This window comes from Sander vitreus, chromosome 16 (genome assembly GCF_031162955.1).
Source record: "Sander vitreus isolate 19-12246 chromosome 16, sanVit1, whole genome shotgun sequence".
Lineage (NCBI taxonomy): Eukaryota > Metazoa > Chordata > Actinopteri > Perciformes > Percidae > Sander > Sander vitreus.
In genome coordinates this window covers 30,883,520-30,955,608 of record NC_135870.1, presented here as the reverse complement: position 1 = coordinate 30,955,608, position 72,089 = coordinate 30,883,520, and the positions used below count along the sequence as shown (strand labels likewise).

Genomic DNA, 72,089 nt, shown 5'->3' with positions numbered 1-72,089 from the left:
CAAATGAAACCTTTTAATGCCAAGGATGTTGGGCTTCAGAGAGCCTCTCTGGCATGGTTGTATCGTTGATGAGCAGCCTGTCTGTCTCTGTGTCCCCCAGAGGAGCAGGCCTTCAGGAAGAGGCGTCTCTGCATCAAGTTTATCCCACGGGACTCCACAGAGGCCGCCATCTGTGACATCCGGATCCTGGGACGCTCCAAGCAGGCCCCCCCACAGTACACCTTTATAGGGTGAGCAGCCTGGGACGTGATGGGGCAGTAGTCTTGGTTGTAGACTTGACAAATAGTTGTCCATAGAAGATCATCTACATTAGCACCAGGCAACAGTAGTTTAGTATCCAGGTGGATTGGAATAGTTTGGCCTGTAGTTGAAACCACTGTTCCACTCTTGCAGTTTCAACTTTCTCCCACATATCGAGCCACATGGATGATTAAGATGAACCTTTCCACTCTTTCAGGTGCATGCACAGGGAATATCTGCAAAACACACTGTGTCCGTAGGGGAGGGCCTGGAGCATCTCTGGAAATACATGTCAGGGTTTTCCCGCCATTATAAGGTTTAGGTGCAGCATCTGAGCCGTTTTGGGCGGCACTTACCCTAACCCTATGTAACTAAAAGACTTTTCTCAGTTCTAATGATTGTAGATGGACTTCTTTAGCAAGCTTTTTGAGTATATCTGCCCTAGCTTTTCCAACATTGTAGACACAGATATGGTAATAATAATGGTCCAAAACGATGTGAAAAAGAGACACAAACCGGCCACATGACCACAGAGACCCAAAACAACCCCAAAGAGAAACACAACACGACTACAAAGAGGGATGGAACTCACATTTTGAGGGGCTGGAGCAAAAGACAAAGTCCACACATGCTTTCTGTTCAGCCTGTAGCCTTTTTTATTATCATTGTCATTCATTATTCAAGTCTTTTCAGCATGTTCATGTACTGGTTTAACAGGGAGCTTAACAACATGGGGATCTGGTACCGCATGGGGACCGTCCCTCGGGCCCAGGACTCCACGCACACACCAGCCACCAACAACGTCCACACCGTGACCTCGTCCTCCAGCTCGGCGCCGGTCCCAGCTGCTCCCATGCTCAAGTAAGTCCCCTCTAATGACGTGTTTGTACACATGTATCCTGCATTTACACTGACCCGAAAGCTTTGACTGTTGCCATGGTAACCGACGTTCAAATCATAAACTCCGCCCCCTCCACTCCTCCAGTGGCGTAGCTCCTGGCTCACCAGCATTTCCCCTCCATCCAAGCTTTGGATATATCCGAGTATTTCTCACCCAAGCCCCAATAATGGTATTTGGGACAGCCCTCATTTACACACATGGCTGAGACATGTCAGTCTCAGTGTTCACTGTCCTCAAACATCATTTCCTCAAGGGAAGGGAAACCGGCCTATATTTAGATGTCAGTGAAGTAGGAAAAGGTGATGCTTTCAACTGGAAAGCAGAAGACAGATGCATAGATTCAGGGGGGTTTGTCTCAATTCAACTAACTAGATGCTGTATGTCTCTTTTTTCTTTTTGCCCCAAGACATATTTCCATGACCCTCCCAGCCAGCTTCAGAGGGAAGAACACTACCAGGCCAGACTACGAGCACCAGAACTCCAACCTGTATGCTATCTCAGGTCAGCACTTGGTCTTCTTCTCCACATCCTCTCTCTCCACCAAATCACAAATGTCTTTTTGAAAAATGTGCCGATCCATCCAGAAGGAAGACTCGCATTATCTTCATACTACATGTACAGTTTGCCTGGAAGAGCTGTAAATGCCCCGTGAACCATAACACTTTATCAACAATAAAATGGGTCAAATACTTTGGTTTATGACCAAATACCTGCAAAACTAATGACGCTCCCATCAGCCTTTGTGTTTACTCCTGATTAGCAAAAGATTACCTGCTACAGTATGTTAGCTTGTGGGGGTTAGCGTTCAGCTCAAAGCCTGCTGTGCCTAAGTCCAGCCTCAGAGCTTAGTGCAGCTCATCAGAGTCTCTTTTTCTGCCATTCTATTTTGGAGGCGTAGATATTTATAGTCTTTTCAGCAGGTTCAGTCCTTTTTTTTTATCTCCACTGTAGCATGAAAATATCAGAATTATTTTTAGTAGCCTTAACTGCCTTTAATACATTTCTCTTTAACAAATGAAGCTCAGTGGAGATTCATTTATAAACACTGTGGACACACTAAAAGGGCTTGGAATAGGCAAACGCCACTTTGTAAGCATAAATTGGGATTTATAAAAAAAGTTGTGGAGGAAATGTGCCTAAATTTACGAGGCTCTGACCCATGTGTACACACACTTAGATGGAGAGGTGGTGAATGGAAGCCAGTTTGCAGAAATGAAACATGTAATGTTACTTATAGATCCACTTCATTATGAACATTCAGACAAGCAGTGTTATTTGTGCTCGTGCTAGCTAACTTAAAAGTGGTACCCCTTTTGTTTGTGAACTAATAGTGCGTTCCATTTCCCTCGGATGCCGGAGCTAGGAATCAGTCCCTCCAGGATTTCACGATGTCGCCAATTCACGCAAATTCAACCAATCACCGCAAATTTGGTGCGACTCGCAATTTTTACCAATCACCGCAACTTTTCCGCAAATTTGACCAATAACCTGAAGTTTCCCGCGACTTCAACCAAACACAGCAGTCCCACGTGCACTCTGAGAGCCAATGACCAAGCGGGAGTGAGAACGGGTTGATCATTTCCTTGTTTGTGAGATGAAGACGAGACGTGTGTGACTCGAACATCTCACATTAACCAACAAAACGTACAGCGAAAGACAAAAACATGTAGACTGTAACGATTTAAAAGTCACTGAAGTTGCTGCCGTTTCAATCCTGGCTGTCGGCTCTCTGCAGCGGGGGGGCTGCTCCGTTCCCCCCGCGACTGATGCTTGCACACACACACACACACAGACACACACACTAACAACACACACGGTGGATGCAGGAGAAAAAGGAGATGAGACGTACAGGATGACCTAAATTGAGGACAGCTCGTTATTGTAAGTGCAGTGATAAGTCAGTCAGTACTTTATCAAACCGTATGAATGTGTGTCCCAGGCCAGGATAGGAAATGAACTAACAATGTAAAGATCAACAAGCCACTGACAGACATGTTCAAATTTGATTAATTCAATAAATTATTAAAATCCGATTTCTGAGTACAAATGTAATGCACTGTAATACCACACAGTACTTCAAATGTGGCCACTGCCATCTTGTGTACGTTACTACAACATCCAGTTTGGCCTGGGCATTACCCCCCACCCACAGTGACTGAAATAGGACTATAACACTTGTGATGAATAATCCAGAACATCAAAGTGTTGAAAATAGCATGATGATATTGTTGAATTCATTGAATCATCGTGAAGAATATGACAGACACCAGGACTTCACTTACTCTTGTTGTTTTTCCCTGGCTGTATTTGGGACATTTGAAAACATGGTATCTAGAGCTGCAACGATTAGTTGGCTGGCAGAAAACTGAAAAATAATCGATTATGCGTTAAAGACATTTCCATGCACAAATGGCACAAAATGCAGTTTTCAGCCTTGATAACGGAGACTTTCTGTTTTTTTCCGTTTTATGTCATATTACATATATGTTTTGTGTTACTTCTTTGCTGCTGTTGACCCATTTATCTGAACTGTCTGTTTCAGCGATGGATGGAGTGCCTTTCATGATCTCTGACAAGTTTGCCTGTGCCTCGTCTGATGTAAGTTGCCTGAATTGAATGTTTAGCTCTTTGGTGGCAGGTCAGCCACCAAAAAAGTATTTAGTCAGCCACCAATTGTGCAAGTTCTCCCACTTAAAAAGATGAGAGAGGCCTGTAATTTTCATCATAGGTACACTTCAACTATGAGAGACAAAATGAGAAAATAAAATCCAGAAAATCACATTGTAGGATTTTTAATGAATTTATTTGCAAATTCCTCGGGAAAATAAGTATTTGGTCTCCTACAAACAAGCAAGATTTCTGTCTCTCACAGACCTGTAACTTCTTCTTTAAGAGGCTCCTCTGTCCTCCACTTGTTACCTGTATTAATGGCACCTGTTTGAACTTGTTATCAGTATAAAAGACACCTGTCCACAACCTCAAACAGTCACACTCCAAACTCCACTATGGCCAAGACCAAAGAGCTGTCAAAGGACACCAGAAACTAAATTGTAGACCTGCACCAGGCTGGGAAGACTGAATCTGCAATAGGTAAGCAGCTTGGTGTGAAGAAATCAACTGTGGGAGAAATTATAAGAAAATGGAAGACATACAAGACCACTAATAATCTCCCTCGATCTGGGGCTCCACGCAAGATCTCACCCCGTGGGGTCAAAATGATCACAAAAACGGTGAGCAAAAACCCCAGAACCACACGGGGGGACCTAGTGAATGACCTGCAGAGAGCTGGGACCAAAGTAACAAAGGCTACCATCAGTAACACACTACGCCGCCAGGGACTCAAATCCTGCAGTGCCAGACGTGTCCCCCTGCTTAAGCCAGTACATGTCCAGGCCCGTCTGGAGTTTGCTAGAGAGCATCTGGATGATCCAGAAGAGGATTGGGAGAATGTCATATGGTCAGATGAAACCAAAATAGAACTTTTTGGTAAACACTCAACTTGTCGTGTTTGGAGGGGAAAGAATGCTGAGTTGCATCCAAAGAACACCATACCTACTGTGAAGCATGGGGGTGGAAACATCATGCTTTGGGGCTGTTTTTCTGCAAAGGGACCAGGACGACTGATCCGTGTAAAGGAAAGAATGAATGGGGCCATGTATTGTGAGATTTTGAGTGAAAACCTCCTTCCATCAGCAAGGGCATTGAAGATGAAACGTGGCTGGGTCTTTCAGCATGACAATGATCCCAAACACACCGCCCGGGCAACGAAGGAGTGGCTTCTTAAAAAGCATTTCAAGGTCCTGGAGTGGCCTAGCCAGTCTCCAGATCTCAACCCCATAGAAAATCTTTGGAGGGAGCTGAAAGTCTGTGTTGCCCAGCGACAGCCCCAAAACATCACTGCTCTAGAGGAGATCTGCATGGAGGAATGGGCCAAAATACCAGCAACAGTGTGTGAAAACCTTGTGAAGACTTACAGGAAACGTTTGACCTCTGTCATGGCCAACAAAGAGTATATAACAAAGTATTGAGATGAACTTTTGTTATTGACCAAATACTTATTTTCCATCATAATTTGCAAATAAATTCATTAAAAATCCTACAATGTGATTTTCTGGATTTTTTTTCTCATTTTGTCTCTCATAGTTGAAGTGTACCTATGATGAAAATTACAGGCCTCTCTCATCTTTTTAAGTGGGAGAACTTGCACAATTGGTGGCTGACTAAATACTTTTTTGCCCCACTGTATCTATAGCAGTAACAGAGTGGGAGGGTGAAAGGAAACACTAGAGTCACTGAAGTTAAACTGAGGCCGTACTCACACTTGACCCAGTTGCTAGTTGAACCGAGCATGATTTCCCCCCCATCTATGTAACTTTGTGTAGTTGTTCGGGGCGCGGCGACACACGGCCCTCTCGCATGCCTAGCGGCTTTATTGCTTATTCAGAGCTCGGATCACGCTAGTCTCACATTGCCAGACCTTCCTCCACAGCGCTACAGAGGAAGGTCTGGCTAGTCCACACAGCATTCTGGGATGGGAGAAAAACATGTTCTGGTTTATTGACATTTCTTTAAACCAATCACAGTCGTCTTGGGTGGTGCTAAGCTCCAGACGGAGCCACGGTGCCTCTGCTAAATAGTCTCAGGAAGGAACTTGTTTTGGTGGAACATGTGGACGTTCAAAAGTAGTTTTAGTCGTGCAACAGAAAACTCAGATTGGACAGATAGTCTAGCTAGCTGTCTGGATTTACCCTGCAGAGATCTGAGGAGCAGTTAACCATAGTCCTCACAAATCCACCGGAGGTTAGAACGCCAACATAGAGACAGAGGAAGGGGACGGACATCCTGCGGAACTGAAACGTCGTTGATATAGATTATGATCACACTGATGCGTACCGTGCCGAGTCCAACCAGACCGTGTCCTGGCCCACCTCTCGGTTTAACTGGGCCAAGTGTGAGTCAGCCCTAACAAAGTGTCTGTGCTGTCCATGTCCAGCTGCAGCAGGTGGATCTGATGGGCATTACTATCAAGTCATTGGCTGAGATCGAGAAAGAGGTGAGTAGACAGATGGAATTAAGTTGGAGTTGCTGTAGTTCTGCTAATATTATAACATTATGTAATATAACATGTAGGAGATTTCCAATTTATTGCAAATTAATTTAATTTTCATAGCTTTGTCCATTACTTCATTGGACTTTGTTGTAGCAATATTAGGGCTGCACAATGTGAGGGACATATGCTGCAACGTTGTTGAATATCGTGATAACGATATTACTTGTGATAAATAAACAGATATTATAACAGATAATATTTCAGTATTCTGCTAAAATACAAGTAACTGCTTGGTGAGTTTAAAACAAATGACAGGAAATAATTTCCAACATTCTTTTATTGAACACATCTAGGGCTGGGACGATTACGTAAATGTGTCGACACAAATAATTAGCGTCACGTGTAGAAATCAATAAATACCTGGCTGTCTCCAGCAACAGCTCAAGTATGGATATCTCGCAAGTTCAACAACACCTTGAGAAAAAGGCTCGCACACGGTCTTCTGAAGTGTGGGGGTATTTGACTCTTAATGCCAACAACAACAACGTGCTGGTCTGTAGACTTTGTAGAATGATCCCTGAGTCAGGATAACAGCAGCAACACCCCATAAGTTCTGCTCACCTTTTTGTCCCTTTCCCTCCCAAGTAGAGTTTAGATTCTCGGCCCGAGCCCGAACTTGACCCACGGGCCGGTTAGGGCCCATATGTCCCGCCACTATCCTCGGGCCAGGCCGGGCCCTTCATCAAGTATTTGTGTTTTTTTAATCATAACTTTATTAGCATAATTGGGTGGGGAGAAAGCTCTGCCTCTCCAGCTCCTCCAGTAGCTCTGGGTGGATGTCCTGACCTGACTGGGAGGTAAACTGAGCTACATCGTGTCTCCTCCACCTGTAGCACCGTCTTCCAGGCCAGATCGTTTCAGATATCTCACAAGTCCTTTATAACGTCAGTCATAACGGCCCACGTATTAAAAAAATTGTCGGATTTAAATCGGGCTCGGGCTCGGGCTCGGGCTCATAATTCCAGTTAATGGGCCGGGCCGGGCTCGGACACAAGGTGCACTGTAGACGTGTGTGATGATCAACATAGTGACAGGGAACGTGTTCTCAGTAGTAGCCCAACGGTACGTTAGTCCGTGGATTCGTTTTAATGCCCCGCTATGACTAAACAATAAGCATCATCAAACGCTGTCAGTCAGCAGTGTTATGTTTTTGGTTTACCATCATCATGAGTGACCCAGTCCATTACAGACACACAGATATTAGACACTCTGCAACTTGTTGGATTTATTTGATACATCTGATTTCATATGTTGCTAAAATTGCACTTTTTTACTGTAAGATTAAAGGGAGAAGAGCGTATTCATTATTTGACCTACTACTGTTAGAAAAAGCTAATACAGGCTACTCTTTCTGCACCTGCTCTGTTTACTTTAAGTTTTATTTTTGTATTCCTCCTGAAAGTGACTTTATTTAGTTGTCTACATCTGGCTTCAGGTTACACTACTGTGCAGTGTTAAACTCTTTTAATAAATAGAGGCTTGAACCTTATTGAAATTAGTTGTGTAAATTGTTAAGAATTGAGCAATGGGAAAGTAATCGCTTATTGAAAAATTAATTGTTAGATTAATCGAAAAATGTATCGTTATATTAGTCGACTAATCGGAAAAAGAATCGCTAGATTAATCGTTTAAAAAATAATGGTTTGGGACAGCCCTAAACAAATTGAACATTGAATTGAATATTAAAGGCAGCACTAAAAAAGAATGACTTTACATTTTAAAGGGCAGTTTTCTACTGATATTTTCTTTCAACGATTACAAAATCTCTGATTGTCTTGTGTGTTTATTGCGACGCTTGATATTGCGATGACAATAAAAAACGATATCTTGTGCTGCCCATAGCAATATTGCTATAAAGAACCAGCTTGTAATACACAGCAATGATCCTTTAACTTGATGAGCGTGTGGGAAGCAGTGGCATCTCTAAGAGCAGATGATGTGAGATCTGGGGTTGGCCTTTTATGGTCGGAGCACATGTCCCGGTGCTGACACCCTGTGTCCACCAGAGGCCAGTCTGGTCCTGAGGCTGAGTGCATCTTGTGAATCCCAGATGTTTTGCAGATGATTTGATGAGATGCACATAACAAAGGACTGGTGTGTGGCTGTCCTCTGTCAGTATGATTACAGTTTCCGCACGGAGCACAGTGCAGCGGCCCGCCTCCCTCCCAGTCCAACCAGGACCTCCCTGAGCTCTGAGGCCTGAGGACGCCGGCCCGCAGGAGAGACCTGTACACCACTACTGAGCACCCTGAGAGGAGGAAACTACAACAGCAAATATGTCATGGTCTCTATGTGTTAGTTGTGCTGTTAAATTGTAAAGGAAAGTGAAACCACTGAGAGCAGACCGAAGCAGAACCCTGAGGGATTCTGGGTGAAACCACTATGTCCAACATGGATGAGCTGGCTTTTTTAAATGAGATGGAATGACCCATTGTTGGACAAAACAGTCCTTTCTTGTTCAAGGAAAAGTGAAAGGACTCTCACTCATCAGATTGATTTCCCCTGAACTATGGTGAAGTGTTGTTGCCAGCCTGAAGATGAAGCATGATGGAGGCCACTCTGACCAGCACGCCATCATGCTTCCTTGTTCCTGGCCCAGCTGCTGCTCTGTGATTGGCCAGGCCTGGCACCACATGGCCTATCCTCCCAGCTCATGTGTTGGAAATACAAAAGGAAATGTTATGTTATGGGATTTAGTTTTTAAGCTTGTACTGCATATCTTATATCTTGATGGGGAATGATGTCATTGTTCTCTAGATGTTACTGTAATATAGCGGTGTGGCTGTGAGTGCACTCTGTGTTTGGGATTGTGTCAGTGTGCTTCCTGTTTGCCACAGATGTTCCTCACACATACTGTACCACTGTTGTGTTCCTGTGATCATGTCGGCCAGTTGTTTAGGGCTGGGTATCACGGTTCCATGTTAATGATCAACACTTGAGTTTGGTACCAACACCACAACAATACCTTACTATGAATATAAACATTTGTATTGTTTGATCTGAAACCCTCCTCCGTCACATGTTCATAAAAGGCTTCCAGTAGGTGAAGCCCAGCGACACACTGGGACACAGCTGCAGAGAGTTACGTATGGAACCACGGTTCTGTGAATTCTGTCTGGCTGCTATTACTCTAGCTGCTGCAACTGGATCCAGTCTCCAGTTTACTATCCACGTAGAGCATCTACTACAGACAGGTATATCGTTGTAATCACGTTGAACCATTCAGAAAACTACCACTGCCTTTAGAATCATCTTGAGTCATTGAGGAATTGTGTTGGTGAAAACAGAAATGTCAAATGAAATACAGTAACCCAAAGAGCATTTCTTTGTAAATGAGCATCCTTGCCAACAGTGGTTGATCAGCTGGTACCACAGAAAGGTTTGAGCTTTGATACCCAGCCCTGGTTTCTTTGCATCATCACAACTGTCTTCACTATTTCAACTTACTTTTCAAGTTACAAACTGCTTAACAAACTGAAAGGTGCTTTTCTTCCTTGAGCACATTGGGAACGTGAAAAGTGTTGAGCCTCCAGTGCACATGTATCCTCTGTAACAATGGCAGCTCTTTATTTCAGCTTCCCTTTTCCTTTACCTTGAATCTGTTTTACAAGTTGGATCTTTTTAATTAGCATTTTTGACCAAGTACAGTTCTAATGAACTCTGAGCCAGGCTGACTTTTAACCACAGTGTGTGTTAACCAGCAACACAAGCACTGCCAAACTTTATTGGATGGAGCAACTCGGAGGAGTCGCCGTGGGCAACAACCATGCCTTCAGCATTGGAAATGTATCAAATGACTTATGATTTGTTTCAGGAACCGGCTCCTCATTGGTGGAAAATCTGTGAACTAAATGGTGTCTTGTAAAGTTTAAGTTTTACTTTGAAGGGATTGTATCAGGGCAATTCCTGTGATCCAGTCTTTGATTTGATCCGTCAGAGCCCAGCAGTACAGGATGATTCACACCAATACCAATATCAACAGCTGGTATTTTACACATTCAAGTCGTCAGACCTCCCACATACTGTATATTTGACATTTCTGTGATGATGTTCCAGCTCTATCGCCACAGCATTGTGGAGTAAGGTCTGGCTACGCCACAGATGCATTCTGGGATAGGAGAAAGAAAACGAAAAGAACCAAAACTTGACATTTTCAGTGTGTAACTTGCTAGCACGAAGTGTGCTGTTGTTTCCCGAAGAGAACCGAGTTTGAGAACAGAACTACCCAGAGAGAGGAATGGGAAGGACATTCCTCTCTCTGGCAGGGAATGACCTGTCCTTGATCCAGACTACTTAAGGGCAAACATGTATGCCAATTCTTAAATACTGTCCAGGGCCTCAGCTCTGTGTTTTACACATTGTGTGTAATTAATATTTCTTTTTCAGATGTTTTAATCTCAAACCGTCCTCCATGTATCATTCATACTCACTGCTGCTTTTCGTGTTGATTTAGCTGTTAAGCGGACAAGAGGACACACCCCTTCCCATCCCCAGCAGGCCTTCATGGACTGTGTGGATGCAGTATTGTGTTGAGCTGTTTTATTTAGCCTTTTCACTCCATTTGTTCCATGTGTGTCTGCAATAATACCAAGTCATTAATGCATGGACTAACTCCTTATTTTATACTTTTTGTTTGTCTAATTTATTAGTCATGTCAGTATTGTGACCATGTTGTGCTAACGGCTGTCAGCTGACATGTCCATGTGAAGCTGTGTGTACTGTCTGCATTAACAACCAATAGCAAGCCTGCTTTGATATGTCTGTTACTCTGCATGGTGACATGAGGTGTAACGTTTCAATAGGTCAGTGATTCTTTTCTAGCTTATGGATCCCATAAATAGGTTTTATTTACAAAAAAATGAACAAAACGGCATCAGTTGAATTAGTATTATAAGGAAGTTTTATTAAACGTTGATGAACTGAAGTATTGACTTAAAGTTGCATTTATTTGGCAAAGAATGGTGATGTCACTCCATTTCAAGGCTGTCCAGATTGGATGTTGTGAAGTGTTAACTGATGAAGATAAAAAAAATGACTATACTATAGTAACATCAGGGTTATTTAATTAAGAATTATTTTGTAATGTATTTTTAAGACGTTTTTTAAGCTACAGTTCCAGTGGGGCGGCTCGTGGGAAGTACAGTTAGCTGAAAGAAATGGATAAATGGTTAGTTACTGACAGTTCAAAAAGTAGGAAAAAGTTAACAATATGCAGTTTTATGTAATAAATAGTGTCATACATTTCAGGTTTCCCCCAGAAAAGGGGTCAAACCCGGTGGCAAGTGTCTTTTTTTGAAGAGGGCCCAGCTGGAGCCAGTCCCAGACTGATGGCAGCGTTAATGTAGAGCCCAATAGTTTCTGATAATCACTAAATTGAGAATTTATAAAAACTATAAGACATATTTCATAGGCTGCCTGAAGATTTGAAAATATGACTACGTCTAAGTTTCCAGCCGAGCCGCCCCACTGTAACTGTAGTTTAAAAAACATCTTAAAAATATATAAAAAAATAATTCCCACTTAGGCCAGGTGGGGGGCAACTTAGGCCCGGTGGGCAACCAGGCTTGGGATACACTGGGGGGGGCTGTATTAGGAACACACATTAGGAATGAATGAAGGGACCAGTTATAATGACAGAAACACTTTCTAATGGGAATATTGACATCAACCTCCAGGAGCACTAATGCTGTGAGCTGGACTCTAGCACCACCTCCAGGCAGAGATGTCACGTTGTCACACAGGATACTGAGATCTGAGCACAATCAGTCTCCCAGCGGGATCAACCTCTCGACAAATTACACTGCTTGAAAGGGTTTTATAAAAGCAAACTTGTCTTGTGGTGTAAAGAATGAAGAGTGCAGCCTGGAGTCCACTTTGATACTTCTCTGTGTTCTATTAAAACTTCCAAGCCTCAGAGCGTCTTGGTGGTTGTCTTTCATGGCTTTGCATGTGTACACACTGTTGGTGGCTCACTTCTCCTGCAGTGTTTCATGTGTGTGTGTGTGTGTGTTTGAATGGTTTACTGAGTCAATTAGCTCTCCAGCAAACATGTCTTCTCCTGTCACTGCCACCGCTGGAGCTTTATAGAGCGGAGCAAACAGCAGACATCTGGAGCTGCAAAACGTGGAAAAAGTGGAAAGTGGAAAAACTCAATGTACATTTGGTTTTTATTTGTCATGTGAAGTGCACACAGTAAGGATCAGTGACGAATATTCCAGTCATGTGAGTAGTTTAATACGTCTGCAAATTATCAGACTTAGAGAAAGAATTCAAATGTCCATTATTAAAGGAATAGTCCCACTGAAAACAGTCAGGTCTGTTGGTTGGACTTTGGAAAGACAAGTCGCTGGTGAATGATTTGAATGTTATTCTTTAATGCAGTGTTTGGACTGGACACAGACCCCTTTAAATCTGGATATGGTGTTCTGAATGTCCCGGGGACATCCCTGCAGTGAGTACACAAGGCCTTGGATACATGCTCCCCTGCTTGTTGTCTTCCAGCATCACGGTCACATGACCGTCCTCTCTGCATGGTGACATGTCTCATTGGTGGGAATGCATTCAGCTCCATAGTTCTCCTGGCGTCACCATCTCCACTTTCTAACTTCTCATTGGTTTCTGATATATTTTATACAACACATATTACAGCCAAACACACAGTTTAACACCAAAAAACAGCAAAAACATTTGGTCCAATTTTGTCCTAATTGTCTAAACTCTGTCAAGGTCCAAATGTATTTTATTGCACATACAAAACACTAAGCAATTACAAAACTATTTATTAAATGTTCACTTTTTTAAATTAAAGTGAAAGACTCCGCTGCAGGCTGCGCACGGGTCGTCAGTGGATCCTGAGTCAGCTCGCAGCAGCACCAGTCCTTCACGTGCTCATCATAGAGCCAGAGGAGCCGGTCCCAGTCCAGCACGGACCAGTCAGTACAGAGTGGAGAGCAGCGCCTGCCCAGCAGCATGCACTCACACTGAAGAGGAACCACACAGAGGGAGTGGGACTGCTCTGTCTCTACACAGCAGATATCTGTCTGCTGCCATATTCACCTTTAAGACTACACAGACCGGCAGCACATGTGTGTACAACATGGTCTCTGTTTTACTGTGATGTGTTGCACACAACTACCCAGAGTGCTTTGTGTTGGTACCACCACAGCAGCTGGCCAACTTTCCACCACTGACTTCATACACATTATAAAAGATGTTGACACCAGCTGCTCAGCATTTCCTCAGAAAGCCTTTACTCTCTGTGACACACGCTGCTTGTTAATGTGATGGAGGTGGGTGTGTGGGAGCTGCTCTGAGACCCCCCCCCCCCACCCAGCCAGCTACAGACAGTCAGCAGCTTCTGATGGCTGGGGAGACAGACCTCTTTTCTTAGCATCGCTTTGATCAAGGCCGTAGGTTTGGTTTAAACACTGGGGGGGGGGGGCATTTCTGAATTTCTGAGCTCACTTGAAGGCAGCTTTATTTCCCGGAGGAAGAAAAGAATAAAAAGAAAAGTATATATATATATATATATATATATATATATATGTATATATATATATGTATTTGTGTTTGAACCTACCTGAACCGTTATTATATTATATCACAACTCTTTTGGGGAGTGGGTTCTTTTTTATTTTTTTGAAGGGGACAAACCTATCTCTTCTAAAATATTGTGGGGGGGGGGGGCACAATGAACTTTAATTAGGCAGCTTGGCCTGATTAGGCTGCCATTGGCCCCCGGGGGCCCCGAGTGCTCTGCAGATAAAGTTCTATTATGGACTGATTGTTTGGTCTGAATGTTTGTTTTTAATTCTATTTTAGATATGGTCATTTTTAACTTGTAGGTATTTCTTTCTGTTTTTATTAAAGCTATAGTGCGTAGTTTGAGGAATTGTAAGTAATGACATTGTTTTGCTATTTGCTAAACTCTATGGTGGCTAACAACTTTGTTGTTGACTTTTTTAGGGCTTCATGTCGACCAAACTGTACGTGAGAAGGCTATATGACACGGGCATTAATACAGTCAAAAATATGTTACTTTTTGCAGTAAATAAAACATGTCAATAAACTAAACATGTCTTGCTCTTCATGATTCTCATTTTCCATGTGTGGCCCTTGGTGAAAGTGAGTTTGACACTCCTGCTCTAATCAGCCAGAAGAAGTAAAACGCCTGTGTGGCGTTCAGGGGCTTTCTTGTTGTAATCAGCTGGGAAGTTAGTTCCATGTTGAGCCTATTCACCTGCAGTGGGAGAAGTTTGGAGAACACAGCTCAAATGTTTCCTCTCCTCAGGGCTACCTGCCCATGATTCAATGATAGAAGCATACAGGTAGATGGACTGGTATTATTATATAAGATAGAGTAGGGGAGAGCAGTCTGACATTCACTGGCCACCGTACATCACAATGGTACAAATGAAAGAAGGAAGTCTTGGGCCCATATTTTCTATTCATTACATCTTCATATCTTATCTCATTTTTGGAGTTGTAGACTGTTGAATAGAGAGTGTCCACCCATCGGTGGGTAAGTTGTCACACTGGATTATCAAAAAAATAACAACACAACTAGCCTTCCAGTCAAATGTGTGGACACACTTTGCCATTCAAGTGAACGATGTAAGACATGATGTAATGTCTGCAGCATTGAGCCCAGCTGTTCCCTCTGCAGGCAGCCTCCATGTTGGCCACGGGGGGGCAGCATGGGCCCTCACTCACACTCTCTCACACACACACACACACACACACACACACACACACACACACCCCTCAACGAAAGGACTTTGGTTGTTGAAATGAGCAGCATGTGTAGAAATGTTTCAGTAACCTGTGCATTAACAGGCTTCCAGAAGACTACTCACATTATTCTGTTTCTTTTTCATTTCAGATGAAATCAGTCATTCCTTTTTGAAATATTTTTCATCGAGCTGAAACTAGAAATCAGTGCTGACAGGATGTGTGATGTTCTTTTTTTATATTTTGAAATCGATTTTGTTGGAGAAGCCGAAACTCGGAACAATGATAATTCTACTGCATATCTCTTTGTTTACTCAGCTTAACAAAAGCTCTTCCATTTCTCCCATAAATAGGCTTTATTAACATAATGTTTCCTTTTTAACCCAGCCAAGCCATCCATACAGTCTTGTATCATATTACTATATATATATATATATATATACCCGTATATATATATATATATACCCCTGCTATATATATATATATATATATATATATATATATATATATATATATATATATATCATATACATGATTCATATATATCTACGGTCTGTCCTCGGTATCTGAGTCTGACCCGCGCGCATCTTCCATATTTCATTTCCCATTATTAACACAAGCCATATCTCATATAGGCCCGGTGCAGCTGATCTCAGGCCTGCACCTTCACATCTCTGCTCGGAATCATTCCTATTAAAAGCTGAATATTAATATATAGCACATTGTGAAAAACGGGTGGGTGGGGGAAATAAGCGTTTTATTCTGCAGATCCTCCGTCAGGATTCAAGATTCCAAATCTTAATGAATTAATCCCACAACGGGGACAGGGGGAGTACAGTAGGCCTAGACTATAGATACACTAACAATACATAAATATAAGTCAAGAGAATAAATAGTCAAATGAAGGCCTGTTCACAGTCATATTTTCTATTATCTGCTGCGGCTCTCTTATTACACACACAGGGTTCTGGATTTTTTTATTCTACACATGGATATATATTTATATATTAAACGTGCAATATTTCCAGATGGTATCATGGTGCGACCATCAAATATATTTCATTATAGGATATATTTAAATATAGATAGGCCTAGGCCTGTAGCGTCCGGAAGTTTTCAGCAATACATATTTCCACAGCAGAATCATAATATATACAGCGTGCATGGACAGGCCCAGCACATCCATCACACCAAAAGACTCATTTATTCTTTTCATAATTTAAAATGCAGTCGAATGTGATCTATATTTTGGGTAAATAAATCAGTCAGTGGCTCGTGTGTGTTTACCAGGCCCTCAGCCTTCAGACAGCGCTGCACTAATAAACTAATAAACTAGATCAGATGGAAAATAGCCTCAAACACCAGCACGTGATGCTGCCCACAAGAGGCACGCGCACATGGTTCAGAGTAAAGTCCTGCCGTGGAGAAGTCAGTTCAGATGTTCAAGTGTGTGTGTGTGTGTGTGTGTGTGTGTGTGTGTGTGTGTGTGTGTGTGCGTGTGTCTGAAGGCGGGTCCTCAGAGCTCCACCAGGTCCGGGACTGCGAGTCTCTCTTGATCTCCATCATCTCAGCATCTCATGCTCCCCGGGAACACAACTCTCCCAGACTTCCCTCTGGCGGAGTCGCAGCGCGAGCCTGCACCATCCACAGGTGAGAGGGGCCCAACAGACCCCCACAGACCGGGACAGAGCGGGACTACACAGACCGGGACAAACCGTGACAGAGCGGGACTACAGAGACCGGGACAGAGCGGGCCCGAGCGGTACTATAAAGGCCGGGACAGAGCGGGACAGAGCGGGACTATAAAGTCCGGGACAGAGCGGGACCGAGCGGGACTATAAAGTCCGGGACAGAGCGGGACCGAGCGGGACTATAAAGTCCGGGACCGAGCGGGACTATAGCAGTCAGGAGCGTGCGGAGAGGCGCGTGTCGGCAGCGCTCTTCCCTGCTGCGGGTTCCACCATGCTGAGAGACATCCAGACAGAAGAGAGAGAGAGGACCGAACTCAGGAGAGGTGAGTCTCTCTCTGCAGACACACACACACACACACACACACACACACACACACACACACACACACACACACACACACACACACACACACACACAGATGGACTGATGATTTCTAAACGCATTATTTTATTCTACCTTCCCTTAGCCTAAGGGTATATATTAATATATATATATATATTTATATATATAATATATATAATATTATATATATATATAATATTAATATATATATATATACATATATATATTATTGTATTAATAGCCTAAAAGTGCCTTTGAGGAGAGAGTTATTTGTTCCAGATGTAATGAAATATAATGAAGTATAATTCCTGACAGAATAGAATTGTATCTTGTAACAGTGTCTCTTCTCATTCTTTTTTTTACACCCGGTTGTTTTTTAATCTTTCAGCTGCATGAGCCGTCCTATCATAATCATTCCTATTATCTTTTAGTCTTTCATATGAAGGGTCAGAAGTTATATCATAATCATTCCTACTATGAGGCCACAGGCAAAAAATAAATGTTTAAGGTTGTGTGAAATTAAACTACGTTAAAATGTTTCATATTTTATTAAAAATTAACATTCTAAATCTAAAATAAAATGTTGAAATAAAAACACTGCTCTTTAATCTGCCTTACATGGATTTTATTAATTTGCAGAGATGATCCATGTGTATCGTTTTGGGAGCATAAACATATTTAAAAGGAAAGTGTTGATGTAAGTGTGATGAAGATCACCAGCAGTACTTTACATCCTCGTAAAACTCAGATCAAGTACTTTCAGCTGCACTAAATGTACATTTCATTACTGTAGGATTTTACAGCACTTTCATAATAAGAGGAGAATAAGCATGAGCATGTCAAAAGCTATGGCGGGCCAAAACAAAGGGAGGACCGGGCCTAACTTGGCCTACGGGCCCCACATTGGGCGGCCTTGAAACATCATCAGAAGAGCTTGTGAAGTGTAAAAGTGAGCACAGAGCATGCTGGGTAAATGTAAATGTTGAGACATTTCCTTCAATGAAACATGACTCATGAGTTTCACTCAAACTATATTCAAAATCAAACAATGCTTTCAGATCATACACACAGCCAGTACATAACTACACACTACAGAGCATCATTATTATATTACCTCAAAAAATCAAGAACACAGTGATCAGGGCATCTAGTTACAGAAAGAAAAGTGTATCACAACTTGTACAGTGAATATCTTGTACACTACAGGTAGTGCAAGTACTCCAATATTGAATGTCTGTAGAACAATACAGCAGTCCAACTGCAGAAGGCCAAAGAACAAAGAAAACTAAATGAAAAGCACATGACAGTCCACTAACAAAGATGGTGAAACAGCAAAATCAACATTCACTGCTCCTGTGCCCCCCCCCAGCATTTGGTTCAGAGAATGGGCTTTAGTGTTTTAGTAACTGTAACTGAAACAGGACTCAGGTGAATCTGTGACCCTGCTCTGTGTCTGTCAGGCGGGGCCTGCGTGTGTGAAGGCTGCACGCGGATCATCTCAGACCGCTTCCTGATGCGGGTCAGCGGCGCGTCCTGGCACGAGGGGTGTCTGCAGTGCGCCGCGTGCCAGCGGCCGCTCACCGCCACCTGCTTCATCAGAGACAGCACCGTGTACTGCCGGGCCCACTACCAGCAGTAAGCTCTCTCCACTACTAGTACTAAACACATTTATATATGAAGTAATTGTGTGCTCAGGGCTGGGGGGGTAAGAGAACTACCAGAACCTAACTGGCTGTGTCTGAGCCACAGGCTTCCAGTGTTTGTTAAACCAACACTGGGCCTGTTCCCTGCAGGCCTGCAGGCCTTCTGTGTGAAACTATTTGAGTGTCGATCACTTTAAGTCCAGCAGCTGAAACAAGGAACAGAACATCACGCTGAAATGATGGAAAGTATTCAAAATGACAAGAAATATACATTAGAGTTGGCATTATGTATTGTATTCTGTTGTTTTTGTTCATAATACCCAGATCTGATGAATGACTGCAGGATTCCTGTGCTGTTCTTAATGTAAAAAATCTATAATATCAGACATCTATAATTAAAATATCTGTAATTATCATACCATTCTAAATAATAGTGCTGTCCATGCTGTCAGAATGAGGCAGTGTGCAGTGTGTGTGTGCAGTGTGTGCAGTGTGTGTGTGTGTGTGTGTGCGCACAGTGTGTGTGCAGGGTGTGTTTGCAGTGTGTGTGCAGCGTGTGTGTGCAGTTTGTGTGCAGTGTGTGTGCAGCGTGTGTGTGCAGTGTGTGTGTGCTGTGTGTGTGCAGTGTGTGTGTGTGTGTGTGTGTGTGTGTGTGTGTGTGCAGTGTGTGTGTGTGCGTGCAGTGCAGAGATGTTCACAAGTCATTTTTTGTCTCCAGTCTCTGGTCATCTGATCTGTCCCTAACACTGTATTGTTAAATCTTATGAATTGAAAACATGTCCTGTAGCTCCATCCAGACAGTCCAGTATCAACATCAGCTGTAGGATAACTTTATGGGGTCTACTTAACACATCCCTCTAGACCTCTGACCTGGTGAAATATTAACCTAAGGCTGTCACTTCATATGGACACAACTATAAAGATACAATGTGCCTGTTCCCAGCATTAGCACAACACTGCTATGGTTAGCTTGTTACCTGTGACTGACCTATCTGGGTGCGTTTGGAGATGCCTGATGAAGTCCGACGTTGTTGATCCGGCATCATTTATCTTGGTGCCACACACCTTGCATGTAGCTGTTCTCTTACTGCCACTGTTTACCAAGTTATTGAAAGCAAAGCTAATGAGAAAAGGCCCAACTCCAGGAGGACTTGGTGTCGCCATCGTCAATGTATGTTTTTATGTTATGTGAGTGCGCGCACATAAGGCATAACGCATGCGTTACGTTGCACATTATGGCAAAGGGCCGGGGACGTGCAGCTCGTCATACGTTTCCCCAACGTATATGCGCCAATAAAAGAAAATAGAAATACATGAATACATTTAGATTTAAAAAGCAATAATTGCATGAAAACAGGTTGTTGACGAGTCTCGAAGCTCGAGTCCGAGTCAAGTCTGAAGTCAGCTGTTTGTGCGACTTAAGTGCGACTTGAGTCTGAGTCTCAGACTCGAGTCCCCATCTCTGTGTGCAGCGTGTTTGCAGTGTGTGTGCAGTGTGTGCAGCGTGTGTGTGTGCAGTGTGTGTGCAGCTTGTGTTTGCAGTGTATGTGTGTGCAGTGTGTGTGCAGTGTGTGTGCAGCTTGTGTTTGCAGCGTATGTGTGTGCAGTGTGTGCAGTGGGTGTATATCTAACACAAGAGGACTGTCAGGCCTCCAGAGACTGTAATGCACCTTAGAACCCAATCATCAGAAATGAATAAGCTAATAATCATTCAAACAATATTTAACAATAAGAGACATCAGAGGAGCGGAATTATTCCTGTTATGAGAATGGAAAGACTCTGTCAGAAAGGCCCAGTAATAAAGCAGTGGGATGAGCTTGATGTGTCTGATACTCTGCAGCTGGGTGGTCCTGCCTCTTGTATTGAGCGTGTCTCCAGACAGCGTGCTGACAGCGGCGGGCTGTCTGACTGTCCCTGAATGTCTCGGAGCCGCTGCATGGCGTCCGTTTGTGTTCTGCTGCATGCTGGATCCCTCCCATAACACTCACAGCAGAGACACTTCCAGCTGAAACAGGCAACCTCCGTGTTTCTTCATGTTTCAGTTAGTTCCTTTTTTTAATAATACCATCTGAAAAGATTTCATCGTTACATTTAGATGATTCCAATAAAAGCTATGCCAGGTTTATTATTATACCCTGAACCTGCACACAACTTCAAACCAAAAAAATGCCAAAATAAAAGTGAGATCAAATATAAATCACTGAGATTGAATAAAATAGAACTTAACAATCAAATAAAAAAAAAAAAGATACAAAAAGATGTATATTTTTATATGTTATTACTGGAGTTGTTGGGTCTTTGTAAATGATAGAGTGTGGTCTAGACCTTCTCTATCTGTAAAGTGTCCCAAAATAACTAATGAACAAATGACACAAATGAATCCTGGTGGTCTGATGAGTTTCAAACAACCTAACGCTCTTAAACACACAGAGCATCGTGTGTGTGTGTGTGTGTGTGTGTGTGTGTGTGTGTGTGTGTGTGTGTGTGTGTGTGCAGGGTTCTTCTCTGAGCATCAGGAGGGCATTATTAATCAAACATTCAGTGATGAATTAGAGTGATAGCAGTGGTAAACTGGATATTTTACATTTACCGGAAAAAACATGTAAATAATATTTATATAAAAGAAATGTAAGTAAGGTTTATTATAACCAACAAAGTGCTAAAAGGCTAGCATGAATTTGGAAATGTTGCCTTATCTTACACATATACTATAGCAATATATATACTATTATAATATTCGATATTCAATATTTAGTGTTCATATGATCCATCTGTCCATTACTAAATGTTCCTATTTGTCCATTACCATTCAAATCCTTTCATTTGACCCTCTTGATAATTTTAAAAAAGAAATAAAAAGATTCCATAATTTGATTAAAACAAAAAAAGTATTATTATTTATATTTCTGTGATGGTGACAGCCAAACTCATTTCATATGGCTTTTTTATGGATTGCCATAAAAAACAAGCCATATGTGAGATATGAATATATAGATATAATTAATTAAAGTCATAACACAGTAGTGAGAAATATCATGGGATAATATTAGAAATATTTAAAATCATTAGAGATATTAGAGTAGTGGGCCAGACCAGTAGACCTCTCCAGACAGATCAGAAACTTGATCTGCCACAGAGTTTCTTGTCAGCTTGATGTTGGCACACACTAGTTGCTTCTGCTCCGACAGCGTTCTAAGGCCGGTGTAGGAAAAAAATAATGTTACGGAGCCGGGAGAGAGGGGTAATATTCTGAGGAAAAAAACTTGGATATTCTCTGAGATTAAAGTGGTACATCTGGAATTGGAATGAATTACTTCTCTGCAATTTTCACACTTTGCAAAGTCATCCAGTGGGCCTGATTGAACCCTTTGGCTGGCCGGTTCTGGCCCACAGGCCGTATGTTTGACACCCCTGTATTAGACATATACAAGATATTATTTATAATGAATGTCACAGGATTATAATAATAGTAATAATAATAACAATGATTTATATTTTATTGAGCCCTGGGGGGAAATTACAATTACAATGATATTTAATGTGAGAGAAAATGGAAGTGGTAAAATGAACCAACAGCAGAGCACTGAGACGGGGTTTGGGTCCAGTTGGATGAGACTAGTTGAGTCATTTGGGGCAGATGCATAAAGATTTGGTTTCATTTGGACTTGTGTTCTGCAGGAGTGGACCGAGCTAGCCTCGGGGCTTTAAAGAAGAGGGGCGTGGTAGAGCAGATCAGAGCCTGGGCCCGTGTCTGAGGAGGCCTGGAACTATTATTACATCATTGTCTAATCGCTGTTTCTTTATTCAACCACAGTTAATTGCTTACATTAGCTGAGGTCTTAAGGTAGGACTGTTGGCCATTTCTGATTTGGTTTAGATATGCCCTATTGTAGTTATATAAGTGATTATATCAGACGTTCATAGCAACACAAATAACAAGGGGGGGGGGGTTCAGTTAGAAAAAAACATACAGAAGCATGGCAACTGTTTTGCCATGTAGTTTTGATGAACCTCTCGAAAAAATACACCTCACTTGGTAGCGTTGTATATATAAAAGAAAGGAGCTAAAGGGAGTGAAGGGAGCCAGTGGAGCAGAAAGAACACAAAAGTAAGAAAATGAGTGTTGCTCTGGGAGACGACGAAATAACAGAGATTGAAGAGGAAACTTTTATTTCTCAATAAAAGTAACACAATATATGAGATTAAATGCCAAACATATCAGATATATACAGAAATACGATGTCCTGAAGTGTTTTCCGCCATCTTGAATTATTTTCTTTGACTCGAGCCATTGACATACGTCACACTGCCCTCACGCTGCCTTCACTCTGACTGGCCACTCCCATTGAAAATGAATGGTAGCCTGTCGCTTTGTCTCTGTCTCTTGTAGCTAATGTGACTGTAGGGTAATGCCTCCTCCTCGGTAGCTTGGAAATACTTTGGCTTTAAGCCAACAGATGTGCATTGCATTGTTTTTATACTGTAGTGTGTATATACAACCAGTAGAACATGTCCTGTTCTGTAGACATGGTCCTTATTTATATATTTATACTGTCCAACCAGTAGAACATGTCCTGTTCTGTAGACATGATCCTTATTTATATATTTATACTGTCCAACCAGTAGAACATGTCCTGTTCTATAGACATGGTCCTTATTTATATATTTATACTGTCCAACCAGTAGAACATGTCCTGTTCTTTAGACATGGTCCTTATTTATATATTTATACTGTCCAACCAGTACAACATGTCCTGTTCTGTAGACATGGTCCTTATTTATATATTTATACTGTCCAACCAGTAGAACATGTCCTGTTCTGTAGACATGGTCCTTATTTATATATTTATACTGTCCAACCAGTAGAACATGTCCTGTTCTGTAGACATGGTCCTTATTTATATATTTATACTGTCCAACCAGTAGAACATGTCCTGTTCTGTAGACATGGTCCTTATTTATATATTTATACTGTCCAACCAGTAGAACATGTCCTGTTCTGTAGACATGGTCCTTATTTATATATTTATACTGTCCAACCAGTAGAACATGTCCTGTTCTGTAGACATGGTCCTTATTTATATATTTATACTGTCCAACCAGTAGAACATGTCCTGTTCTGTAGACATGGTCCTTATTTATATATTTATACTGTCCAACCAGTAGAACATGTCCTGTTCTGTAGACATGGTCCTTATTTATATATTTATACTGTCCAACCAGTAGAACATGTCCTGTTCTGTAGACATGGTCCTTATTTATATATTTATACTGTCCAACCAGTAGAACATGTCCTGTTCTGTAGACATGGTCCTTATTTATATATTTATACTGTCCAACCAGTAGAACATGTCCTGTTCTGTAGACATGGTCCTTATTTATATATTTATACTGTCCAACCAGTAGAACATGTCCTGTTCTGTAGACATGGTCCTATTTATATATTTATACTGTCCAACCAGTAGAACATGTCCTGTTCTGTAGACATGGTCCTTATTTATATATTTATACTGTCCAACCAGTAGAACATGTCCTGTTCTGTAGACATGGTCCTTATTTATATATTTATACTGTCCAACCAGTAGAACATGTCCTGTTCTGTAGACATGGTCCTTATTTATATATTTATACTGTCCAACCAGTAGAACATGTCCTGTTCTGTAGACATGGTCCTTATTTATATATTTATACTGTCCAACCAGTAGAACATGTCCTGTTCTGTAGACATGGTCCTTATTTATATATTTATACTGTCCAACCAGTAGAACATGTCCTGTTCTGTAGACATGGTCCTTATTTATATATTTATACTGTCCAACCAGTAGAACATGTCCTGTTCTGTAGACATGGTCCTTATTTATATATTTATACTGTCCAACCAGTAGAACATGTCCTGTTCTGTAGACATGGTCCTTATTTATATATTTATACTGTCCAACCAGTAGAACATGTCCTGTTCTGTAGACATGGTCCTTATTTATATATTTATACTGTCCAACCAGTAGAACATGTCCTGTTCTGTAGACATGGTCCTTATTTATATATTTATACTGTCCAACCAGTAGAACATGTCCTGTTCTGTAGACATGGTCCTTATTTATATATTTATACTGTCCAACCAGTAGAACATGTCCTGTTCTGTAGACATGGTCCTTATTTATATATTTATACTGTCCAACCAGTAGAACATGTCCTGTTCTGTAGACATGGTCCTTATTTATATATTTATACTGTCCAACCAGTAGAACATGTCCTGTTCTGTAGACATGGTCCTTATTTATATATTTATACTGTCCAACCAGTAGAACATGTCCTGTTCTGTAGACATGGTCCTTATTTATATATTTATACTGTCCAACCAGTAGAACATGTCCTGTTCTGTAGACATGGTCCTTATTTATATATTTATACTGTCCAACCAGTAGAACATGTCCTGTTCTGTAGACATGGTCCTTATTTATATATTTATACTGTCCAACCAGTAGAACATGTCCTGTTCTGTAGACATGGTCCTTATTTATATATTTATACTGTCCAACCAGTAGAACATGTCCTGTTCTGTAGACATGGTCCTTATTTATATATTTATACTGTCCAACCAGTAGAACATGTCCTGTTCTGTAGACATGGTCCTTATTTATATATTTATACTGTCCAACCAGTAGAACATGTCCTGTTCTGTAGACATGGTCCTTATTTATATATTTATACTGTCCAACCAGTACAACATGTCCTGTTCTGTAGACATGGTCCTTATTTATATATTTATACTGTCCAACCAGTACAACATGTCCTGTTCTGTAGACATGGTCCTTATGTATATATTTATACTGTCCAACCAGTAGAACATGTCCTGTTCTGTAGACATGGTCCTTATTTATATATTTATACTGTCCAACCAGTACAACATGTCCTGTTCTGTAGACATGGTCCTTATTTATATATTATATACTGTCCAACCAGTAGAACATCTCCTGTTCTGTAGACATGGTCCTTATTTATATATTTATACTGTCCAACCAGTAGAACATCTCCTGTTCTGTAGACATGGTCCTTATTTATATATTTATACTGTCCAACCAGTACAACATGTCCTGTTCTGTAGACATGGTCCTTATTTATATATTTATACTGTCTAACCAGTACAACATGTCCTGTTCTGTAGACATGGTCCTTATGTATATATTTATACTGTCCAACCAGTAGAACATCTCCTGTTCTGTAGACATGGTCCTTATTTATATATTTATACTGTCCAACCAGTACAACATGTCCTGTTCTGTAGACATGGTCCTTATTTATATATTTATACTGTCCAACCAGTAGAACATGTCCTGTTCTGTAGACATGGTCCTTATTTATATGTTATATACTGTCCAACCAGTAGAACATGTTCTGTTCTGTAGACATGGTCCTTATTTATATGTTATATACTGTCCAACCAGTAGAACATGTCCTGTTCTGTAGACATGGTCCTTATTTATATATTATATACTGTCCAACCAGTAGAACATGTCCTGTTCTGTAGACATGGTCCTTATTTATATATTATACTGTCCAACCAGTAGAACATGTCCTGTTCTGTAGACATGGTCCTTATTTATATATTTATACTGTCCAACCAGTAGAACATGTCCTGTTCTATAGACATGGTCCATATTTATACTGTCCAACCAGTAGAACATGTCCTGTTCTATAGACATGGTCCTTATTTATATATTTATACTGTCCAACCAGTAGGACATGTCCTGTTCTATAGACATGGTCCTTATTTATATATTTATACTGTCCAACCAGTAGGACATGTCCTGTTCTATAGACATGGTCCTTATTTATATATTTATACTGTCCAACCAGTAGAACATGTCCTGTTCTATAGACATGGTCTTATTTATATATTCATGTTGGACCAGTCCAGTCAGTTGAAATAAACCTTGTTGAAAACTTCTTTTATTTGTTATAAATCTATTTTGATGTGTTTTCCCATAACTTTGGTAATTTTACATAGGTTTAAAAATATCGAAATTAATATCGATATCGCAATATTCATTATCTATTTCGCAATATCACACTTTTTTCAATATCGTGCACCCCTAATACATACATACATACATACATACATACATATATATATATATATATACATATATATATATATATATATATATATATATATATGTGTTTTACATTTGATTGAAATTTGCCATATATTTTCTCTTCACAGTGAAGCAGCCTGCTGTCATATTGTCTCTTCTACATAGTGTGTGTGTGGGTGTGTATATCTGTGTGATGTGTGTGTGTGTGTGTGTGTGTGTGTGTGTGTGTGTGTGTGTGTGTGTGTGTGTGTGTGTGTGTGTGTGTGTGTGTGTGTGTGTGTGTGTGTGTGTGTGTGTGTGTGTGTGTATATCTGTGTGTGTGTGTGTGTGTGTGTGTGTGTGTGTGTGTGTGTGTGTGTGTGTGTGTGTGTGTGTGTGTGTGTGTGTTTGTGTATCTGTGTGTGTGTGTGTGTGTGTGTGTGTGTGTGTGTGTGTGTGTGTGTGTGTGTGTGTGTGTGTGTGTGTGTGTGTGTGTATGTGTGTGTGTGTGTGTGTGTGTGTGTGTGTGTGTCTGATTCTGATGCGTTTGGATTATCAGTCTGTAGGCTGAAGGATGCTAACCATAGATGCTAATGTGCTAACAGTCTTCATGCCTCCTCCTCTCCTCGAGTCTTTGACTCTGTTCGGAGGTCTTGTCTTTGTTCTCTTTGTTTCGCTCCTTTTTGAACACGGAGGTACAGTATGTCAGATATGTGATTGTAAAACTGAGCAGCTTTATTTGACTAGAAAGCAGAGGAGCTACAGTGCGTTCAGGTGAGGATCCCGGAGTACAGCAGCAGGCTGTCCAGGAGTCTAGATACACTGAGTCCCCCTGGGAGCGTGGGGGGGGGGGGACAACACGGGAAGCAGCAGGAGCTCCTTAAAGCCCTGTTCTGTTTGGATAGCACAGCTGATCAACAGCCCAGCTCAGCATAGAAAAACAAGCCCCAGTGAAAACTGTGCAGATTGGGTTTCAGCGCCCCTCCACACTCTGGCCCCGGCAGCCAGCCCCAACCTCATCCAACTAGTGATTTATGTCCCTTGGTCCTCTGACCCCCCCCCTTCACTTCAAACAGGGCAACATGAAACAGGGAGCTGTTAATGCTACTGTCTGAGGAAACACAATCATCACCATTTCTACTCAAATAATACATGAATAAAATACAGACTTGAATGGGCGAATGAAAAGCCCTGTAGGACAAGATAACACATCCTGGGTGTAAAGATTTGTTTTCATTTTTTTTTTTCTACTGCATCAGAAACGCTCTTCCTTCACATCATCAGCTTCCTGTTGTTTTATCACGAGGTTAGGTGGTAGTCGTTTAGGAAGTGATCTGTGTTCCTGCACTGACCTCAGAACAGCTTGGCATTCCTCTACCACACTGGGACACACTTTAAAAGTTGAGAGAGCCACAAATCATGGCCAGGGGCCGTGGGCAGCCTCTGAGAGGACTATGATCAATCTGCATGGGAACGTTTACGCCACGCCATCAATCACGGCGTAACACCACAGCAGAGCTGTTGGAACTCAACGCAGGTCCAGCCACAGTAAAAAGAGCTGGAACTTTCTTTTTATTTCTTCTCCGAGGTTTAGAGAGCGGTGGCTCTTGGTCAGTGGGGGCATTGGGCAATACTCAAATATAATGACTGAAAACTGTACACCCTTTTAAAAGTGAGCAGCATGTCCGTTAAAACTCTGTTTTCCTGTTCACATGCATGCAGGCTGTGGGGGTGGATGGGTGTGAGCACGTCTAACTTCTGCTGTCACAGACTGCAGTTCACTTTTTCATTACCTCAAACTACGATCTTTTAATTAATTCTAAAAGACACTGGGAGCTGGTGCTAGTTAGCTAAAACTGATTTACTACGCATCAGTGACCGGTGAAGAGAGCATTACAGTAATCCAAACTATTTGAAATACTATAAATGCATGGACAGGTTTTTCAGCATATTGTTGGGATAGAAACGACCGTACCTTTGCTATATTTCTTAAGTGAAAGAAAGCTGCTTTGCTTGCCTTCTTTATGTGAGATTTAAAAGTCAAGTGTGAGTCAAAAATAATACCCAGAGTTGTGACTTCTGATTTAACTTGTGAGGCCAAACTGCCAAGTTTTGCGAGAACTAGCTCTCTTTTTTCTTGTGGACCAACTGATAATATTTCTGTTTTCTCAACATTTAATTTAAGAAAGTTGTTCTGCGTCCACTTGTTTACTGCAGCCAGTAATCACTGACTGTGGACATTTAGCTGGTGTTCACCTAAAGGAAGCATGTACAATGAGAAAAGCAGAGGACCAAGGCAGCTTCCCTGAGCAACTCCAAAAGGTAACTCATATTTCTGTGATACATGATCTCCCATAGTGAAAGTGCGGAACCAATTTAGAACACTCCCAGAGAGGCCGACTTCTCAATTAAAATATTATGGTCAATTTGATAAAAAAAAAAAAAAAAAAAAAAAAGAATTGATCAAAGACAGCAGTTATATCTAACAGAACTAGAACTGAGACTTTGTTGGCATCGGTGCTAGTCCTGAGATCACTGACAGCTTTGTTGAGGGCTGTCTCAGGGCTGTGATTGGCTCTGAACCCAGACTGAAACTTTTCTAAAATATTATTTTTGTTCAGAAAATAATGATTTGGTTAAAAACCACCCTTTCCAGGACCTTACTTAACAACAGTAGATTTGATTCAGGCCTATAGTTATTTAAGACATCAGTATCATTTCAGTGACACAGGACATGAACCCCGCTCTCCTGGGTGAAAGTCCTGTGTTGTTTGACCCATCCACCCCCCCAACCAACCTCCCTATGAGAGGGAGATACTACTCTCTACTGTAGTCTCTCTTAATACTACGTCATCTTCAAGCTCCGTGTAGCTGCTGCTCTGCCCGGTGCGTTCTACACAAACGCTGAAAGAGGATTATTGCGTCATATCTGACGCTGACAGCCACTGCCCAAGCGTCAGTATTTTATGAGTTGGGAGTGAGAACGGGTTGGATGTATACAGCTAAAACACTTCTTATGAAGTTTAGCAGGGACTGGGTCAAGACAGCATGTGGCAGTCTTACTTTCATTCACTAGCTTAAGTAGTTCCTGGTCAGAAATAGTGGGGAATTTGGACATGTTTGCCGGATTTTTGTTAGGTTGTCTAGTGTTGTTATCAGACACCCAGTTCATAATACTGCAAACCAAAGCTTTCATCAGTGGGCTCCACCACCACTCTGTGACTTCATCTATCTGACATAGACAGTGACTCAGACATTTAGTTACATGAACATCTTCCAGGTTATTGCTTTAACATTAATACTAATATTTTTTTAGATCTAGTAAAGGTCATGACCTGCCTCACGAGCCATAACCAAAGACAGGAGAGACACAGTTTTCAACTAAAAGGTTTGACATTTATTTACTGAACATCAAAATCCTGCAGTGCTGGAATGTAACTAAGTACATGTACTCTAGTACTGTGCTTCAGTCCAAATGTTGAGATACTTGTACTTTACTTGAGTCTTTTCTTTTCATGCCACTTTCTACTTCTACTCCGCTACATTTCAGAGAGAAATATTGGACTTTTTACTCCACTATATTCATCTGTTACAGCTTTAGTTACTAGTTACTTTAGTTACTCCACTACACTCATCTGTTACAGCTTTAGTTACTAGTTACTTTAGTTACTCCACTACATTCATCTGTTCCAGCTTTAGTTACTAGTTACTTTAGTTACTCCACTACATTCATCTGTTCCAGCTTTAGTTACTAGTTACTTTACACATTAAGATTTCTGCACACTAAACACATGTAGTTTATAAAATCTGATGTTTGATTCTAAAGTAAACTAGCCAACCATATAACGGACTACAAGTCCAGCTGAGATGATCAGACCATTACACACACAACTTTACATTACTACATTTTCCTGATGATACTTACACACTTTTACTGTAGTAACATTTACAATGCAGAACTTTTTCTTGCAACAGTGTTTTCACAATGTGGTATTAGTACTTTTAGTTATTATTATTAGTACTACTTATTTTTATTTTTGTGATTACCAATTTTTGTATCTTTCATTTTTTAACAAAATACAAAACTCACAACATAAACACATCCCCCCCCCCTTCATCATGACTACCCACCCACAAAGTTTCTTAGGAGCCCTGCAGAAAGTTCAGCATGCAGTGGTTTGAGAGAATAGATGTGAGGAGAAGTTGGCTGTAATGAGTACGTGGCCGAAAACGGTTACCTCAACACATCACTGTAAGGAGATAAACTGCAGTGGACCCACACAATCAATTATTAGGTGTTCAAAAGGCTAACTGGTGGCTGGAATAGGAACAAAAGAGCAGGTGTTATACTCTGGTTAGGTTTCCCAGTAAGCTAACATGTGTGACATGTTTTACTATACACAGCAAACATCTTTTTTCAAACGTGGACAAAAGAAATGCCATAGCACCCAGTCATATGTTTTCCTAACCCCATAGTGTCCAGATTCATCATGAGCCAATTTCAACACAAACTCCCTGGAATTCAAATGGCAACCCAATTTGGGTGACGGGGTCTCCAATGAAACTCCCACGGTAAGACACCTATTTTCACAGCACGTTGTGCATTAAATAACTCTAAGAGCTCATTTTCTCCTACGGAAAGCACCTGCTCGACCAAACCTCTCAGAGAAGGATCAGCGTGTTGTTTGGCCTTCAGATCCTCCTGCAAAACTGAAAGAGGCACATCAGACAGGGAAAACATACACAACTCTGCTGCATCACACACGTCAAACTTTTAGAACTAGACACCGGATCAAGATTGGCACGCCCTATGACGTGTGTTACTGCACCTGCTGTAAAACACCTCTGGGAAGTGTACTTGGCTTTGATCAGTTTGCATTCTCACCAGCGGGACCGAGAAAAACGCAGGAGGCGGAACATTAGCCCAAACACGCCCTCCTGCCACACCGTTTCCGAAAATTAGCGTGAAGCCCTCAGTTAGCGGCGCCGGACGCATGCCAACAGCCACTTGGCTCTGAAAGAGATCAGAATGTAGCAGCGGGACTTTCATGCCCATTCTCAAAACAGAAATTGAGCACCTTGTCTCACTCTCGTCCTTCCCACCAGAGAGACCAAGCCATCTGACACAAAAGGCAAGAAAGACTTCAGTTCACCAGGCAACACTTTTTTCCTGCAAAACATCACTAGCTATCTCCACCGTGGACAACTTGGGCACAGACACCGCTAGGCGAGCACCTTTTGCCTGCATGCCCCACGCGGTTTCGACCTAGCATAACAATTAACTTCCCAATGCCCTTCCTTATGACAAATGTTACAGATCTTATCTGAACTCTGGCTGCTATCGACCCCTAACCTCGGTTCTGCCTGAGTGCACAGAAGAATACGCATCTACCGTGTAAAATGAGCGGTCAAATCACAGCAAATTCAAGGTGTGTTGCTTATCCCCTTTTCTCCACGTATGAAACGTTGACAATAAGCCTCAGGGAGCAACTCGTAAGACTTGAACGGCAGGAGACAATGATGAGTAGGATACACACTGAGCCGCGGTGCCTCTGCTAAATAGTCTCAGGAGGAACTTGTTTTGGTGGAACATGTGTACGTTCAAAACTAGTTTGGACAGATAGTCTAGCTAGCTGTCTGGATTTACCCTGCAGAGATCTGAGGAGCAGTTAACCATAGTCCTCACAAATCCACCAGAGGTTAGAACGCCAACACAGAGACAGAGGAAGGGGACGGACATCCAGCGGAATTTCCGGCAGCACCGGAGCAATCCCGGAAGTGGAACGTCGTGGATATAGACTACTGTCACAGCAACAACAGAATGCTTTATTTTGGATTGATGAACATTCCTTAGTTTACTAACGCTATGTTTGTTACATGACATAATAAGGGGAAATTTCCACCACAGGAACAATTTGAGATCATGCAGCTTTTTTATGATTGTGTGTACACCCCTGGCCTCTGTGTTCTTAGGCTTGAGTGAAAGCCAATAGCCAATAAATAGTGGCTGCAGACATACCACATTTTTACCACTTGTGGTTTTATCTGTGAAAATTCACTTTCCACCCCAACACCACCTCTGCACTTCCTCCATGTCTGCGTATGGAGAGCTGCAGCTCTAAACGTGTCTCTGACATGCATGTGTTTATGCAGCAGATTGATAATGGGCTGGGGGATCAAAGCAGCAGAGCCACCAGGGGGTGGAGCTGGGGGGGGCGGGCATGTCATGTTGGATTCATAGCGCATCCTGGGGTGGGACGGCATGTCTGAGGAGTTTGTTGAATTCATTATTTTTATTACCAGTAAGAAGCCAGAGAGAAAATAAGAACCAGATCCTCGCTGTCCCTCACAACAATAGTTCATATGTGAGTGACAGAAAGACGGACAGACGGACAGACGGACAGTCATCAGTGTGTGTTTTATGTGTCCCCCACTATGTCATGTCTTTGCCCAAGACTTGGCCAGACTACTTCCCACAACAACAAGTAGTCTGTTGTTTCTGTGCTCACAGCCCACTTCCACTCGTCACACATTGGCTGCTTTCAGGTACAAACCACTAATATATATCCCGTATTTTTACCTTTATTTATTCCGGGGAGTTTCACTGATAGGAAGCCTCTCGTTTGCAGGAACGCCCTGATCACACTCACACAGGGCAGCACGGTGGCTCAGTGGTAAGCACTTCTGCCTCACAGCAAGTTGGCACTGCATGAGTTGGATCCCCGGTCCGGGCAGAGTTTGATTTTGGACTATGTAAAGTGATGAAATATGCTACTTTACTTCATCCTTCCACTTTAGCTTATTTTTCGTACTTGATCAGAACATGATAATAAACATTATAATGCACCCACACCGAAAGTAATGTCTGCGACTGGAACCAGGGCTGTAGTACTAGAGTCCCGACTCGGACTCGAGCGCTATATGCTTTTGTTCTAAAGTATCTTCCTCCTTCAAGACAAATCCATTGATGAAGCTCACTTGTTCAGATAAAAGGTATTAGTTTAATTCAAAATCCATCTAGAACGGGCGTTGCCTGGGATACGCCTGGCTGCGTTATAGACCTCAATCATCAGACATCAGTCAGTTTGATTTTGGCCACAGACACAACGTCAGAGAGTTCTTTGTACTCTGGATTCTTCAGGACAAGTTGACCTGTAGAAGACCTGTGTTGCTTGTTATTTGTTACATTTTCCATCAGTAGTCCAGAATGTTCTTGTTACACCAGAATAAAAATACTCAACATCTAAAATATGAAGCTGTACTTCAGCTACATGTGACTTAAGAGAAATTCTTATACCTAAAGTAAATAATACAGTCTTATTTGATCTTTTCTTTCTCGGTCTTCACTGTCCCTCATTTGGACTCCGTCTTGACTTGGACTCGAAACTTTTTGGAAGGGGTCTTGACTCGGTCTTGACTAGTCCTGGTCTTGGACTTGTCTTGGACTCGACAAAGGTGGACTTGACTACAGCACCCCCTGGAGCACAGTGACTTGACCAGACTCCCGGTTGGAAACAAGCAGTTTATCCAGATCATCTAAAGCACTTTAAGTGGAGCACAAAGTGCATCTGACATGTTGTTAATAATCCCTCATGCAGTGAGTACAGCAGGTCACAGCTGAACCAAGTTGCTCTCTAAACCGTGATGGATGCAGACTGACAGTTTGGGTATGGTTCTCCTTCATTTTCTCATCCCAAAAAGTTTGACTAACCTGGAGGTTTGTTTCCAACCTGTCTGATCGTGTTTCTTGTCCTGTCAAAAAATGATCATATTACTGCTGGTATGACTGAGCCCTTTTTTTGTTGTTGCTTTCTCTGAACATTGTCTCAGAGCCCAGCAGCTCCCTGCTCCGACAGAAACATGTCTGCAAGTCTGTGGTTGGCTGTGTCTCTCTCCCCTCCCTCTGTTTAATATTTGTATCAGCGAGCTGGCCTCTCCTGGGAATCTGGCTGGCATTTAGCAGGCTGAGACCACTCAACACCCCAAGGGCTCATCCAAAAGCTGCCTGCTCCAAGCTGTCCACATTATTAGCTCGGTGCTCTCAGAGGAGAACTCCTCCATTCACACACACTGCTTGGTTCTGTCTCTCAGTTGTTCCCTCTCCTGCTCTCTGCTCCCTCTCCTCCTGTGGTCCGCCCCTGGGGAAAGAGGAAGAAGGTGTGTGTGTTGTCGGAGAGCGTCTCCACTACCAGTGTAACAGTAATTACTTCATTGATATTCCTCGCCTAATTACACTGCTGTGGATCATTTGCATAAATCGTTCCCATTTTTTTTTTAATAATGAGGGCAAACAGACGTCTGTAATCGTGTTGGTGTCGTTTGACTGCAGTATACATGACATCTGCCTCTGGGCTCTCTCTCTCTGTTTCTGCCTGCCTGTCTCTCTCTTTAGACAATACTGTCGCAGTCTCCAGACAGCTAGCTAGACTATCTGTCCAATCGGAGTTTTCTGTTGCATGACTAAAACTACTTTTGAACGTACACATGTTCCACCAAAACAAGTTCCTTCCTGAGACTATTTAGCAGAGGCACCGTGACTCTGTCCCAAGACGATTGTGATTGGTTTAAAGTAGAGATCATCTACAGGGGGTCTGTGACCCCTAGGGGGTCCTCAGAGTTACTGCAGGAGGGCCGCCAAATTATTGAATTTGAAAGTGTTTTTTTAAGTAAATATATTAACATGAATACAACAAATTATAAGCAAAGACAAATCAGCCTACTTGTGTAAAATAATAACATTTAACTTACACAACATTGATGCTAGGCTTTATTAAGTAAGGTAGCCACTATGGTAGCCATTCACAGATACATTTAAGCTTAAGGATTCGCTGTGCCTTTCACATACATGTTTAATATTAAAACATGACGTATAGATAATATATGAATATCCATTAATTTTCATCCCTCTGGCCCAGTAATAGGCAACTCAATTTTATATGATATACAGTAGTAGTAGGGGGTCCCAGCTCCATCTCTCTTTCAGCTAAGGGGTCCTTGGCCTAAAAAACGTCGACCCCCTGGTTTAAAGAAATGCCAATAAACCTGAGCATGTTTTTCTCCCATCCAGGAATGTTGTATGGTGTAGGCAGACCTTCCTCCACAGTACTGCGGAGGAAGGTAACCCTAACCCTGGCTATGTGGGACTACAGCCCAATCAACAATGGCAAATGACATGTTGTTAGACTCTTATTGTGTAGTTGCCAATATAATCCATTGATATAACAGACCCATATTTGTATTTAAAGAGCTTTTAAATAAAGATGATTCATATTTGCCCGCCCTTTTATGAACTTACTTTACTGTAACACTTCTGAAAGCATAGGTTCAAAGCCCATGAGATTATATAGGTTTAAAATAAATGATGCTCCCAGGAGGCTTTATTGATAATCAAAAAATACGTTACTTTATATCATAAAAGTCTGTCTAATGTGCAATGTACCTGCTATTGCGTCACCTAGTGGCAGAAGTGTGTCCATTTTTGTGTCCGAGGTCCCTGCAGGGATCTGGACCATTCCTGAAAATGGCATCGCACCACCATGCACGTTTTAGGCAAAAAAATATTTTGTATGGGAGCCATGTTGCCTTGCAAACTCGGCCCCCAGCCCCATCGTGCTTGGACCCCTAATGATGTTCCCAGGAGGCTTTATTGGATGAACCAAATTACACACTGCACTACTGTCTCTCAGTGGGCCAGGTCCACGCTCTACATGAGGCATTCCTCATCCTTCCTGCTGACCAGCACGGTGATGCCGAGTACAGCAAGCTGTGTGATGTTCTTACCGTAGACCTGCAGCAGTGCTGAAGCTCAGCTAGTGTCCACCACCTCTGCTACACTGACCACAGCAACAAAAACACGTTAAAGAAATTGGATTTGGCATTTTATTCTCTCTGCATTTCTATTTTTAAAATATCTACAGCAATGCATTGTAATATGTGTATGAGCTCATGGAAGTATTGGGGGATTCATAAAGAGGGATTTTTCGTTCTGCAACAACAAGTCTATATCGACGAAGTTTCATTTATGGGACTGCTCCAGTGCTGCCAAAGGTTCTGCCGGATGTCCATCACCTTCCTCTTCCTTTGTTTTGGCATTCTAAACGTCGGTGGATTCGGGAAACATCCTCCAAGCTAGAACCGACAATCAAATTATTTTATCTCTTTTTTAAAGTAAAATTCTCAGCACACACTCAACAGCTCGCCTCCCTACGTCCACATGTTCCACCAAAACAAGTTCCTTCCTGAGACTATTTAGCAGAGGCACTGTGGCTCTGTCTGGAGCTTAGCTCCGCCCAAGACGACTGTGATTGGTTTAAAGAAATGTCAATAAACCAGAGCATGTTTTTCTCCCATCCCAGAATGCTGTGTGGACTAGTCAGACCTTCCTCAGCAGCGCTGTGGAGGAAGGCAATGGGAGACTAGGCAATAAGGGACTACACATGTAGCCGCCATGGCTGATGAGCTATGTGAATAATGAAATATTCTATTCTATATTTGAAACTTGTGCTGGATCCAGGTACTACTCAGCGATACAAACAGTCTTAAGTTTCCAACCCTACATAGTTTTAGCTGTAGAGTGCTTCTCTCTCTCTCTGCTATCCTTCTGTCTGGCCAACACGAGCACTCTATCCACACTTAACTGATGTCACTTGACATATCAGCAGGCCAAACTGAATCTGCAGAATTTATTTATTTTTTCTCCAGTTTTCAACGCTGATCCAGAGTGAAAATCTGCAGAATTTAGCAGATTCCGTGTGGCCCTGCATATAAAACACTTCTGATATGAACAGTTACTACTTCCTGCCATTTGGTGCTACCAAAATCCAAATATGCCAACTGCAGCTTTAGGAGATCATTCCAAGCTAAACAAATACACTTTGAAAACAATGAGATCTTTGTTTTTCAGTGCTACATGACTACTGACAGCCTACAGCACGGAGCTCACCAGTGACACATTTCAGACAGGAAGAGTGTGTTTACCACAGAGCAGCGATATTAGAGCTCCTCATTGAGCTTGAATCTCACCAATCTCCACCAATCAATGCTCCATGTTTGGGCCTGGGACAATGATTCACGCACATCTACTGCTTCCTCTGCTGAGGGATAATACTGTATTTCCTCCATGCTTTCATTTTCACCCATATACACTTTCAAGAACCTCGAATGTTAAATCTATCCACAACTGCTCTGGCTTTTAGCTGTGTGTAGCTGACACTAGACACACACACACACACACACACACACACACACACACACACACACACACACACACACACACACACACACCAGTTATGCTGCTGGTGTACACAACACCCTGACCCCGCCTTCATTTATTACTGGGCCTGAATATAATGATGTCATGTCAGAGGCTGGAAATAGTGAGGCAGCACATTTATTGTTTTTATGACAGTGTGTGTGTGTGTGTGTGTGTGTGTGTGTGTGTGTGTGTGTGTGTGTGTGTGTGTGTGTGTTACTTTGGGATAACTGATGTCTGTGTGTGACCCAGAACAGTGCTAAAGACTTTGTTTTCCTTCAGCCTCCATTTATTTGCCCAGGCTCACCACTCCAGCATTTGGCTTTTTAAATATAGGAATCATTATTACAGCTTTACTTCTGATCTGATAAGTTCAGTTTCTGCACACTGATAATTGTTTCAGAAAGGCACCTCTAGTTATCTTTATTTTAGAAATCTCATATTCATTCATGATTTCATTCGTTCATACAATTTTTTTATTTATGTTTTTTCCAGCTGCAGAAAGTTTTGGGACATCTAAAACTTTCTTTCTGATAATCAACACAGTGAACCACAAATGTTTAATGGGACATAGTGGAGATGTGTGTGTCTGTTTTCTAAATGGCTGTTCAGAGTTTTGTAAGTGAGAAGCCTTTAAACTCATGGATGTATTATTACTCAAACTGGACTTCCTGGGTTGCATTTCAGTTTCACACCTGAGCTTGGAATTATGTTGATTTCCTGTTTCACCAGTTAGGTCTGGTGTACCAGGCTAAACTGGTTTGGTTGTATGCTACCCAGTGGCAGTGGGTCGGTGGACCGCTAACGTTAGACCCAGCAGCAGTGGGTCGGTGGACCGCTAACGTTAGACCCAGCAGCAGTGGGTCAGCGGACCGCTAACGTTAGACCCAGTAGCAGTGGGTCAGCGGACCTCTAACGTTAGACCCAGTAGCAGTGGGTCGGCCATGCCTAATTGTAACTTCTAACAGAGAAAGTTGTTTTTGTGATCATGGATTCATGAAGATGCACTAAGATTGTTGCTCCTGATACGTTACTGCAACCGCAACAAGACTTCCCTGCAGATTTTCAAAGACTCTTACTGACTGCTGATAAGTCATGGTCTTTGGTGGCACCTCTGTGACCGCCCCACCCAGTTGATCCAGGTTCTCTGGCACAGTATCGCAAGCAAATTGCGAAAAAATTTGGGGGTAAAAGTGGACTCAGACCTCAAATTTGACAGCCAGATTAAAGCCGTGGTGAAGTCTAGCTTTTTCCAGTTAAGGCAGCTGGCAGAAATCAAACCAGTCCTTCAGAGACAACACTTTGAGACAGTAATCCATGCCTTTGTGACCACTCGGCTGGATTACTGTAATGCACTTTATACAGGGGCTACTGGGTCCTCCATTGCTCATCTTCAACTGGTACAAAATGCTGCTGCACGTCTTTTAACTGGCAAGTACGAGCACATTTCACCTATTTTAGCTTCACTCCACTGGTTGCCTGTCCATTTGAGGATTCATTTTAAAATTCTTTTATTTGTTTTTTAAAGCCTTCTCCGGGAACCATCACCTTATAGTGGTGGAGAGGTTTGTGTGTCCCTATGAACCTGAGGGCTGTGTTGTCTGGAGCTTTGTGCTCCTGGTAGGGTCTCCCAAGGCAAAGTGGTCTCAGGTGAGGGGCCAGACAAAGAATGGTTCAAAAATCCTATGAAAAATCGAGGAAGGGATGAAGTGACCCTGCCCGGAGGAAGCCTGGGGCCCCCGTCTGGAGCCAGGCCCAGATGGAGGGCTCGTCAGCGAGCGTCTGGTGGCTGGGTTTGCCACGGAGCCCGGCCGGGCACAGCCCGAAAAAGCTACGTGGCGGACATCTCTCCATCCCATGGGCCCACCACCTGTGGGAGGAACCGCTGGGGTCGGGTGCGCTGCCACATGGGTGGCAGTGAAGGTCAGGGGCCTCGACGGACCAGACCCGGGCAGCAGAGGCTGGCTCTGGGGACGTGGAATGTCACCTCTCTGTGGGGGAAGGAGCCGGAACTTGTGCGGGAGGTGGAGCGCTACCGGTTAGATCTGGTGGGGCTTACATCTACGCACAGTCTTGGTTCTGGAACCATACTCCTGGATAGGGGTTGGACTCTTTTCTTCTCCGGAGTTGCCCAGGGTGTGAGGCGCTGGGCGGGTGTGGGGATACTCACAAGCCCCCGGCTGAGCGCCGCTACATTGGAGTTTAACCCGGTGGACGAGAGGGTTGCCTCCCTACGCCTGCGGGTTGTGGGGGGGAAAACTCTGACTGTTGTTTGTGCATATGCACCAAACAAGAGTTCGGAGTATTCGGCCTTCTTGGAGACCTTGAGTGGAGTCCTGCATGGGGCTCCAGTCGGGGACTCATAGTTCTGCTGGGGGACTTCAACGCGCACGTGGAGAGGCGTGATTGGGAGGAACGGCCTCCCTGATCTAAACCAGAGTGGTTGTTTGTTGTTGGACTTCTGTGCTAGTCATGGATTGTCTATAACGAAAACCATGTTCGAACATAGGGATGCTCATAAGTGTACTTGGTACCAGAGCACCCTAGGCCAAAGGTCAATGATCGATTTTATAATCGTTTCATCTGATCTGAGGCCGTATGTTTTGGACACTCGGGTGAAGAGTGGGGCGGAGCTGTCAACCGATCACCATCTGGTGGTGAGTTGGGTCAGGGGGTGGGGGAAGACTCTGGACAGACCTGGTAAGCCCAAACAGGTAGTGCGGGTAAATTGGAAACGTCTGGAGGAGACCCCTGTCCGACAGACTTTCAACTCACACCTCAGGCGGAGCTTTTCGTGCATCCCTGTAGAGGCTGGGGGCATTGAACCCGAGTGGACAATGTTCAAAGTTTCCATTGCTGAAGCTGCGGTGAGGAGCTGTGGTCTTAGGGTCTTAGGTGCCTCAAGGGGCGGTAACCCATGAACACCGTGGTGGACACCGGTGGTCAGGGAAGCCGTCCGACTGAAGAAGGAGTCTTTCCGGGATATGTTATCCCAGACGACTCCGGAGGCAGTTGCAAGGTATCAAAGGGCCCGAAGGGCTGCAGCCTCTGCCGTGAAAGAGGCAAAGCAGCGTGTGTGGGAGAAGTTCGGAGAAGACATGGAGAAGGACTTTCGGTCGGCACCAAGGTACTTCTGGAAAACCGTTCGCCACCTCAGGAGGGGGAAGCGAGGAACCATCCAAGCTGTGTACAGTAAGGATGGGACGCTGTTGACCTCAACTGAGGAGGTAATAGGGCGGTGGAAGGAGCACTTTGAGGAACTCCTAAATCCGACTAATACGCCCTCTATGGTAGAGGCAGAGCTGGAGGATGAGGGGGGGATTGGCATCAATTTCCCTGGTGGAGGTTGCTGAGGTAGTTAAACAACTCCACAGTGGCAAAGCCCCAGGAATTGATGAGATCCGTCCAGAAATGCTTAAAGCTCTGGGTGTGGAGGGGTTGTCTTGGTAGACACGCCTCTTCAACATTGCGTGGAAGTCTGGGACGGTGCCTAAGGAGTGGCAGACCGGGGTGGTGGTTCCCCTTTTTAAAAAGGGGGGACCAGAGGGTGTGTGCCAATTACAGGGGTATCACACTTCTCAGCCTCCCCGGTAAAGTCTACTCCAAGGTGCTGGAAAGGAGGGTTCGGTCGATAGTCGAATCTCAGGTTGAAGAGGAACAATGCGGATTCCGTCCTGGTCGTGGAACAACGGACCAGATCTTTACTCTCGCAAGGATCCTGGAGGGAGCCTGGGAGTATGCCCAACCAGTCTACATGTGTTTTGTGGATCTGGAGAAGGCATATGACCGGGTGCCCCGGGAGATACTGTGGGAGGTGCTGCGGGAGTACGGGGTGAGGGGGTCCCTTCTCAGGGCCATCCAATCTCTGTACGACCAAAGCGAAAGCTGTGTCCGGGTTCTCGGCAGTAAGTCGGACTCGTTTCAGGTGAGAGTTGGCCTCCGGCAGGGCTGCGCTTTGTCACCAATCCTATTTGTAGTATAGGATATAGTCCTATATGTAGGATCAGCACCTCTAAATCGGAGGCCATGGTTCTCAGCAGGAAACCGATGGATTGCCTTCTCCAGGTAGGGAATGAGTCCTTACCCCAAGTGAAGGAGTTCAAGTACCTTGGGGTCTTGTTCGCGAGTGAGGGGACAATGGAGCGGGAGATTGGTCGGAGAATCGGCACAGCAGGTGCGGTATTACATTCAATTTATCGCACCGTTGTGACGAAAAGAGAGCTGAGCCAGAAGGCAAAGCTCTCAATCTACCGGTCAGTTTTTGTTCCTACCCTCACCTATGGTCATGAAGGCTGGGTCATGACCGAAAGAACAAGATCCAGGGTACAAGCGGCCAAAATGGGTTTCCTCAGGAGGGTAGCTGGCGTCTCCCTTAGAGATAGGGTGAGAAGCTCAGTTATCCGTGAGGAGCTCGGAGTAGAGCCGCTGCTCCTTTGCGTCGAAAGGAGCCAGTTGAGGTGGTTCGGGCATCTGGTAAGGATGCCCCCTGGGCGCCACCCTAGGGAGGTGTTCCAGGCACGTCCAGCTGGGAGGAGGCCTCGGGGGAGACCCAGGACTAGGTGGAGGGATTATATCTCTAACCTGGCCTGGGAACGCCTCGGGATCCCCCAGTCGGAGCTGGTTAATGTGGCCCGGGAAAGGGAAGTTTGGGGTCCCCTGCTGGAGCTGCTACCCCCGCGACCCGACCCCGGATAAGCGGATGAAGATGGATGGATGGATTGTTTTTAAAGCCTTGAATGGCCTTGCCCCAGCTTACCTCTATGAGCTGCTGCACCCCTACACTCCCAGCCGATCTCTCAGGTCAGCTGACCAGCTGCTCCTGATGGGGCCTAAAGCTCGGCTCAAGCTCAGAGGGGACCGAGTGTTTGCCGTTGCAGCTCCAAAACTTTGGAATGGACTGCCTCTGCACATTAGACAGGCCTCCTCTCTGTCTCATTTTAAAAATCTTCTTAAAACCCACCTCTTTTCTTTGGCTTTTAACACCAGGTAGAGTGTTGATCTTATGTGTATACTTGCATATTTTTATTGTGTGTGGGCAGTGCATTTTTAGTTTTTTATTTATTCTACTTGTTTCTGTTTTATCTTTTTGTGCAGCACTTTGGAAAGCTTGTGTTTGTTAAAATCGTGCTATATAAATAAAGTGGATTAGATTGGATCACACTATTATACTGTAAAATATGTACAACTAAATAGTGCTCAAATATATTTTTAGTTTAGTTTATTTTGACTACATAGATATACAACATAACATACATCATATAAATAGTAAACCAACTAAAAACAAAATGTCACCTTAATTCATACAGTGTCATCTTAACTATTCTTAACTAATCAATACTGACCGAAAAGGTTAAAGCATTTGCTTATAACGCTTTCCCCTTTTACATTCTATTTTATTAATATTTCGGTATTAGGTCCCTCAGAATATTGACGTTTGGATGGACTAATGTTAAATTATCCTGAGATGATCCTAGTTGTGAGACAAATGATAGGAAAAACATGAATATTCTGTTGCCTTCATACTTGATATACATCACATAAATTGCTCTCATATTGTTTGTGTGTATTATTCTGTCTAGTTTGACTAATTTTTCAAGATGTAGAAATAAAACTAGCCCACACTTTGCTACTCAGTCCAACTTGTCATTTTCATTACAGCAAAATAATTCAGGATGTTTGTTCTGCATTCAAAGGTGCACACTTTATCATAAAAGGTATGAACGTGCACTCAGAGCATGGGCTGGCGGTCACGGAGCTCGCCAAAGTGGACACGTGACTGTCTAGCGTGCACTGCTGCGTCCTGCAAAACCACAGCCATCCGGCTGAAAGATAGGATAGGATTTGTTCTTCACACTTTATCTTGATTCTTTTGGAAACCTGGACATGTTGGCGTTTTGGACCTTCACGTAGTAAATGTGTATATGTATATATATACATATGTGTGTGTGTGTGGGTGTTAAAGTGTTTTTGGCTGGGATTGGAATATTGGTGACATTTTGGTTTTGCCAGTGATGAACACCACATTAGAAAAATATACATTTCTAATCCCCCCGACAGGTCTGTGGCTTATAGAAAGCTGTGTGCAGGGTGAATGATGTAAAGAGTGACTTGATGACATGCAACATAAAATAAGAACTCTGTGAGTTCATTGGATGCAGCAGCGTGCTGCTTCGCAAAAACTTACTGTACAAGCAAACAAGTTCTCCAAACATTATGTGATTGTTTAACAAAAAGCCCCTTTAGATCAATCACACACACAATCTCTCACTCACTCACATGGTATTATAGAATAGATTAGAATAGAATACACTTTATTGTCCACGAGTGGAAATTTGTCTTGGACATAGAGCTACAATCTTTTGCCTTACAACACAAACATGTAACAGAAAAAACATTCTAAAATCAACATAAAATCAAATAAACATAAGATCAACAAAGCGTCCTAGGACACAAAAGAAGGACACACATGACAGCACAGACAACACAACATCCTAAGAATTAACTGTTATAATTAAAGTGCGAAGTGCAAAAAGTCCTGGTGTATTTATTGCACCTCTGCTCTGCTGGGCTAAGATTTACTATCCAGTCATACACTCTGCTCTGGATATATAGATATACATTTCTGATATTAAGTCAAAATGACAGAATGCATCGTTAGATAGGCAGGTACACTACCGGTCAAAAGTTTGGGGTCACTTAGAAATTTCCATTCCACTCCATTATAGACAGAATACCAGCTGAGATCAGTTACATAGTTTTTTTTAAATCAGGGCAGCAGTTTTCAGATTACATTATGTACTTACATAATTGCAAAAGGGTTCTCCAATGTTTTCTCAGTTAGCCTTTAAAAATGATATCAGATTAGTAAACAGAATGTGCCTTTGGAACATTGGATGAATGGTTGCTGATAATGGGCAATGTAGATATTGTATTAAAGATCAGCCACCCACTCAGATCAGCTGGTATTCTGTCTATGATGGAGTGGAATGGAAATTTCTAAGTGACCCCAAACTTTTGACCGGTAGTGTACATGGTCCATACACTCTCCTCTGTATGTCCACGCAAGGGTGTAACATTGGGTTCAACATTGGGGGGGTTGAGATATCCTTGAAAAATGTTTGAAGAAAACCACCAACGTTAAAAGGGGCGAAGAACTTTGGAAACAGCATCCACAAAGCTTTTCTTCTCTCTGTGGTTTGCTTCGAGGGCTTTTCTTGCTTCTTGGTACCATGTTTAGACAGTATGCTGGGCTCCAGTCAGTACAGACCACACACGTACAAGTCAATGCGCTTTATTAGCATGAGCGTAACAAGGCAATATTGACAAAGCGTCAAGGAATATGATGACATAACAAAGGTACAAATCATAAAATCAACCAAAAACACTGAACACTTGCTCTGTGTGTGTATGTGTGTGTGTGTTTGTGTGTGCCACTAATTTACAGAATTGTATTTTTGGGGAGTGTCACTATTGTGATGTTCAGCCCGTTGTCATGGTAACTAGACTCTGAGACTATTGTGTGTCTCTGTTTCTCTTACTGTCTGTAACAGACAGACAGTTACTCAGCATATCAGGCAGTCAATTAGAGAATATTTAAACAACTTTAAAGCCTGACAGCTCTCAGGATAAAAGAGCTGCGATGAGACAAGCGGGCACTATTATTGAAATCACTGCGTTTCTGTTTTCAACGTTCATGATTTCTCTTGTCACTCTGTCATTTACAACACATCTGATAGGGTCTCTATGGGATCCAGGGTGTTTGGAGCACGGGGACTAGAAGTCAGGATGTCTCACTCTGCTGTTTAGATTTGGACCATTCTTTCTAAGATATCTGTCTCTTGAGTATCCTCCAACCAACAAAAGTGCACTGTTCTTTAAGTTGATGCATAGCAAACCAACCCCAAGTGTGTTTTTCCATGTTTAAATCGTTGTTCAATACTTTTACACATATTTCTCCCCCCTTAAATCCAGGCCCACTTCCCATGCAGCAACGTGTTTGCTAACTCGTTTTCCACAACTTTAAAGGTGATAATACTGCATGTCAATGTTGTGTTTAGAACTGTTCCGATGTCCCAGGTGACCAAGCAAACAGATGATTGCTTCTTCAAAAGAATGTTTGTCTGCTGTCTTATCCTGATTCTTATTAACGCTATAAACCACATGTCCATTCTTTGGATTTACCACTGTATGTCAGTGTCATCCAATTAGCATTTTTTTTTCTTTCACTGTCACGAAATGGACTTGAGGATCTCCTCAGGACCTCTGGGCTATTGACCCACCCCCTTCTCTTTCTTTCACTCTCTCTGTGTGGAACTTGGCATCAGCTTGTGTTCTGCTTTGCTTGCATGCATGCACGCACGCACATATACATACACAGACATACACACACACACACACACACACACACACACACACACACACACACACACACACACATAGAATCCAGAAGCAAGCTTGTGAGGATTCACCCTTCTCCCGCAGGGTGTCCACCACCACTCTATCACAGCCAAGATTTAATATCAGATAACCTGCCAACAGCTGTCATGGCAACCTGCCTCTTCCCACAATGCCATGTTCCCACTGTCCCTGAGCAGTATTGTACAAAGTCTCCTTTCTCCCTATATGTATCTTGAGTCGCCTGTATATTAGAAAGTATCAGCAGTTTACAGATTTAGAGTTTAATGTCATATCACTGGTCTAATCATTATCCAAGATGGCCGCTGTTTTGTGAGTGTGTGCAACATGCTCAGGTCTGCTGGCTTAACGTTTTGACTTCTAATGTTCTAATCTGATATGTATACACCATCTTAATTTATAAGATGATGGCCAAACTCACAACCAAACCAAACTTTTACTGCGACACATTCTCATGAACGGGTCCGTATTATGATGCACCAAAACGCCAAAATGTAAGATATAGTGCTTAACTAGGAGACGTTACGCCGGCTACAGTGGCGAGCTCCATGACGCAGAGTAGCAGTTGCTAGTTGTTTTAAGCTGCTACAGAGCTTTGTGACGTCGGCTACGCTGCTTCACATGGTGCTCCGCATTTTATTGTCTTCCTTTGTTTTTATAACATAATATAACTTTGTACAGCACTTTGTTCAGCCTAGGTTGGTTTTAAATGTGCTCTATAAATAAATTAACTTGACTTGCTTCCCCCAGGAAGCGAAGTCCTGTGTTTTAGCTGTTGAAGTTGAAAGTGGCTACACAGTCGTGTGTGTACATGGAGTACAGCAGAGGACTCAAAACACAGCCCTGGGGTGCTCCAGTGTTAAGGATGAGGGTGGAAGAGGCGTGTCCGCCCACCCTCACTACCTGGGGTCTACCTGTCAGGAATCAAGGATCAAAATGCACAGTGAGGTGTTTCATCCCAGGTTCATGAGCTTTGTGACAAGTCTGGAGGGAACTATGGTGTTGAAAGCTGATCTGTAATCTCGCATAGCTTCCTTTCTTTTCCAGGTGAGATAGGGTTGGTGTGGAGGACGTGTGCTACGGCGTCTTCCATTGATCGGTTGGGACGGTAGGCAAACTGTACTGGGTCCACTGTGCTTGGTAGTGAGGAGCAGTGGGCACTAGTCATTCAGGCAGGATGGTCTTGTTTTCTTGGGCACAGGAATGATGGTGGACTTGTTGAAGCATGTGGGTATGACAGGCGGAGCCAATGAGCCAGTGACAGGTTGAGTTCAGGGGAACTCAACTGGCACCAGTCCCCACTCCCTACTTAGTCTGTAGTGACTGATAATGCCCCCGTCCACAAAGCTAGCTCTATAAAGAAATATTACCCAGTCTGCTGTGGAAGAACACCTTTGGGGTGAACTGGACTCGCACACAGTGTTGGAGCTTACTGATGCTCTTGTGGGTGAATGGGAGAAAGTCCCTGCAGCAGGTTCCAACAGCTGATAGGGAGATAGATTGGAAGTGTTCTAGCAACACATTAAGGTCCATGGTGTCAGAATCACATGGAATGTGAGGATTGACATATCTAGTTTAGTTTGAGGCATACTTTTGGCCATGTGCATGACATAATGTATACATCTTCTAAAGGATCAAATTATTTTACTTTTTATATTACACCTCACCTTCATTTTACCAATTACTTCCCCGTCGTCCTTCTTTTGCCAACACCACCACCTCTGATGACTCTTCAGTGTGTGGTGAACCAGCAGAAGGTGAATAAATGAGTGCATCTGATTGATTGCTGAGATCATTTCCCTGCTAACAAACATGTTGAAGTGAGTCCCCAGAGAATCCTGGGGCCTTATTCTGACTTCTTGAGCTTTGGCTGAGCAAACAGCTCATCCCCACTCTCTGAATCCTGCTTTTATTTCCCCCTGCTTCCTTTACAATCATCTTTTCACTACGCCTACTAATTAAAACACCAACAAGCTGCCACCCGAAGCCGCCACCCACCCAGCCAGCCTCGTCCTTTAGGTCACCCAGCTCCCCGAGGAAGGAGAACAAACAAGAGAACAGTGAAGAAACACACACAGTCTGTTTTTACTGCTTCATCCTTTCTCCACTCCTCTTATCCTCTTTAATCCTGTACCTCTTTATGCTTGTTAAGCTGCTGGAGTAGTGTGGAAGCATAGGGGAAGAGGGCCAGGAGGTCAAGGAGGCTCCTACAAAGAGGTGGCCCCTCCAAAGAGGTGGCCCCTAGCAGTGGTGGTCCACTTAAATGAGCCGCTGAGGACTTTTCATGAATGGTCTGCTGGAACAAACTTTCACTCACATTGAAAGCTGCACCATACAAGGTTTTAAAAATAAGCCAGACTAAAAGTCTCAGCCTCGGTAGCTGCTCCTTGAAGTTGTGAGGTTCCGCAGACCCCACGTGTTGGTAAGAATCATAATGTTATTATTTAAATGTGTTTGTCCAGAGGAAAGGTCATGGGGTCCTTAAAATCAAAAATTTGTAAATTACATGAAAATCTGCCTTTTAGATTAGGAGAACTCACATGTGATGATGGCTCCCTACACCAGCAGACAAACATTTATTATATTTCCATTCATTCTTATTAAACTTTGATTTGACCGTTTAGTCATTTGTTTACTTTAAGTTATAAGTTTCAACTTTGATATATTTAAATAACCAACACAAATTGATGTTACATTTCCTTTTATTACCTTTATTATTTTTTCACATACCTGTAAATGATGTTGTAGCTTACTTTTATTAGTTGGAATGGATTAGAGATGGTCCGATACCACTTTTTGCTTCCCCGATACCGATTCTGATACCTGAACTTGCGTATCGGCCGATACCGAGTACCGATCCGATACCAGTGTGTCATATATTTTATTATCAGGTTAAACTCTTTGTGAAACATGAACAAACACAAACAATGAACGCCCCAGAACTTTCTGTTATTCTGCAGTTTGACAGTTAGTTATAACGGAAAAACAACATAAATAAACTACTTTAACGTAGATCTTTAGGGCTTTATTACGTGGTATCGGATTGGTGCATAAACTCCAGTACTTCCCGATACCAGCGTTTTAGGCAGTATCGGAGCCGATACTGATACTGGTATCGGTATCGGAACATCTCTAGAATGGATGGTGTTTCATATTAACATAGCTAGCTAGCTAGTTCTCATTCCCAGGGCGTCAAATACCTCGCTTTGTCCCAGCTCTATGCGTCTGATACCGTCGCACAAGCCTCCGTTTAACGTCTGTATGAAACACTCAGGGCTTTCTACTGTAAACCCATTTGCGGCAATATTAGATGCTCAGAGAAAAAGCTCCAGAACAAATGCTCCAACGTCCACATAGAAAGGGGGTCAGGGTGGTGGATGGGTCAAACAAAACAGGACTTTCACCCAGGAGACCGCGGGTCATGTCCTGTGTGTCACTATAGTGACATTACTTATTTTAACCTCATCCACGACCTTTCCCTAACCCTAACCACGTGGTTTTGTTGCCTAAACCTGACCACATAGTTGTGTTTGAATTAGCCACGTGGTTCGGTTTGATATGCAGAGCTACCCAGGGTGTCTCCAAGAGTTCCTGACAGAGCGTCAGTATGTGACGAGTTGGGATGAAAACCGGTTGGTCTAAGTTCTGAAACCACTTCTACATGTCTAAGGCTGTGTACAGACAACCTGCGTCGGCTGTCCAACGGTCCGGCAAAACGTAGGTCTTTCCATTCATGTTGAATGGTGGTAGTGCGTTTAGGCTGCGGGGGGGTTGCTCTAAGGGCAAAAAACGCAGTGGGCCTGCGGCGAAAATTTGAGACTGACTCAACTTTTGGAAAAACGCAATACCACGACACGCTGGCCAATCATGTAACGGAGATCAGACTTGTCAGTGTTTGGAGCTGTGGTGTGAGAGTCCCGTACAGGAAACAGGAAACATCACTGCCTCTATCTCTGCCACAAGAAAGTTTTAAAAACCAAACACAAGCTCTGAACTGCCCGGGAGTTTGTGTAATAGCTGAATGTTTCCTGCAAAAACAAAGCACTCACTATGCCTCGCTCCTCTCTTTTCTTTCTCTGTCTCCTGTGAAATAAAGTTGAAAAGTCGGAAACGTCGTTATCTATAAACGATCTGAATGAAAACAGTAATTGTGAAATATAAAGTATATTTGTGTTTTGTTGGGGGGTTAAAGAACACAACAGGACGTCACACAAATGGGCCGTTTCATTGACACTCCCCCCCGTCGCACCACCCTGCGAAAAATCTCCAGATCGCTGTTTTTGGTCTAAATGCCCCTCAAGCCATTTGTCCACTGTATTAACAGCTTCCCATTCAAACCATACTCGCCTTCACAGCCACTGATATATCAACGATAACGTGACCGTCTCCGTCTCTGTACTGTTGTTGTGTAAATGTGCAGGAGGGAGTTGGACAGCAGGGAGAGGCTGATGAATAGAGGAGGGTAGTCCCACTCAGAGAGGATGAGGAGTGCAGCTGTCCAAACACTGAGCCTTCTGTACCTGCTCGAGCCACCTCCTTCCTCCCCCCACCCTGCCCTCCTTTAGCCCTGTTCCCAGATTCAACACTCAGTCTGCCGGCCTCTGCTGCTTTCTGATCTCACACCCACCAATGGGCACAAATACACAAATACACAGGTTTGCTCATCAAATGTATCAAAATAAAATACAAAATACTGCAATTAAAAAAGATTTGATGTGGCCCATCAGGATGGATTGAGGTGGGGTGCATGCTTGGTGGTTTGTGTCAGTCTAAGTGACCATTGACTGACGGAGAATGAAACACGGTGGTTCAAAATGAGACAGGATATGTCACGTGATTTACTTGCATTGAGCTGTAGCCTGGGATTAGGCTCATCGTTGTACAGTTGATTTTACAGATCTCTTATTTGAGAATAAAATGACATATTAAATAATATTTTAATTATTTCAAATACACAAATAAAAGCTCTAAGTATCTAAGTATTTTGTTACAAATTACATCTTTTTTTCTGTCCTAGTGTGAATGATGAACACCGGTGAGCCACACCATGTCTTATCTAAAGAACATTCAGTTTTTATCTATTTCAACATTTTAACATTCAATATTTTATCAACCTTCCTTTTTTTTACTAGAAGCTACTATTCAGACCCTGGACCAGCTAATGTAATGAATATCACACACACACACACACAGTGTTGCCAACTTGGCGACTTTCTTACAGGACTATCCAGAGCCTTTCTGTGACTTGCTGCTCTGAGTGATCCCAGTCAGCGGCTCGTCTGGCAGCAGCTCACCGTCTCTCCCTTCATCTCACCATGCGCCGGCAGGCAGGACTGAGTTACTATGGTCTGCATAGGGTTATGGACATGAATAATTCCATCTTTTTAATCACAACGTTCAATGGCATCTGCTCTGGCCGTTCTAGTGTTAACTAACAATAAAGTATTCATTCGTAAACACTTCTGCTGTGATTTGAGGCTATATAAATAAAAATCTTTGTGTTACCAACGTCCAGTCCAGGGCAAGGAGTTACAGAAAAGAAACCCACACGTACGCACGCACGTGCACACACACACACACACACACACACACACACACCGTTAACACTTCCAAAAGACCCTTCTCTCTCTTTGTCTTTGTTCCCTCTCTCTTTTCTCTCTTCTTGGCTTCTCTAATCTTTCTTCCCGCTCTCTCTCTCTCTGTCTCTGTCTCTCTCTCTCTCTCTCTCTCTCTCTCTCTCTCTCTCTCTCTCTCTCTCTCTCTCTCTCTCTCTCTCTCTCTCTCTCTCTCTCTCTCTCTCTGTCTCTCTCTCTCTGTCTGTCTCTCTCTCTCTCTGTCTCTCTGTCTCTCTCTCTCTCTCTCTCTGTCTCTCTGTCTCTCTCTCTCTCTCTCTCTCTCTGTCTCTCTCTCTCTGTCTGTCTCTCTCTCTCTGTCTGTCTGTCTCTGTCTGTCTCTCTCTCTGTCTCTCTGTCTGTCTCTGTCTCTCTCTCTCTGTCTCTCTGTCTCTGTCTGTCTCTCTGTCTGTCTCTCTCTCTCTCTCTGTCTCTCTCTCTCTGTCTCTGTTAAGCCCAAGGCAACGGATATCCAGCGGATTTTCCGGCGGCAACAGAGCAATCCCGGAAGTGGAACATCAAGGATATAGACTAACCAGCATATAACTGTAGTTATCAGTGACAGAGGGCCTCAGGTCCAGTGGTACACATAACAAATAACAAGATGGAGATGAATTAACAAGTACATTTGTTTCAACTTATAGTCCTTCCAAGTCAGTTATGAGAAGTTCTTTTCCCTTTGGTAAGGGTCATTTTCTATTTCCTTTCCCTGAGTAACACATGTCATTCCACAGCTCATACTATCCATAAACCAACACTACAGTTAGACAGCCCCATGTATGGCCTGAATTACAACAAACAGACAGAAAGATATAAATGTACCAAGAGCACAAATACAAATAGAAAAATGAACTAAAGAAAAGAAGAAAAAAAGATGACTGTAATTCTGGCATTGCTTGTATCACTGGTGTCCATTCTTCAACAAATCTGTTTTCAGCTGTGATCTTGCTGTGTTATTGTCTTTTTGGCTATTAGAAGCAGAATCCTCAATAAGGAGATCAGGCCACTATGTGTCAGTCTCAGGAGGTACACTCAAAATGAACAGTGCTGGATCCAAAGTTCAGTTAATGCCCAGAATCTGCCCAACCTCACCCGGAACATCCCTCCACAGTCTTCATTGTTAGCACTGGTGTGTCTACCGTATTTCCTTAGGTTGTTTGCCACCAAGTGCAGCGGCTGTCTGGAGAAGATAGCAGCCACGGAGTTGGTAATGCGAGCTCTGGAGAGTGTTTACCATCTCAGCTGCTTCTGCTGCTGCGTCTGTGAGCGCCAGCTGTGCAAAGGAGACCAGTTTGTTCTGAAAGAAGGTCAGCTGCTGTGCAGGAGCGACTATGAGAGGGAGAGGGAGCTGCTCAGCACCGTCAGTCCAGACAGCTCAGACTCAGGTAACCCTCACAGCCTATTACAAACCCAGTGAGTTTAAAACACAGCCAATGAATTACTTAATGTACTCATGTGTACATCTCTATGTCTCTTAGCATCATTATGCAAGGCAACGCGCAGATCGCAATATTTGCAAAACCTACTTTTTCAATTTCCTAAGGTTTTAGCTGGAACTGCCTGAAACTTGCCATATAGCATCTTCAGATGGCCCTGAAAAATATTTATCAGAATTTTGCTCGGTTAAAAAATGCGCAAATTATGAACAAACTAATCTTTGTAGCTAGCGACTAAACATGAACGTTAGCATACTTCGGCCAAAGTAAATGCTACCAACACAAACCATGGGATTCTTGTTTGGCATGCCACTGCTAGGCTCTGTACCAAATTTGACGATGATCGGCCATTAGGGGACGCTATAATCAAGGTATCTGTATGGCATATTGGCCTGTAACTCAATCAATGTAAATGGGAAATGTGCAATTACCATTTACTACAGACCTTGTGGCTCACACATTGCGATATTTCCTGACGTTAGCTCCTCCCCGCCATCACGCTTTGGGTTCAACCATCAGCAAAAGAGAATTCCCATGCAGTTGCACACAAAACGTCAGTCAAATCCAATCTGCAGTCCAATACAATCATTTAGCATTTATCGTTTGTTTCTGTCTGTGACAGATAAGAGTGAGGATGAGGACCTGGATGTGAAGTCAGAGAAGTGCCCTGCAGCAGGGAACGCCAGCAAGGACAGCAAAGACCCTCGTCGGCCCAAACGGCCACGCACCATCCTCACCACCCAGCAGAGGAGAGCCTTCAAGGCCTCCTTCGAGGTCTCCTCCAAACCGTGCAGAAAGGTAAGCCGAGAAGACTGAGTATAGTGAGATATTTGACTGAAGTGATGCACTGATCAAACTGTAGAAGAGCATTCTAAAGGTTTGCATGGTGGCAGCTTATTCTAAACATATGATGTGCTCATATTTAAGTTTTCCGTTTTAGGCAGAAAGAAAGTGAATTAAATAAAAATAATGGCTGTGTGACATTTTGGAACTATACACTACTCTAGCACACACACGTGATGTTAGTGTGTAGAAATGGCTGATGAGTGTGCTGTGGCTTCAGGTGAGAGAGACGCTGGCTGCAGAGACTGGACTCAGTGTACGTGTGGTCCAGGTCTGGTTCCAGAACCAGAGGGCAAAGGTCAGTACAGCAGCACACCAAAACACTCACACTGGATACACAGATGATGTTGTGTTCACACCATGTTGGATAGAAGGTAGTCTCGCATTGCCAGACCTTCCTCCACAGCGCTGCGGAGGAAGGTCTGGTTAGTCCATACAGCATTCCTGGATGGGAGAAAACATGCTCTGGTTTATTGACATTTCTGTAAACCAATCACAGTCGTCTTGGGCGGTGCTAAGCTCCGGACGGAGCCACGGTGCCTCTGCTAAATAGTCTCAGGAAGGAACTTGTTTTGGTGGAACATGTGGACGTTCAAAAGTAGTTTTAGTCGTGCAACAGAAAACTCAGATTGGACAGATAGTCTAGCTAGCTGTCTGGATTTACCCTGCAGAGATCTGAGGAGCAGTTAACCATAGTCCTCACAAATCCACCAGAGGTTAGAACGCCAACACAGAGACAGAGGAAGGGGACGGACATCCGGCCTAAAATAAGGGAGATCCGGCGGAATTTCCGGCTGCACCGGAACTATATCGATATACACTAGATGGAAGGTAGCATTCCATTTCCATGTGTACGAGTTGTGAGCATCACATCCACAGACAGTGGCTGACAAGTGTAGGTTTGGTTTCAAAAGTGTGTGTGTTTGGGTTGGGGGGGGGGGACCCCCCCACATTGCCATGTTTGTTGTAAAGTCCACCAACTTGGCCTGCCTGATATGTAACCAGATACAATCCCAATGCCGTCGTTATCCAGATCACATGTGATACTGAGGGCTCACCGTCTTTTTTGCCAGAAGTGCTTAATGGTCTAAACCAGTTCTACATCAGTTGAGCTTCAGTGGATCAAGAACTCATAATCTACTATTTGCTCGGCTTGTTGCTTGCATTTGGAAGAATAAGCTGGTCAGTCTGAACATCCAACAGGCCTTTACTGGAGTCAGTTGGTAATCTAGAAGCATCACACTCACATAGTCTGCAGTATATCACAGTCTATGCTGAAATGTTTGATACAGATGGTTTATTTTGTAATGCCCTGTTTTACAGTTTGTACTCTTGGACAAAAATGTAAGACAACCAATCAGAGTCAGTGTAATTAGCTTTCAGCAGCACAACATATAGTGAGACAAAGTGGGCTCTTTTATAAAGTCTCCTCCATCTTCTGTCAGAGCCCTGTTCTGCTCATTGCTATTAAAAACACCACTGTGTGACCAGATCACAATACTTAGACAATTCTGATACTTAAAGTCTGGTGATATTTAGATATTTTATTATGATGACCATGAGCCAACCCAGCAGTGAATGTCTCTGCTAACCAGTACTGTGTGTGTATCACAGCCTGATGGATCATCAAAACTCAGCAGTGTTCCTTCATCACTGTCAACACACACTGTACTTTATTCTGACTCAATCCCACACACACACACACACACACACACACACACACACACACACACACACACACGCACACAAATACTCACTGGAGCACCAAATGTGGATTAATCCACCACTGAAAATAGTTCCCAACAAACTCACTGTTTCCTCCTGTGTGTTTAATAAAAGCTACAATGGGCAGCTGTTTTAGAAAATTACTGATCAAACTATATTTTTTTGGTTTTTAAAGTTGTACGTCTCTCAGTAGGAACCAATGGGCTTGGAGCTGAGGGACACAGGAAGTCAGACAGGTAGTTAGACAGTATTGAGGGACAGACTAACACAATGTGTGTTTGGGACCTTCATGGGATTTGTTAACAATAACTGAAAAGAGGGTTGTTACCAAAACACAACTCCAATCCCAAGCAGCCACGGACACAGCTCACTGAATGTGCTGTTGGATTTATATATGTTGCAAGGTTATGCTGGTTAACTAATTTAGCTAGAACTCAGGGGGGGGGGTCCAAGGCCTACAAAACAAACAGAAGTATTTCATAAACTTATAAGGCAACCAAACTAACCTGAAGAGAACAAAACAAACCAAAATACAAGAATTAACCTCCCTAACTCAGAGAAACCAGAGGAAGGAGTGGGTATCCAAACATCAAACCCAGCAGAATACAACTTGACATGCCATGCCTGGTCCGTACACATTGCTTCTCTAACCCTAACTGTAATGAGCCCCGACTGACCGCCAGCATAGTATCAACACAACTGCTTTATTTCCTTTTTGTTCTCACATCACATCACAATCTTCTTGGGCGGTGCTAAGCTCCAGACAGAGCCACGGTGCCTCTGCTAAATAGTCTCAGGAAGGAACTTGTTTTGGTGGAACATGTGGACGTTCAAAAGTAGTTTTAGTCGTGCAACAGAAAACTCAGATTGGACAGATAGTCTAGCTAGCTGTCTGGATTTACCCTGCAGAGATCTGAGGAGCAGTTAACCATAGTCCTCAAACCCATTTTAACGGCGTCAATTTTTTTATCGCGAGATTAACGTTCTTTTTGGCATAGCAAACTTCTTTTCACATGCTGTTGCAACAACTAGTAACGTTAGAAAAACTACAACACCACACCGGATCTAGCTAGACCAGAAACAAAACAACAGTCACGCCACACACACTTGTTTGGGCTTGAGCCGGCCAAAGAGTAGTAGGCTGACGTTAGGTTTTGAGTGGATGGCGAGCGCGAGACGCTGAAATGGATGCCAATAAGATTCTGAATGGAAAGTTTACTTTTAAAAAGTTGCCAAATGGTTCCATTGACAAGACAAAAGTGATCTGTGTGTTTTGTCGTTGTGAACTGATCTAGATATTTTAAATCTATAATTTAGCTTTTTACTTTGTGTATCTATTTCCAGATGAAGAAGTTAGCCCGCAGACAACAGCAGCAGCAGGAGCAACACAACAGCCAGAGGCTAGGCCAAGGTGAGGACACATTACTATCTGTGTGTGTGTGTGTGTGTGTGTGTGTGTGTGTAGTCTGCCATTATAACTCATTCCCCCTGAGAGCTAGGTAATTTATGAATTATTTGGAGAAACAGCTTGAAATATTACATTTATTATGGGAGCAATAAACAGAGTGGAGTCACTCAGCAAACACTTCCAGTGTTGTGGGCTTTAGAATGAGTCCCACACTGTGAAGCCAGAGCCATGCTTCTCTGGGCAGCCCAGCTCCCATAGCTGCAGGCGCACTGCCACTGGGAGCTCACAGCGTATATGAGCACAAGTTTAGATAAGTGTCCCAGCGCTTTGGCAGGCGCTGCCTCTATCTGTTCAGGGACTCCCAGCATGTCAATATTGGCAGAGCAGCAGGCTTTATTATAGTGGAGGCCGCTGCTGATAACCAAATGAGCTAAGCAGGGCAGCAAATGGGGGTTGTTTGAAATTGATGTTAGGATGAGATGAATTCTCCTGGATGGCTGCTGAGATGTCTTCAAGAGATGACAGCTATCAGTTTAGACACTGCATTTACACTATGTACATTATAAGATTTAATGTCACAGCTCCAGAGCAAGACAATCGTATTTATACATGTATGTATATATAGCGCCTATAGCGCCAAGCCAATGTCTACACTTTAGCCTGGTTTATTCACTCCAAATCAGCTGATGCTAACGCGCCTCATTCACATTTTTTGTGCGACATTTTCAAGTTTTCTTTTAATCCGCTTGACAGTTGAATGGAAATACAACTTGTGACGGTGGGTGATGGTGAGATGCCCTGACAACATGTAGAAGACAATGTGTGCATGCATGTGTGACCATCCAGCTGAGAATTGTAACCTAACTCTTTCAGAGGTGGTAGCAGGGTGTATGGAGGGCCTGCTCAGCTCCTTCTCTGGGCATCTGCCCCCCAGCCAGCAGCAGCAGCTGACCATGGAACACAGCGGCTATAACACTGAGGCCTTCCAGCAGGGCCTCACGCCACCACAGATGCCTGGTGACCACATGAACCCCTATGGTGAGCATCACACTCTGTACTGACTGAGGCTCCATCTCCACCGCTACGTTTTGGTTTTTAAGTGTTTGAGTGTTGATCCCAAAGTGATCTCGGTGTACCAAGTGTTTTTATCTCCAGTAGAAGAACTAATCTCTGTTTAAACTAACACGCCCAAACCTCATATCTCATCATCATTCTGGTATACTGGGCATAAACAGGAGGCAGCGTGGAGACTCCGCCCACTGCTGGTAGTTGCCATGGTAATGTTAGTAGCTTTAGTCTCAGAGAATGAGACGTCGTGACCGATAAGACCCAATCAGGAGGAGAAACGTTGGCGTCAGTGTCGGTGTTGCCAAAGGTCTCCGTTTGAAACACAACCCCCGCAGATTCAGAACCAAAACGGGTCAGAAGTGTTTCCTAATGTCTCCGCTTTAGGGGCTCAGAAACACCAGAGCAGGGGGAATGAGAGGGGGGAACACCAGAGCAGGGGGAATGAGAGGGGGAAACACCAGAGCAGGGGGAATGAGAGGGGGGAAACACCAGAGCAGGGGGAATGAGAGGGGGAAACACCAGAGCAGGGGGAATGAGAGGGGAAAACAACAGAGCAGGGGGAATGAGAGGGGGAAAACGTAGCAGAAGATATTCCTTTTTAAACCAAAACGTAGCAGTGGAGATGTAGCCTGAGCTGTGGCATTTCTACATGTGTTCTCTGTGCTCTCCTTCTTTCCTCCCATATTAATGTGACGTGGAGACTCTTGTCCTTCTTGGTCCAGCTGGACCAACAATAGTGTTGATGTATTGACACTTCCCCAGTGTTCCTACGCTCACCATGATGACACCTATGTGAACCTCACTCCCGTTTTATTGGCAGTGATGGGAATTAACCAATAAAGCGTGATGGCTTATTAAAAATGAAAGAGTCATCAAGTTGTCATTATTTAGACTCAGTGAGCCCAATAAAACCCAGTGACACATCCCTGCAATCAAACACGCATACACACACACACACACACACACACACACACACACACACACACACACACACATACATAATTTCTCTCTTAGCAGAAATATTCCAAATGGTTTCCATTAAAGAGCTCATTTTGTCTTATTGTCACAAGTTATTGTATTATTATTTCGGTTTATTTGTTGCTATTACAGCTACTCTCTGTCTGTGCTGACAAGGGTAGTTAAAGGAAGGAATATGTTTTTCAAAGTTGGATCAGCTTTGATGGGTTATGATATTATTTATGTGGCAACATAATCCCAGTGGTAGGACTGTTCAGTTCAACTGGTATCTAAACCACCTTTCTGGAAGTAACAACAGCATAAACAACATTTCAGTTAGAATCTGTTTCATTGTGGATTTGTTCTTTTCAGATTCAATTGGGAATTTAAAAATCGCAAAATTAAAAATAATGTTATCAACAAAAAAAACTAAGAAAGGCTTGCTTTTCGTACTTCCGTTTTCATACTCAAGTCAAAAATAGGATATAAAAAAAGGCCACGGACTGATTTTGATTTTAATATTTAATGTGTCAGATTTATGTGACCAGGAAGTTGTGACTACTTTGTGTACTTGATAAACTTGATGTAAATACACTTGTGCATTGGCACTACCTGATTTAATGTTATCAATATGAGCTTGAAGTATTTAGTAAAATGTCACATTCAAAGTCTTCACGTGTGTGAACAGGGCCACGTTCAGCCCGGACAAAACGTAGCAACTGAAACGGGGGTGCGTGGAACAGCGCTCTGCCTTTTTATTACCACGAGTTTACAGACACGTCTCTGCTGATTGGGTATCAACTGGGACACACCCACCAAACCAGGGAAAACAACTAAAAGCCGCTGCACGCCGTTTTGTGCTGTTCCGAGGAAACATGTTCAATCAGGAAACCGTAGCAACACGATGCCATGGCTACAGTGTGACAGTTAGCAAATTCAAAAGGAGAACCAAACGCATGAGACCAGTTGGCAGGTTGACAGAACAAAAACAAAAGCTGGATCAAAAAACAGACAGGCCACCAAAAATATCCAGAAACACTGGAAGACAACAACATGGAGGAAATACAGAGGCAGGAACGGACGCAGACAAACGTCAGGACAGGTAACGAGGGACAGGTGGAACACATCAGGGACTGATCACAGGAAACAAAGCCAGACAAAGACACATGACACCCAACACTACAAAATAAAACAGGAAGTAAAGCATGCCAACATATAAGGCTCTAGAGAAACAAAACGGAGAACATGGAACAAAAGAACACGGGCAAACCAAACATAACCATGGAGAAGGAACGAGAATACAAAGACAGAAACGGAAGAGAACGAAAACAATACAGCAAAACAGGAAACAGAACACATAACAGAAACAGGACGTAAGCACACATTTTGGGATTTTGAAACCATTTCTTCTTGTTTTTTTTTCATTTCTGTCTCTTAAAGGCAGAATTACACAGACCTACAACATACAGATTAGATAATAGTTTTAAAGTTCAGCTTTGTTTTCCATTCTCTCAGAGCCAAAGGGTTCCAACAAAGGGTTCTGGAAATCATCTTCTATCTTCGTGTCTATCCACATGTCTGTTTTATTTAAATAACATCACTCTGAAAAGGCTTTACAATCTGTCAGCAGCAGCGTGTTTACTGACATCCTTAGTATAATGGTTTAAGTGCTCTCTTCTTATGCTCTATATCAAACTTTATACCAAAGCTGTAATCTTTGCTGTCTAAACACTGTTCAGTTTTATCGAATTCACTGTATGTTAGAGTCTCACTTTCATCAACTACTCCCCCCCCCCCAACTGGTTGTGTCAGATGGCTGCCCACCTAGAGCCAGGTTCTGTCTGAGGTTTCTGCCTGTTAAAAGATTATTTTTTTTCTAGCCCCTGGGTACAAATATTTTGTGCCAATCCATCGAATAGATATTGAGATATTTTTCAGATAAGATGAAAACTATGACCTGCTGAGAGGGGCTAGATGGAAAGTCAGAGGATCACCAAGCACCACTATCAAGTCCTTAGGACATAACCACTGGGGAGAATAAATCCCAGTTTTAAATTTCATGGCAATCCATCCTGAACATTTGACTCATAACCAAACACCTTGTGGTTCATGCTACATGAAAACTCAGGAGATCACCAAAGACGGTAGGATTCATCATCTGGGGACCATGAATGTCAGAAAAAGCTCCCAAGGCGTGTCAGTCTGGACCAAAGTGGTGAACTGACTGACTGACTGACATTGCCATCCCCAGAGCCATGGCCCAGCAGAGTTCTGAATGATTTAAAGCCTGGTAATCAGTTTGGTGGGAAGTTAAGAGGGAAAACGCAGGAGCTCATATATGTAATGTACTGTAGAAAACATATTTAACAATAAAATATGTAATCATTTTCATTTGCCCTAAAATAATACTGGAATATATTAGGCTTGGGCAATCGCTTATATTTTCAAATCGTCCAATCGAGATTGCCCAGAAACGATCTGATCGCCAGTCTGACAGGCTGGCTACACTGAACACATAATTGGACTAAACATATAATGCATATGCAGAGCAGCTTCCAATTTAGTCAATGAAACTGGCTACAATGGCTCGGCTGTCCTGCCTCCTGATTGGCTGACGTGCAGCAGTAAACGTGTTGCACCTGGTATTCTGGTTGATGATGCTTGGTGTTGCTGCTGATAGCACCTTGCTTCGGTAGTCATATTCTTCATTACAGTGGCTAGTTATTCACTTTACATGTAGGCTAAACCGTACAGTACACTGTCACGGTGTAGAGAAGGTTTGGACCCAAATGCAGTTCAAACTGAGATTTTTTCCAACTAGGAAAAACACTACAGGCAGCGCACAACACGACATGAACCACACAAACAGAAAGTCACACAAACAGAAAGTAAGAATCCGACAAGAGACATGGGGAAACAGAGAGACTAAATACACAGGGTAATGAACACTAACAAGGGACAGGTGATACAACAGGTGGAACAAATCAGGGTGGGGAAGAACAATCAACAGGCGGGAAAACACAAGACAGGAAGTAAAACAAGACAGCACAAGGGAGAACGGAGAACCTTCAAAATAAAACAGGAAATGGAAAACCAACAGAAAACATGAAACCAACTAAAGACAGAAACTTGACAGAGACAAGACGTGACAACACTTCACTCAAGCACCCATAGCTCTCTCCTTCTCGCAGCGACTTTCTCGCTGATCCCACAGTTGTTTCCCGCTATTAGCTCGGCTAGCTACTTTAGCTAAGTAACATTAGTTAGCGATGGCTTCTCTCTCTCTCACTCTCTGTTGATCAGCATGTTTAGCTATTAATTTGCCCCGGTCTTCAGTGATAATTGTACATGAAGGACATGACTGTAGTTCATTTTCCGTGTTGGAGGCTCTGCACCAGGGAAACTCGATCGTTAACGTGTGCTTGTAACCAGGGATAGAAATTTACACCATTTACTAGCCCAACGCTGGTAAATGGTGCGTGGTAGATTTGATTTACCCACCAGCAAAAAAACAATGGTAATCTATTGAGTGGGTGGTAAAATTTGAACATTCACTAGACATTTGGCTGGTGGATGAAAAATTTAATTTTGAACCCTGGCTGTAACCAATAGTTGGTGCTGACCAATAGTCAGTGCTGACCTATCAGGTATGTAGCTCCTGTTAGCCATCCCCTGGCAGCAGCCGGGAAGCCAGGGAGGGTGAGTGACGGTCATAGCCTGTCAATCAGGTGTCGGATCCATGGAAAAGAGACGGCAAACGGGTTAGTAATTAACGTTATGGATTTCAAATTCACTCATCACTGGTGCTCAGCAGGCAGACTTGCCACACCACTGTTGATTTCCATGTGTTAAGCTGTGATGTAATGACTCATGATGAGCAGAAAAAGTAGGGGAGAGGGTAGGGTTAGAATGACAGAGATAAACGATAAGGAGAGTCAAGAGAGGGAGACAGTCGGAGAGTGAGGAGTTGACAGGAATCAGTAGGTTAAAGTTTGGCCTGAGGTGTGTAACGCTGTGAGATGTTAGGCAACACCTGGCCTGCTGCTCCATCATCATCATCCTGACAGCAAGCCTGCTCGACATTTGTGCTGCAGCTCGTTCCTCCCAAACCTACACCTAGCTTTATCTTGATAAGCTGCTTCTCAGAACTGCTTGTTCTTTTCCTTTTCTTTCCTCTCATGTACTGCACAGGTACCATGAAGGAGGAGTGTAATCCATATCTTATCTGTCCCTTCTCCTTTTTCTCCCCTAAGGAACAAATAGATTGCTATGCTGACCCTAACTATACCTACAGAAAGCCATCTTCATCTTTCCATTTCACCCAAAACCCTTGCCTGATGACATGGCCCCCTTCCTGGTACCACAACTGAAAATAAACACACACACACACAGAAGCGCACACACACACACACACACACACACACACACACACACACACACACACACACACACACACACACACACTGGGAGCATCTCATCACAGCCGATGTCAAAACCAACCACTTATGACAGCTTGATGTAATGTTACCACATAAAACTCAATAGTTTCCTTAAGTGTATAGGCCTACTATAGGTTGTATTGTCAAGTTGTCATAAAACAAACATCTCATATAATGCCAACTTTAAAAGTGTCATCATTTATTGAATTTTTATTGCAATTGCTCTTGAGGGGAATTGTTGGGTCTCTGTAAATGGTCGGGAAAGTGTCCTGAGATAACTCCTGTTAGGATGTGACACTAAATACAATTGAATTGAAGTGACATTACCATTAGCATGCAGCGTTTTCCACTGTTTGGCAGACATACAGTAAGTTAGGGTTGTGTGTCTGTCAGCGGGGTGTGCAGTTCTGCCCCAGCAGCAGTTGTGTTTGACTCCCCCATGTCTTCTCGGCTCCTCCCAGGCTCTGGCTCCATCTTCCATGACATTGACAGTGACACCTCTCTGACCAGTCTAAGTGACTGCTTCATGGCCACTCCAGATGTGGGCTCCTTGCAGGCTTGGGCCGGGAACCCCATTGACCACCTCTACTCCATGCAGAGCTCCTACTTTGCCTCTTGAGACGTGACCATTACTGTTGGCACCACACCACATCCCGGCTGATGAACAGTGCTACACACTAGACACACAGGCTACAGAATGGTCCTGCAAGACATGAATCAGCAAGCAGGGAAAAGTGACTGCGGGGCAGAATCCACCAAATATACCTGACTGACCTCCCCCAGCCAAAGGAAAGGGAAAAAACTTCAAACTGAAATTCCACATGCCACCTGTTGTCTGCACGGGGGTTGAAAACACTGCATTTGGCTTTTCTGCTGGGTTCGTTTATGTTGGAGAGATAGCTGTCAATATTTGTACAGATATCATATTCCAAGTGTTAAGTAGTGGTATGAAAAAGTTGGACTGAAGTTCATGTCAGAGATTTGGTGACAGTGTCACAGAAACATTAGACTGCATGTTTCTCAGCATGTAACACAGTTTAATAGGGGCATTCAAATGTTTTAAGTTGTATTTAATGGGATAATTAAGCAATAGGATTGGTAATGTAATTTTGGTAAACTACCAGAAAAGTCTGTGAGCCAACTAATTGTTACCTGTTGCTGAATGTCTGTTCTAAATGTAATTACTGTTCTTCAGAAACATCCAGTTTTGCATTTTAGGATGGACAGCTATGTGTTTATTTCTGACCAACGTTCTGGTACACAATAAATCAAAAAATTCTATTTAAAAAGACAATATGATCCCATTGTAAATTACAAAATACTCCTTATGAATCCAGTAATTATTTGATTCTGCTATTTATCATGGTGTTTGTGTTGTTAAAGGAGTGTGTACATCAGTATTGCTTTGCTATTTATTTTTCCATTCAGATCATCTGGACAGTGTGCATTTTAAATTTGATTACTCATCAAAAGTGTTATAAAATAAATTAAATAAATAGTTAAATAAAAAATGCATTCTCTTGAATTCTCGCCTTCTTTTATTGAATAACGTGAGAAACAGTCAAGAAACATTGGCAGGAAAATGAAACTGAAATGATATCGGTACAATCAAGATATTTTAATCCAGAATACTCTACACTATAACTTTGATCTGATGATGGTGGTAGATGAAAAATCAGATCATCACCAAAGTTATCACAGTTTATCCTGAGGGGAACATATCTGAATGTCTGGAACTATTTGGTGCACGTTATTGAATGACACTTTATGACAACATGTCATGGTTATGACAGTGTCATGTCAGTCTTATGCACACCCCTTTATATAAAATGTTACCAAATAAACTAAACTAAACACATTTTATTGAAACATTCTCACACACACAAGAGGTGACTAAGTACAAGCTTTGGAGTGCATAGTCTAGTTGATCCTGATTAACCATATCTAACACCTTACCCTAAGTTGTAGCTGCATAGACCTAACTTTACACTTAATCTAAAGCCCAGCCTAACACTAGAGTTTCCTCACTTCTGACCCTGGAGACATTTGATCCTTAAACTAATAGAAGACGCACACTTGCAGGTGCACACTACACAAATGAGCTACACAGCCCAGACAGGCTGTGTAAACCCTCACACCTTACATTGCAATCCAATAACGCCTGAAGTGGGATTTCCAATTTGGAGTTTCTACCTGGCAGATGCACATGCTGTATCTGGGCCACAAAACAGTGCATGTAGATCACCTACCTTTTGACTTGGTTTCATCACTGACAGACGGCAACAATATTTACCCACCATGCAACAAATCCCTTCCTGCTCTGTATGTGCTGTGAGGGGGCATGAGTGGAATAACTCCATTTGTTCCGCCCGTCAAGCTGCTGGGTGAAAGACAAACAGCCGCCTCTTTGCCAAACAATTGATCATAAAAAAGCAATGTGTACACGGCAGCATACAAAGACTGCTCATGGTTTGAGTTCAGTCAGGTGGAAGATACAGAGTGAGGCAGATGTCAGTGGCTTCCTGCACGATGAAACCTGCCGCCCAACAACGTTTGCCATTGATGTTACCTGCAAACATCTCTCAGGTGATCCAGAGACCGGCTGGCAGCACTCCTCACTGGGCGAGAAGTAACATGTATTTAAAATATTTCTCAAAACGTTTTAATATTTCTATAGCAAACCTGTATTATATAAAAAAAGTCACCAACAACAAACAGCAATGACTTTCAGTAACTTAGTCAGAAACTCTAAGACTACAGCCACACTAGCAGCTTCAAGAAAAGAACTGGGAAACCTCCGGTCATTCTGACTTTGGAGCGTCAGAACACTATTCCAAAATTGTTACCCTCACTTCTATGCTGTGTCTCAAATTGAACACTTCTGTCCTTACACTTGCTTTTTTGAGTACAGAGTACGTTCACACTCACAAAGTCTGGCCAAATGCAGCACTACGACTACCCAGATGCTGCACTCAAACGGTCAAAATGTTGAGTGTGGATGCTGGACACTATTTGCCTCAATGGTCGCCATATTTGCTACGTATTTTCAAACTTGTGAATATGGCGGGCGAGGAAGCTGCAGCTTAACTATTGAAACGGCGAACACCGAACTATACAAATGTAATACATGTGTGCTTTTTCAATAAGTACCACTATACTGTAGTCAGTTAGTGAGAAAACAAGGTATTTTTGATGTTTCTAAAGACAATCATCTCACCTCTAGCGTTAAAGACAAAGTCATAATATCTAAAGACTGGGGATCTTGCAGGGTTGCAAGACTACAACTAGATTTGTTTTGATTTGTTTCGTCTTTAACCAAGCTAGCTAGCTACCGCTAGCGTTAGCTGGTAACTTTAAGCGAAAGTTTGCCAATTTTCTGTTCTGCTGTACATGCAGATGAATGTCTGCAGAGGTCTGTGTTTATTCGCCAGTAAAACTCCCGCTGAATGACGCGCTTCAGAAGGGTTGGATATCACCAACTTTCCCTCTTTAGCGTTTAGCTTAGCAACTGTAAACAACACTGACTTTGACTGTCCTCATGGTGTGCGCGATGTTAGGTGCATCATCACCGATCACAAAAAATAAAGTGTTTGACGCTTAAAATTTCAATTTTACTCAAACGTGGAGATCTCACCACAGTCCAGTTAAATCATTTTACTATATGTCATCTGAATTAGAAATAGATGATATCTGAATTCTATGATAAACACATATACTGAGGTGATTTTATATTGAATTGCATGATATTGTTAATCATCCGTAAGACTTCATTCCTTAAAAATTGTTCGAAGAAGCAATTTCAGATGATTGAGGCATACGTTTTCAACCTTATGGTCCTCCATATTTGTATTGTTTATCTTGTGATCTGAAATACATTCTGTTGAGACCTTATAAGCATTATACATTTAATGCCAATACACAGTGTCCTGATTGATGATTTCACAGGAAATCTTTATTTCCTTGTTGTAACCTGAGTGAAGGCAGCTCTGCCTCTTCACACGTCTGTAGATGTGATCTCACCTACAGGAATGCTAATCCTCTCCTCACACGCCACATTCTTGGACCTCACAGGTAAGTAAGAGAGAAATAGCGAGAGTCTGTGGCCCCTGGGGCTCCGCTGGGGGCCCACTGCACTGAGCTGCGAGACAGCTTCTGACACTGCAACGTTTCTCTGCCTCTTATCGCCGTGGTAATCTGACATCACAGATGTGAGCGAATAGAGCAGTCCATCTGGCCGAGCCGCTCACTCAGGCACCATGCAGCTCTCTGCCCTGAGGACAGCACAGCTGTTGGCTGACCCTGGGTCAGTGCCTGACACCCTGGTGTCCACAGGTCTGGAAACAAACTCACTTTCTGCTGAGCTTTGTAACCCTCAGTCACATTACTACCATACTGTTCTTCCCCTCAGAGAAAAAGGAGGAGCAGGTGCCTCTGTTTGAGATAGATGAATGGCGGCCAGAGGGCACACTCACCATGTTTGATGGTTTTCACCCCCTCTTCTTTAAAACCCGGGCTGCGTTTCTTGGTAGACTCCTTTTACCTCCTTGTTTTGAAATGTACACCAAATGGTAGACTTCAAAAAGAGCCTGACTGCATTTTCTAAAACAACATGTCAAAGATTGAACTTCATATGTTATACTGATTGATTTATATATATATATATATATATATATATATAAGATTGTTTTTTGTGTGGCTTTTCTTACTTTTATTGATAGGACAGATTAAGAGGAAAGTGGGAGAGAGATTGGGAATGACATGCAGCAAAGGGCTGCTGCGACAAGGACTTTTTTACATTCTGATGTCATTGGTTTCGTCATGTCCCTCTTTTTTCAGTGACAGTTTCTATTATGCTGACAGTGTCTTTTACCCTAGTCCAGCACAACAGAAGTACATGTCAGGCTTTTCCCCTTCCCTTCTGCTCTCTGTGTTCAAAATCTCTTTGCCATGGGAAACAACAACCTGCTATTTACCACAAGCTACTTTTAAATTTCACAAGCTTTTGGCTGGCTGGTAGCTGGTGCTAATTCCCATCTGTGCCTAGCTGTGACATTAGGTGCTTAGCAAAGTTAGTTTATTTCACCTGTAGTAGCTTTACTCGTTAATGCCCGGAACATGTCCATTATTTTGGAGCATTTTGCTGCCTCCTCCTCCATAAATCTTTTCCTTTTGAGTCTGACCTTCTCAGCACCACCTTCCTTTTTCTTTTTTGGCTTTCCATCATTAGACTCACACACTGTTAACGTTACCGATAGACTTCCAAACGTGACGAGGAAAAAAAGAGGTGTTTGATGGCTTTACGTCATAGGCCGACCAGGGCTATGCCATTTGGGGAGGGGGCCGCTCACTGATCCACCTATATTTCTGAAAATCCTAGACATAGTTGTGACCTGCACTTCATTAGTGCTTTCTGATTAGCCTGTGTTTGTATTGAAATAAGAGGCTGCTGTGGCCCGCAGTACAGGTTGAGCAGAGGCTGCACAGTTTGACCAGCGGGCAGCGGCCACACACCAGGCCGCCCGGATGGTGTTGCTAAGAACTTGCGATGTATAACTATTATCAGACCGGCCCTCGCACCCTCAAAACATTACCAGCGCACCGGGAAAAGTCCCGACTCTCCTGATTGCCACTCCGCTACTGCACACATCCACATAAACACTACTGATGATATTGATGTTCACGCTTCATACATGTATTAAGTTCGAACTTATATTCTTTTAGGTAAAAAATACCTTTTATTTGTCGGCATTTTGTGCCTCTTCCCAGTTTTTGTTATGACCTAGAGCCAAGTTTATGACACATTGGGGGCTCGTCCGGGATGGCCCATGTATCCTCAAGTATAGCTCCTCCGGAGAGCCTCTTCGCTCCTCGAGATGCATTTAGGAATTGGGACATCCTTTAGGATGGTGCGTTGAGATCGATTTATGGGTCATCAGCCGGAGGCACAATATCGGGACATGGGATCAGGCTAGAGCAGAGTGTCTCCTCTATCGAGCTCTGCCCTCCAGCATCTCAGAGCACAGAGAACTGCTTATTTTTTCTGGAGTTTGAAACCTAATTTTATATACCTGGCAATTTTTAAATCATTCAAATTTGGCTAGGTGGTTAATACCACATTTTCCTGCAGTGTGACAGACTCAGAACACATTTGTTTGCTTTACTAGGACTTTGAGAAAAAGTATATTAACCAGTTTTTTGTCTACTAAAAAAAGTACAAAAAAATAACTTTTTAATGTTTTTTGTAGCTCCCCCGGTTAGAGGTTCTTCTTTACAGGCTGTGTGAAGCAGAATTCGCCTTTTTTAAAGTCAGTTAGTAAATGTGTTTGTGTGTCACAGTGTTCTCTTAGAGCTGTTACACACCAACCAGACGGCCGACCGTCGGCAGAAAAGGCAGTCGGACTGATCAATCGGGTCCCTGAGGTCCAAAAAAATGCCTTAAAACACACTGAGGCGACGCCGACTTGAAACGTGTTTCTGAAGACATTTTAAGCGAGAAATAGGCCATGCAGTTGCTGAATTTGAGATCGACAAAGGTCAGTTTAAAAGATTTTCGTCAGATTTTGAGAGGCTCATCCGCTCGCCATTTCCGGGTGAGTCCCGACTGCCCCGTCTCCGACTGAGCATGTCGGGTCGGCCAAAATGAAGGCCGACAGCTCCTCCGACGGACAACGGCACGGAACACGCCGAACAGACTCGAGTCACTGACCTTGCCAGACAGTCCAACGGCCGATTATCGGGTTGGTGTGTCAGCACCTTTAGGTAGAACAACTGGATTGGAATAGCTAGATTGAGCCCCACTGGATGGCTCTTAACACAACACATCAGCAGCAGCTTTGATGTTCAGTTTCATTGTTATGCAGATGACACACAGTTATATGTCCCTCTTCTACAAAATAACCATTCACAGATTGTTAACTTACAGCCTGGCAGAAATTCAAAATTGGATGGGCAAGAATTTCCTGCTGCTTAATGCAGACAAAACAGAGCTGCTCATAATGAGGCCAGCCAAAAATAGCACCCCTGCGGAGAAACAAATTTTAAATTTTAACAACTCACAGAGAGTGACACTGTTAAGAACCTAGGCGTCACCTTTGACCAAACTCTAACTTTCCGCCCACATATAAAGGCTGTCACTAGGACCACCTTTTACCATCTAGGCAACATTTCTAGAATAAGACCAATGCTATCAATGCATGATGCATAAATACTAATTCATGCATTTGTCTCATCAAGACTCAATAACTGCAACACACTGTTCTCAGCTCTCCCTGCCTGTACGACCAAAAGTCTCCAGCTCGTACAAAATGTGGCAGCCCGAGTTTTGACTAAGACAAAAAAATGTAGCCACATTTCACCAGTTCTGGCTGGCTGAAATGGCTGGCTGGCTACCTGTGCAAGCCAGGGCTGATTTTAACGTTCTTCTTTTGACTTACAAAGCCCTAAAAGGACTTGCGCCTGCCTACCTAAGTGAGCTACTTACACCATATATCCCAGCACGCCGCCTTCGTTCTATAGATGCTGGTCTCCTGAACATCCCAAATATAAAAAAAAGATCAGCTGATCACCGGGCCTTTGCATTTCGTGCACCCTCCCTCTGGAATGGTCTTCCATCCAACGTTAAGGAGGCAGGCTCAGTGGATATTTTTAAATCCAGACTTAAAACATTTCTTTATTCAAACCATTATGGACATTACATTTAAAATCCATTTAAATCCATAACCCTTGTTTTATTGTTTATTTTATTATGCACTGTTCTCTGTTTTTTTGTTTTTGTTTTTTTCTTCATGTTTTAACAATCTTAACTGTGTTGTTCCAATTATATTCCTTTTTGTGTTGTTGATTTTGTATTTAATATTTAACTTTGCCTTTTACGTGGACTAAATTGTTGTGAAGTGTTCTGAGACCATGGTCCATGGTGATAATTCACTATGAATAACAATAAATTGAAATCGAAATTGACGCTCATTTTGGAGCAGTGGCCACAGTTCACATTACATACACAAGTGTAAAATGTATAATTAATACATATGTCTGTGAAATAATTAATACATTTATCTAAACATCACAAACAATGACTCTCTGTATTATCAAAATGTTAGCCATTAGGTCCAATGAAGTGTAAAAGTCTCCAGTTCAGCAAGAGAAGCACTCTAATGCTGTTTGAGCCCAAATATGAGATTAAGAAGCCTGAAGAACTTTTT

The 72,089-nt window shown here is 42.9% G+C and overlaps 2 protein-coding genes across 6 annotated transcripts in view; both read left to right on the top strand.

Annotated features, from left to right (window-relative positions):
• mvb12ba (multivesicular body subunit 12Ba) overlaps positions 1-11,175 on the top strand; it is a 16,693-nt gene extending 5,518 nt beyond the window's left edge. For 4 of the 5 annotated variants that reach the window (XM_078271159.1, XM_078271158.1, XM_078271162.1 and 1 more), the window contains exons 5-10: positions 101-230; positions 958-1,101; positions 1,548-1,642; positions 3,684-3,739; positions 6,135-6,194; positions 8,368-11,175. In XM_078271159.1, coding sequence (XP_078127285.1) covers positions 101-230; positions 958-1,101; positions 1,548-1,642; positions 3,684-3,739; positions 6,135-6,194; positions 8,368-8,454 — 572 coding nt within the window. In that variant the 3' untranslated portion in view covers positions 8,455-11,175. The remainder of the gene's footprint in view (positions 1-100; positions 231-957; positions 1,102-1,547; positions 1,643-3,683; positions 3,740-6,134; positions 6,195-8,367) is intronic. The other variant, XM_078271163.1, reaches the window with a different exon arrangement.
• A 5,383-nt stretch (positions 11,176-16,558) lies between these two features.
• Positions 16,559-64,507, top strand: LOC144530951 (LIM/homeobox protein LMX-1.2-like). The gene is made up of 9 exons (XM_078270771.1): positions 16,559-16,631; positions 18,476-18,650; positions 52,988-53,038; positions 53,165-53,397; positions 54,071-54,246; positions 54,512-54,589; positions 57,361-57,427; positions 58,298-58,462; positions 64,350-64,507. The coding sequence occupies exons 1-9, from the start codon at positions 16,559-16,561 to the stop codon at positions 64,505-64,507; spliced, it is 1,176 nt and encodes a 391-aa protein (XP_078126897.1).
• Positions 64,508-72,089: the final 7,582 nt, after the last annotated feature.

Excerpts from the sequence above, each read along its gene's own strand:
- LOC144530951 (XM_078270771.1), top strand. The coding sequence starts at position 16,559 with ATGCTCCCCGGGAACACAACTCTCCCAGACTTCCCTCTGGCGGAGTCG. Across the intron at positions 54,590-57,360 it reads TCCAGAACCAGAGGGCAAAG|ATGAAGAAGTTAGCCCGCAG; the intron begins GTCAGTACAGCA and ends ATCTATTTCCAG. Across the intron at positions 57,428-58,297 it reads CAGCCAGAGGCTAGGCCAAG|AGGTGGTAGCAGGGTGTATG; the intron begins GTGAGGACACAT and ends TAACTCTTTCAG.